At 49.6% G+C, this 70,324-nt stretch overlaps 2 protein-coding genes across 8 annotated transcripts; one reads left to right on the top strand and one right to left on the bottom strand.

Annotated features, from left to right (window-relative positions):
• Nucleotides 1–10,932: 10,932 nt before the first annotated feature.
• LOC144608809 (transgelin-3-like) lies at nucleotides 10,933–29,252 on the bottom strand. Of its 2 annotated transcripts, none has more exons than XM_078426948.1 (5): nucleotides 29,102–29,252; nucleotides 18,473–18,671; nucleotides 17,324–17,498; nucleotides 13,780–13,882; nucleotides 10,933–12,296 (listed from the first exon to the last, which is right to left on the bottom strand). In XM_078426948.1, exons 2-5 carry the CDS (start codon nucleotides 18,650–18,652, stop codon nucleotides 12,152–12,154), a joined length of 603 nt encoding a protein of 200 aa, XP_078283074.1. In that variant the 5' UTR covers nucleotides 18,653–18,671; nucleotides 29,102–29,252; the 3' UTR covers nucleotides 10,933–12,151. The 2 variants fall into 2 exon arrangements, with proteins under 2 accessions (XP_078283074.1, XP_078283073.1); XM_078426947.1 differs by lacking the exon at nucleotides 29,102–29,252 and adding an exon at nucleotides 27,762–27,948.
• Nucleotides 27,484–69,577, top strand: LOC144608811 (palmitoyl-protein thioesterase ABHD10, mitochondrial-like). Of its 6 annotated transcripts, none has more exons than XM_078426954.1 (6): nucleotides 27,484–27,869; nucleotides 33,993–34,150; nucleotides 44,921–45,073; nucleotides 66,264–66,375; nucleotides 68,314–68,451; nucleotides 69,151–69,577. In XM_078426954.1, the coding sequence occupies exons 3-6, from the start codon at nucleotides 45,030–45,032 to the stop codon at nucleotides 69,496–69,498; spliced, it is 642 nt and encodes a 213-aa protein (XP_078283080.1). In that variant the 5' UTR covers nucleotides 27,484–27,869; nucleotides 33,993–34,150; nucleotides 44,921–45,029; the 3' UTR covers nucleotides 69,499–69,577. The 6 variants fall into 6 exon arrangements, with proteins under 6 accessions (XP_078283080.1, XP_078283081.1, XP_078283078.1 ...); XM_078426952.1 differs by lacking the exons at nucleotides 27,484–27,869; nucleotides 33,993–34,150; nucleotides 44,921–45,073 and adding exons at nucleotides 51,905–51,978; nucleotides 54,313–54,425; nucleotides 56,437–56,583; XM_078426950.1 differs by lacking the exons at nucleotides 27,484–27,869; nucleotides 33,993–34,150; nucleotides 44,921–45,073 and adding exons at nucleotides 51,905–51,978; nucleotides 54,313–54,425; nucleotides 56,407–56,583.
• The last annotated feature ends 747 nt before the right edge of the window (nucleotides 69,578–70,324 follow it).

Below are 70,324 nucleotides of genomic sequence, written 5' to 3'. Positions count from 1 at the left end.
AATGTAAGCCATTGGTCATCATGAATTTAATTGTCTTTACGAATGCACTGACTCACATTTTCGTGTAAAATTCCATTGCCCACAGGTTTAGCAGAATTGTTAAACCTTTGATCTTTAATATAATAAAATGCTGCACAGAAGAAAGTGTGTGAACCAGTGCACTGTCCAGACAAGCAAAAGAGGGGACTTGTCACAGTGAAGGATAAAAGGATGGTCTTTGTTGAACTGAATATAACTCTCAATACCGACCTTGCAAATCCTTGCATAATAACAACATTGAAAAGACATTTACACAGGTACATGGAAATGTTTTGTGGGCTATGGGCAAATACAGTAATTGAGTCATATTCCATGAAACAGGCCCTTCGGCCCAACTTGCCCATGTCGACCAACATGCCACATCAACACTAGTCCTACCTGCCTGCTCTTGGCCCATATCCCTCTAAACTTACCCTATCCATGAACCTGTCTAAATGCTTCTTAAATGTTGCGATAGCACCTGTGACAACTACCTCCTCTGGCAGCTCGCTCCACACACCCACCACCCATTGTGTAAAAAAGATGCCCCTCATGTCCCTACAATAGGTCACCTGAAGACCTGGGTTGGGGAGGTGGCATTGAACAAGTCTTTGGCTTCAGCACATTTTGTTTAGTTTAGTTTAGAGATTCAGCACGGAAACAGGCCCTTCCACCCACCGACAGACAGGCAGCATTTTCCTTGAATCTCCACCCCTCTCGTTTTCACACCTTACCCTTCCATATTTCTATGTCCCCCTCTCACCTGACTCTCAGTCTGAAGAAGGGTCCCCGACCCGAAACCTCATCCATTCCTTCTCTCCAGAGATGCTGCCTGTCCCACTGAGTTATTCCAGCATTTTGTGTCTACCTTCTGTGTGACCGTATGGTGTTTGACACTGGGGGATTATGATAGGGTTTTCCTCTTGCGATCATTGTGTTTCACCCCACCTTCTGCACTGTGTCCCAAAGCATGCTCCAAACTCATAGGCTGAACAGCTGTGGCATCACCTGTGTGTTAATATTGCCTGATAACGTAGAGTTAAATTGTAAATGCACTAAAATTGTAATTGACAAACAGGGAACAATTAAACAGTAAAAAATAATTACTGTAATATCTTTAAGGTTCCTGCCCCATCGAATACTGTGCACTTTGTTGTAGGCCATTAAACCAACAGTGGACAGATAGATATCTAAAACTTAACATGGGCACTACTCTGAGGTTATGGAGTAATGTGATGTTAAGGAATATATCTAGTTAATAGCCTGTAAGGTTTTGGATACGGTCTGGTGTAATGTCTCAGTCCTAAATATATTCAGCAGTGGTACGCTTGAGATACGTAACAATGTCGCAGTGCGATGAGTCGTTATTTGACATAGCCTCTTCAAGAGGCAGGGGTGACCAGGACCATAGACGGTCCACTGGTAAACACTAACGGTGCCCCACTTTCAGCTCGGAGAGGGTGTTCAAGAGAGGTTTAGTTATGGCACTTAGGGCTAACGGAATCAAGGGATACAGGGAGAAAGCAGGAACGGGGTACTGGTTTTGGATGATCGGCCACGATCACATTGAATGGCGGTGCTGGCTCGAAGGGCCGAATGGCCTACTCCTGCACCTATTTTCCATGGTTTCTATGTTTCCTGACGTAATCAGCTGCTACTATAGGAAGACTACTCCTCAGGCTTAGTAACAGCCAACAGAATTCTTCACAGCCAAGGCATGCAGGTTGGAGTGGTAGACAGTGAGGTAACTGCTGTTCCATCAGCTACCATTTGATGCACGGCCAACTTTATATGTAAAGAAAATTATCAGGTTAAGGCAGGTTTTCTTATCAAAGGGGGGGGGGGGTTAATGGTAGTTATATTCTGTGCTGGTTTTTATTTCTAATAAAACCTTTGGCAAATAAACACATAAAAGGTAGAAATAAAAAATTGGCATTTATATATATTTTAAAGTATTGTGACTTTATTCTCTTTTTGCACAACAATGAATTATGGTTTATGATCTATGATTTGTCCTTGTTTGTACCGGGGGTGCAGCAGGATATTACGACAAAGAAAAGTATTTTGCTGCAAGCTCTGTAAAAAATTTAATTTTGAACATTGGGTATCAGAAAAGAGCAAAGCCTTACCCTTTTATTTCCGTGTCAATGTCATCAGATTATATGGTACTAGCCACAATACTGTGACAGAGACCAAAGGCAATAAAGATTATTCAGGCAAAATTGATGCAGTGTATCTGATCTTTACTTAGTACCAAAAGTATCCGTTTACTGTAAAAATGTAAAATATGTATTGTAAGTGAAGCACAAATATGTGAATATTCATTCTTTGCAATCTTCTAGGACTCCAGTTAAATATTTTTTTACCAGCTTTTCCCACATGTCTGGTGGTGGTTTGACTTGATGTAGCTGTGAAATTGTATCCAAGCCTCTGTGGAACATCGCATTCAGAAGCGGGACTTAACAAAATGCCATTCTCCATTAGACTGATGCAGCGACCGCAGTTCTCAAGAGCTAGACAATGATGACCCCCCCCGACCCCCCCCACAAGACAATCCAACCTCCCACCCTTATCATTAAGGGGCATTATCTTTATTGCAAAAAACAAGAGACAAAGTGCTGGAGTAACTCGGCAGGCCATCTGTGAGAACACGGATAGGCGACGTTGTATGTTGGACCTCTTCGTAGAGAGTGCTGAAGTAACTCAGCGGGTCAGGCAACATCTCTGGAGAATATGGAGAGGTGACATTTTGGGTCAGGATCCTAGTTCAGACTTCTTGACCCGGTGTGGGGGAACTGCCGTGAGGGATGGAGAGGGGTTGGGAGAACAAAGGTGGACCTGGTGCAGGATACTTTGTAACTGTCAGTGCCCTTTACGTGGCGACTCTTTGCATACCACGGGTTTGCAAAACAGAATTTCACTATGACTTGCCACACGTGACAATGAAGTATAATTCATTCATCTTTATTGCTTTCCCCTACCATTCACAAGGTGAGGGTACCATGGACCATGAAACTCCATTGGCCAGTGGATGCTTAAGCCTACCAGAGCCTGGACATTTTGCAGTGGTTCATCTCCTCCAGCTCCCAAAACATCACAATCTGCAAGGAACAAGTCGGAAATGTGACAGAATGCTTTCTACTCCCCTAGATAAGTGCAGCTCTACCCACAGCAGAGATGGATGTAAGCCGGGATGGCAATTGCAGCTGTTGTAGGAAGATAATTCTTCGTGCATAGTAAGTACAGTACCAACAAAATTCTTCACAGCCACTGGTGCTACAGTGGAGGTTGCTTTGTGCAACGAGGTAATTGTACTCCCCACTAGATAGAGCTCTTAAGGATAGCGGAGTCAGGGGGTATGGGGAGAAGGCAGGAACGGGGTACTGATTGAGAATGATCAGCCATGATCACATTGAATGGCGATGTTGGCTCGAAGGGCCGAATGGCCTACTCCTGCACCTATTGTCTGTTGCCTGTCACCTCCATAGTCTCCGTACGCAGCGCCATCTGTGTGAAAAAACTCCATCGGTCCCTTTTACATCTTTCCCCTCTCACCTTAACCCTTTCCCCTCTCACTTTAACCCTTTCCCCTCTCACCTTAAACCTATGCCTTTTAAATTTTGGTTCCAGACTCTCCCATTACTACATTCTCTTAAATGATTGGGCACCGTAAAAGTCCCCTGGTGTGCAGGTGAGTGGTAAAACCTGGAGGAGATTGTTGGGAATGTGGGGAGAATTAGAAATGGGATTAATGTAAGATTAGTGTGTTTGAGAGGTTGAGAGTCGACATGGACTTGGTGGGTTTGAGAGATGTTTCAATAAGTATTGGTAGTGGGAGAGTCTAGAACCGAAGGGCACAGTCTTAGAATTAAAGGACATACCTTTAGAGTGGAGGAATGGCAGAGTCTAGAACCCGAGGGCACAAGAGGCAGAATAAAAGGATGCACCTTCAGAACGGAGATGAGGAGGAATTTCTTTAGTGGTGAATCTGTGGAAATCTTCGCCACAGACGATGGTGGGGGTCAACTCATTGGCTATTTTTGAAGCGGAGATTGATAGGTTCTTGATGAGAGTGCGGCAGTCTTGTAAGGATGTCGGGTCATGAACAGAAGGCAGGAGAATGGGGTTCAGAGGGGAAAATTGATCAGCCTTCAGAATTTCTTTAGTCAGAGGGTCATGAATCTGGAATTCATTGCCACAGAAGGCTGTGGAGGCCAAATCAATGGATATTTTTAAGGTGGAGATTGATAGATTCTTGTTTAGTATGGATGTCAGGGGTTATGGGGAGAAGGTTGGAGGATGGGGTTGAGAGGGAAAGATCGATCAGCTATGATTGAATGGCGGAGTAGACTTAATGGGCCAAATGGCATAATTCTGCTACCATAACTTAAGAACTTACAAACAGCCGTTATCGAATGGTGGAGTGGACTCGATGGGCAGGATGACCTAATTCTGCTCCAATTATTTATAAGCGTATGATGAAGCAACCACCTGAGTCTACTATAGACCGGTCTGTACAAGCACTGTAACAGGAAACCAAACAACAACCTTCTGTTTTACTGGGACCGAGATGAAAAAATCGAAACCATTAATTACCACGGGTAACCTTTTGACCTCGATCAATTTAATCAAATGTATTTTGGGTTATTGATTGAATGCACGGTTTCAATGTTAGGCCCTGCATAATGTTTCCTGTCTCGATACTTGCAAAACTTGCAAGCTAATCTGCCACATGCAAAGCTTCCTGTAAGGTTTTACTGATAAGAGTGAGCACTGCACAGATGCAAGTCATTTGTTAGCTTGGCGTTTCTTGTGTTCTTGCACAGAAATACACTGGAACTTAAATACGTTCCTGTCATCAAAAATGCAGAAGTGGAAGCAAATGTGACTTTTAAAAGGCATTTGAACAGATATATGGATAAGAAGGTTTGAAAGGTCAATGAGCCAAATGTAGGCAAATGGGACTAGCCTGATATGCCAACTTGGTCAGCATTGGCAAGGTGGGCCAAAGGGCCTGTTTCTGTGCTGTAGAGATCTATAACTGTATGTTGGAAAACCATGGATGGACAGGCAGCATCTGTGGAAAGAGAAACAGTTAACATTGCAGAACAAAAGACAGCTATCATTTCAACCTGAAACATGAACCTTCTCTCTTTCCATCGATGCTGCCTGAGCCGCTGAGTTCATCAGGCATTCAGTATTTTTATTAAACAAATAGAACAGTTGGTGCTTAATACATTGCTGTGTAACTCGGCATAAATTATTCATCTTTTTCCAAAAGTTGGTGACTGTTAGGGTTGCCAACTATCTCACTCCCAAATACGGGGCAAGGTGACGTCACCGCCCCGCGCCCCACGTGACCTCACGCAGCCAGCGGCCACACGCTCCCGCTCCACCAATGGCAGCCGCCCGGGCCGGGAGGTGGGTTGCTACGCAACCTCCGTTAGGTGAACACACTCGGCCGCGCTCCCCGAACGCACTCCGTTAGCCTACACTGTCCTGGCCAACAGCGATCTGTGGGCCGAATACGGGACAAACTAATTTAGCCCAAAATACGGAATGTCCTGGCTAATACGGGACAGTTGGCAACCCTACTGATTGTTAACATGTTTACAAGTTATCAGAGTAGAATTAGGCCATTTGGCCCATCGAGTCTACTCCGCCATTCAATCATGGCTGATCTCTACCTCCTAATCCCATTTTCCTGCCTTCTCCCCATAATCCTTGACACCCGTTCTAATCAAGAATTTGTCTGTCTCTGCCTTAAAAATACCCACTGACTGGGTCTCCACAGCCCTCTGTGGCAATGAGTTTCACAGATTAACTACCCCCTGACTAAAGAAGTTCCTCCTCACCTCCTTTCTGTTGAAAGACATGACACTTCCTCTGCACAAAAAATACAGCGAGGTAATTCACACCAAGACCAGGATAGAGGGACATCTCTTGTGCTCGTGAGAAGCAAAGAGTTCTCCAATATTAGGAGATGAGGAGGAATGTCTTTAGTCCGAGGGTGGCGGCAATGAATTCCACAGAGCTGTGGAGGCCAAGTCATGGGGTATGGGTGTCAGGGGTTAAGGGGAAAAGGCAGGAGAATGGGGTCGAGTGGGAAAGATAGATCAGCCATGATCGAATGGTAGAGTAGACTTGATGGCCGAATGGCCAAATGCTGCTCCTTGAATTTATGAACTTCCTCCAGCTTCACAATTCGCAACTCTTCAATCCTGTCTTACACCTTCTGCTTTTATCTCTGGCCTTTGTTACAACCATCTGCCTATCAAGACGCCCTCTCATCTGTGTCCACCTATTATCTGCCACGCTTTGTCCTGCCTCTCCTCTCTTCCAGCTTTTTTCTCTCCCCCCCCCCCAACCCCCACCCCCCCCCCCCCACCCCCACCACTCTGAAGAAGGGTCCCGATCCAAACGTCACCTGTCCATGTTCTCCAGGGATGCTCTCTGACCCTCTGAGTTACTCCAGCACTTTGTGACCAACTGCTTGGTGATTGGCGTTCCCTGCCTCTCGGGACTCCCAGCTTCCACACCCAAAGTTTGAGGTTTAAAAAAATATATTTGCAGACAAGGTAGAGAAATTTATACAAAAATAAATATTCTTTGCAACAATAGCAGGCATTGGGTTTGAGAGAAAATCAAGGGGAAAAAAAATTGTGGTGGTAGAGCCAGCAGGCATTTGGGTTTTGAGAGTGAAGGAAGCAGAAGATTTAACTTTTTTTTAAAAAAACATGCATTGGCAGTTGTGGCATTTTATTTACTTTAGTAGCTGTTGATTTTTTAGATTTAGAGATACAGCGCAGAAACAGGCCCTTCGGCCCACCGGGTCCACGCCGCCCAGCGATCCCCACACATTAACACTATCCTACACCCACTAGGGACAATTTTTTACATTTGCCCAGCCAATTAACCTACATACCTGTATGTCTTTGGAGTGTGGGAGGAAACCGAAGATCTTGGAGAAAACCCACGCAGGTCACGGGGAGAACGTACAAACTCCTTACAGTGCAGCACCCGTAGTCAGGATCGAACCTGAGTCTCCGGCGCTGCATTCGCTGTAAGGCAGCAACTCTACCGCTGCGCCACCGTGCCGGACTTTGTTCTCTGTATATCCGCTGATGCACTGCGGTTCACTGCATCTCTCTGGGGATGGGATGGGGTCGGTTTGCAGGGTCAGCTGCAGAGAGAGTCGTATCTGGGACAGGGTTGATGGTGGGCAACCCCTCATGCCCAGCTGGGCACCTCATACCCCCTCAAGACCAGGATCCCACCCCACCTCACACCCCCTTCTGTCCAGGGTCCGAAGATCAAAACTCCGGGGAGAGAGGGCTGTAAATCCCGTGCTGAGGTCACAGAGTTTAGTTTAGTTTCCAGTCTAGTTTAGTGTCACGTGTACTGAGGTACAGTGGAAAGCTGTGTCGGAAGGAACTTCAGATGCTGGTTTAACTCGAAGATAGACACAAAATGCTGGAGTAACTCAGCGGGACAGGCAGCACCTCTGGAGAGAAGGCGTGGGTGACGTTTTGGGTCAAGACCCTTGGGTCTGTACCCGTCGTTCAAGATGTGGACTTGTATACATCGGCGAGACCAAACGTAGTCTGGGCGATCGTTTTGCTGAACGCCTTCGCTCAGTCCGCCTGGACCTACCTGATCTCCCAGTTGTCAAACACTTTCATTCCCCTTCCCATTCTCACTCCGACCTTTCTGTCCTAGGCCTCCTCTGTTGTCAGAGGCTAAACGCAAACTGGAGGAACAGCATCTCATATTTCGCTTGGGCAGCTTACAGCCCAGTGGTATGAATATTGATTTCTCTCACTTCATGTAACCCCTACATTCCCTCTCTCTCCACCCCCTCCCCCACCCAAGTCGCACCAGCTTCTTGGCCTCACCTAGCAAACAGCTAACAATGGCCTGTTTACTTTATCATCGTTACTTTTTAGCATATATTTCATCCGTTTTCTTCTATAGCTCTACATCCCTGTCTTTATCTCTCGTTTCCTTTCCCCCCGATTCTCAGTCTCAAAGAAGGGTCTCGACCCAATGCGTCACCCATTCCTTCTCTCCAGAGATGCCGCCTGTATTGCCCGCTGAGTTACTCCAGCATTTTTGCGTCTCTCTTAGATTCTAGCTCAGGACCACTCTCTAGTTGGTGATGGGATGGTAAAGGGGAGAAGAGGGAGTGACCGGGGTGAGACTGGTCCTTGATTATGCTGGTGGGCCTCGCCGAGGCAGCGTGAAAGGGAGACTGGCTGCTAACCATTTCATCAATCTGACAATTTAAGTAGCACTTTACCCTCCCCGATCAAAAGTCCAGCCAGTTTAAAAATCAAACTTCTCCCACTGACGCCAGCTTCATGCCAGGATTGGCCTTGTGTACATGTATAAACGGTACATTCCATTCTCCCCGTTCCCATGGCAGTGGCTGCTTCTATTAATAAATAACCTTTCTTTTTACCTCTGCAAAATCTTTGTAGTTTGTGAGAAAAATGCCTCCTTAAAGTGACCATTCCTCACTGTGTTGAAAATGTAACGATCCCGACTGTGAAATCACAATCCGCTGTTGCAGCATCAGGAGTGGCCTGAAATCAGGCCTTCCTTTTGCAGTATATATTTTGACCTGGATTTGCAGTAAGAATCCTCAACCTGAATAGAAATCTACAATTCCTTGCATTCCTACAAACACAGAAAATCCTGTATAAGAAAATAACTGCAGATGCTGGTACAAATCGAAAGTATTTATTCACAAAATGCTGGAGTAACTCAGCAGGTCAGGCAGCATCTCAGGAGAGAAGGAATGGGTGACGTTTCGGGTCGAGACCCTTTCTTCCGACAGAAAATCCTGGTCAGGCAGCATCTGTGCAAAGAGAAATGGCTTGAAGGGTCTTGACCTGAAACGTCACCCATTCCGTCTCTCCAGAGATGCTGCCTGTCCCGCTGCGTTACTCCAGCATTTTGTGTCTATCTGTCTATTTCCAAATTCCAACAGCTGCAGATTTTTGATAAATGTTCACCCGCAGTGGCGCAGCAGGTAGAGCTGCTGCCTCACGGCTCCAGAGACCCGGGTTCAATCCTGACCTCGGGTGCTGACTGTGTGGAGTTTGCCTGTGACTTAGTGGGTTTCCTCCCACTTCCCAAAGACGTGTTTGAAGGTTAATTGGCGTATTGTGTGGGCAGAACGCTCAGAAACATCCTGGACGCTGACACCAGACCATCTTGGAGTCTCGTTTCCCGCCTCAGTCTCTCCATAAGACCACAGACATCGGAGCAGAGTTAAGCCATTCGGCCCATTGGGTCTTTTGTGTGTTCCCCTACCAAGTCACCTATTGCTTTGGCTCAGCCTGTCTCCAATCTTCCATGCTGTGCCTCAGAGCCAAGCCGAATGAAGAAGGGTCCCGAAACCACTTATCCTTTTTACTCCAGAGATGCTGTCTGACCCGCTGAGTTACTCCAGCACTTCCAGTCTATCTTCAGATACCACAGACGTTTATTTTGTACACAGAGGGCAGTGGGGGCCTGGAACGTGCTGCCAGAGGCGATAGTGGAGGCAGTTACGATCGTGACATCCATCCATCGAAGAGGCTTTTGGAAAGGCACGAGGATACACAGGGCAGGGGGGGTGGAGGGGGGGGGGTGGGGAGGGATAAGCATCACGTGCTGGCAGAGGAGATTGGTTTAACCTGGCATCATGATCAACACAGACATTGTGGGCCAAAGGTGTGCTATAGGGCTCTAAAGAAAGGCACAGTGCTGGGGTAACTTAGCAAGTCAGGCTGAGTTAGTCGTGCAATTTGTGCCTTTCTTTCGAAACCACCATCTGCAGGTTCTGGAGCCTGCACTGCACTGATGGTTCACTGTTGGGATACAATGGAGTCTCGGGCTGATCCATCTGGGGATGCTTGATGTTCATAGTTAGTGACAGCATGACTCTCACTATCAATATTCATCCAAAGTTCAGATACAGGACAAGGACATGCATGCAGTGTCATGTACACATTCCTTAATGCCATACAGAAGTGTAAGAAGGAGCCCAGTAATGACATCCTTCACTTCATGTCGCAAGATGCCTGGAATTCACTCAGCACCTCCAGTGACAGAAAGACTAAACACAAATGGTTTAGTTCAGAGATACAGCGCAGAAACAGGCCCCTCGGCCCACCGAGTCCACACCAACCACCGATCCCCTCACATTAAGAAGGTATCACACAATGCTGGACTAACTCAGGTCAGGCAGCATCTTGGAGAGAAGGAATGGGTCGAGACGGGTCGAGTCGAGACGGTCAGTCTGAAGAAAGGTCTCGACCCGAAACGTCACCCATTCCTTCTCTCCAAGATGCTGCCTGACCTGCTGAGTTGTACCAACATCTGCAGTTATTTTCCTCCACCCTCCACATTAACGCTGCCCTACACACCCTAGGGACAATTTAACATTTTATACCAAGCCAATTAACCTACAAACCTCTCCGTCTTTGGAGTGTGGGAGGAAACCGAAGATCTCGAACTCCATACAGACAAGCACCCGAAGTCAGGATTGAACCCGGGACTCTGGCGCTGTAAGGCACTGTGCCACTGTGCCATCCTACTCTTTCAGTCTTACCTGCAATAATTTACCTGGAAAATATTTGGACAAGGAAATGCATGCAGTGTCACAGAAACATTCAATGCCATTGAATAGTGTACAAATGAGCCCTGTGCAATCTGCTCTACTTCTGGCATTCACTCAGCACCTCAGGGAAAAAGGGCTAAACACAAACTGTACAACCCCTGCTTTGGACCCGACCTTTTCAATTCCTTTCTTCACTGCTGGACTCTGTGGAGGGTCGTGTGTGCTTTTAGTCTGGCAATCTACATGTTTGTCCACATGTAGCATCTCTAACTGATTCACAGCATTCAATAAACACACACCACTGCTCTCCATCTTAACATTTTATTCAGGTTGGTACTGTTTCAGTTGACAAGAGCAAAACAATGTACAAAATATAGGGCAAATGACAAATTTTAAAAAAAAATCAATGTACAACATTTAAACAAAAAAACGTTGATTTTCAGCAGGGATACTTGAATGGTGTGTGTGTGTGTTTTTTTTAAGCAATTTTGATCACAGAAGATGCTTCCCCATAAATAACCTGCTGATATTAACCGCATAACTTCGGCTGTTTATTAACCTTAGGACAGGGACAGTTGTAACACTTCGGTTCCAAAAACTAAGACAAGCGATTTATTTTGGTCAAACTCGTGCAAATTACTTTTGATGTGTACTTCCAAGAGTACGTTTAGGATGCAGCATTAGCAACCTAGAATACCAATAAGTAAAGAGAGTGACCTATAGCATCAGTGTGTGTGTGTGTGTGTGTGTGTGTGTGTGTGTGTGCGTGCGCGCGGGAAACGGTTGCAAAATTCGCGGGTAACTTGCCCAATGGAAGACAACGTGAGCAGCGAGAAATTTATTTTTCTTTGTTAAAAAAGTCATTGGAATGTTAGTCGGGCGTTCCCTTTAAATTCCTTTGGTCATTTAACAAAACGTTCAGTGATCAAAATCAACGTGCTAATTCTTCCAAAAAACATGCCTTTCAAAGCAAAACAAAAAAATGACAATTTTTAGTCATTTCAAACTACCTTCAGACAATATTCTATATAAAGCGGACATTCCTTTACCAGCTGGACAGACCGACAGTGATGAGAAAGTTTAAAATTTAAAGCGATGTAGAGCAGATTGGTTAAGCCATTCGATCACCAAGCTTTGCCAGCATGCTGTTATTATACTCCTGTTATTATACTCCACATGGATGTAACGACTAGTTAGCAGTGTGACATGCAGTCCTTGGCAATTTTTTAAAAGAAAAGGAATAAATGTGCAGTGGAAAGATCCAGGCACTAGTGCGAATGTTACATATATTGTCCAGATTACAGCCCTGATCAGAAGTTTGGTAGGGGGGTGGGAGTAAGTATTGCAAGACTTTAAAAGGACAAAACACTTCTTTTTTTTTTTTTTAAACGGCCAAATAATAAATACTACCTGTCTAAATCACACCATTTATTTCATTGAAGGTATTTAGTGTTTTGGGCTGATTGGACTTCTATCGACTTTGAAATGGTAAAATCATGCTTTACAGAGTTCCATAGAGTTTTTTTAGCTGATGATCTGCCGGCCAAGTCCGTAGCCAGGCATTCCAGCCTGCGAAGCTCCTTGGTTGCTCCCCATCTGCAAGCCGATTATATTCTTTCCTTGCCGCAGTTGTTCCTCTGTAAACTCCCGCTTGTTCTCTTGTGCTTTCCTGCAGCAGAGGAGACATTGGAAGTCAGCCGTCAACGAGAGCGCAGAATTCACAGCGGACAATGCCAACGTATAAACCACCTCCCCTCAATTTGGTTTAGGGATACAGCACGGAAACAAGCCCTTCGGCCCACTTAGTCCGCGCCCACCTGCGATCACCCCGTACAACTATTTTTTTCACAAAATGCCGGAGTAACTCAGCGGGTCAGGCAGCATCTCAGGAGAGAAGGGATGGGTGACGTTTCGGGTCGAGACCCTTCTTCAGATTGATGTCAGGGGGGCGGGACAAAGGAAGGATATAGGTGGAGACAGGAAGATAGAGGGAGATCTGGGAAGGGGGAGGGGGAAGAGAGGGACAGAGGAACTATCTAAAGTTGGAGAAGTCAATGTTCATACCGCTGGGCTGCAAGCTGCCCAAGCGAAATATGAGGTGCTGTTCCTCCAATTTCCAGTGGGCCTCACTATGGCACTGGAGGAGGCCCATGACAGAAAGGTATGAACATTGACTTCTCCAACTTTAGATAGTTCCTCTGTCCCTCTCTTCCCCTCCCCCTTCCCAGTTCTCCCTCTATCTTCCTGTCTCCACCTATATCCTTCCTTTGTCCCGCCCCCCTGACATCAGTCTGAAGAAGGGCCTCGACCCGAAACGTCACCCATTCCTTCTTTCCTAAGATGCTGCCTGACCCGCTGAGTTACTCCAACATTTTGTGAAATAGCTTTGATTTGTACCAGCATCTGCAGTTATTTTCTTACACACCCCGCACAACTAGCACTATCCTACACACACACCAGAGATTATTTACAATTTTTACCTAAGCCAACTAACCTACAAACCTGTACATCTTTGGAGTGTGAGGGGAAACTGGAGCACCCAGAGAAAACCATCGTGGTCATGGGAAAAACGTACAAACGCCATACAGACGGCATCCAAGGTCAGGATCAAACGTGGCTCTCTGGTGCTGTATGGCAGCAACTTTACCGCTGTGCCACCAATCCGCCCTTGATGCAACTCTAATGCAATTGGTCTGTTTTAAAACAGACAGGGGCACAGATGGAGACAAGGAACTGCAGATGCTGGTCTACAAAAAAGGCACAACGTGCTGGATGAACTCAGCAGATCAGGCAGCTTCTCTGAAGAACATCAGGGGAACTTCTTCAAAGTGGTCATACTGTGAGGAAATGATTGCAGTGGAACTTGTTGGACTTGTGGAACATTTCAAACAACAATGAATGCAGCGATGTGAAAGATCATGTCGCATCTCTGGAGAACATGGATAGTTGACGTTTCAGGTTGGGACCCTTCTTCAGTTAGGCTAATTGGCTTCTGCAAATTGTCCCTAGTGTGCAGGATAGAACTAGTGTACGGGGTGATCGCTGGTCAGCGTGGGCTCTGTGGGCCGAAGGGCCTGTTTCCACGCTGTATCTCAAAACTAAACTAAAAGTATTTATTCTGCATCACGCAACCAAAGGGGTAATTCTCTTACTTGTGAAACCAGTTTGGATCACCATGGTAACATCCATCATTCTTTGTTACTGCAATACTTCCCAAGGCCATTAAGGTTCTTTGGACAGCAGCCAGGTCCTTAGCTGCAAAGGAATGGAAAAGAAGTGTAAGTCCCTTCAGTCTAACATTGGGGTAAAGATACCTCTGAGATCCACAGATATTTGACAGCAAACAAACCCGTAACTGGGCAATTCCCATGCAGGGGCGTTGAATGGGCTTCCCCCTCTGGGCTGCCACTGCCCTGATGGGCAACTCCTTACGGAAAGAACACCACAAACCTCTTAACAGTTCCCAGAGCTCGGATGGAAATCGGACCGAGAATACCAAGTCGTGTTCATACTCGAAGTTCTGTTCGTCCCTGTCTAGGAGACGCATTTGTGGACCTTTTGTGCTAGTTCACAAGCTGAAACTTGCTCCATTAAAAAACACATTGCAAGTAATTGCTCTTCTCCACAACTGCCAATTACCATGCCAAGTCGCCACTAATTGCAACCACCAGTTACAACGAAGCCCTAATTACTTGGCTCAAATTCTACAGAGATGCAATTTTTTTCAAAGCATCTGAAAAGGTATCAAACAGCTCAGAATTTGTTTTTGATAGTTCCAGTGGTCTTAGTTAAAAGGGTCAACGTGGTAAACACCCACCAGGCTGCCATAAGTTGCATTAGTAACAATATTAAAATTCCAATCCACCTACCTGCCCAACCATTTTGTGTTCATGTTGGATCGCAACACCTATTAAGGGGTTGGACACGTTAGAGGCAGGAAACATGTTCCCAATGTTGGGGGAGTCCAGAACAAGGGGCCACAGTTTAAGAATAAGGGGTAGGCCATTTAGAACGGAGATGAGGAAAAACTTTTTCAGTCAGAGAGTTGTGAATCTGTGGAATTCTCTGCCTCAGAAGGCAGTGGAGGCCAATTCTCTGAATGCATTCAAGAGAGAGCTAGATAGAGCTCTCAAGGATAGCAGTCAGGGGGTATGGGGAGAAGGCAGGAACGGGGTACTGATTGAGAATGATCAGCCATGATCACATTGAATGGCGGTGCTGGCTCGAAGGGCCGAATGGCCTCCTCCTGCACCTATTGTCTATCCCCTCTCTCTCCGTCCCTCCCCAATCCTTCTCTGACTACTCTCCTCATTAAATTAAACTGATCATATGCCTCGTTGTCACCTTCCCCTTGGCTAACAATGATCCATTCTACATTTTCCCTGAACTTTATCCCCTTGACTACACCTTACCCACCCATATCTTCATGTCCCCCGACTGTCAGTCTGAAGGGGCTCAACCCAAAATGCCACCCGTTCCTTCTATCCAGAGATGCTGCCTGTCCCGCTGAGTTACTCCACCATCTTGTGTCTATCTACAAGCCTTGACTGCCCAAAGTAAAAGTAGAAACTCATCATCTAAAATTTTACATTTTCAATTCGAGGCTTGTAATGGTCATACTTATTTGACACTCGACAAAATTAATCAGTTGATGATAATGCACATCACTTGCACAATGCCTCATTTGGCATCTGCCTCCACCGTCCCCAACCCCACCCTATCCAATGTCTAAATCCCCAATAAACAAAGAGCACATTCTTTAGTGTGCAAGGACACAGTTTCTCCTGCCCCCTGCCCCAATTATTGACTCTGGGACAATCAACACCACAGTGACCCCCACAGTGGAGTCTCCATAGGTAGCTCCCTACTATCGATTGGCCACCAGTCAAGATGTCATTCACAATTTACTCAAGTGTTGATCAAATTATTAGCCTCGTGACCTCAAATCAACTGGACCCCAGTTCAAATCTGCCTATTTAATCTGGAGAATTTTCATCCAAGCAATTGAAATCAGGAATTAAAAAGCTAGCACAAATACAAAACCGCATAGCTATTCTAAAATAAAACACCCATGTCCTCCAGCAAACCCACACGTGGTCAAGTCAAGTCAAGTTTATTTGTCACATACACATAAATGTGCAGTGAAATGAAAGATTACCCACAGTCCAACAATAAGAGCAATAAAAATAAGCAATAACACACACAATCAAACAAAAAGAAACATCCATCACAGTGAGTCTCCTCTAGTCCCTCCTCACTGTGATGGAAGGCCAGAATGTCTTTTCTCTTCCCCTGCCGTCTTCTCCCGCGGTCAGGATGTGGAAGTTGCCACGTTCCAGGCCGCGCCGGACGGTGACAGGTCCGCAGCAGGCCGACCCAAGCCCCACGAATCACAACTGTCCTTTAAAAAGGCCTAGAACACCACTTAACTTGGAGCAGTTTAGGACTGGCAGCGAATGCTGGCCTGGTCAGTGATATCCACATCCCAGTTACAAAATAGGTCGGGTGTGCGCTGAAAATAGTTGAATGAAATAAAAGGAAACTGCAGATACTGGTTTATTCCCAAAGATAGCAAAGGCGGCACGGTAGCGCAGCGGTAGAGTTGCTGCTTTACAGTGAATGCAGCGCCGGAGACTCAGGTTCGATCCTGACTACGGGTGCTGCACTGTAAGGAGTTTGTACGTTCTCCCCGTGACCTGCGTGGGTTTTCTCCGAGATCTTCGGTTTCCTCCCACACTCCAAAGACGTACAGGTATGTAGGTTAATTGGCTGGGTAAATGTAAAAATTGTCCCTAGTGGGTGTAGGATAGTGTTAATGTACGGGGATCGCTGGGCGGCACGGACTTGGTGGGCCAAAAAGGCCTGTTTCCGGCTGTATATATATGATATGATATGATGATGATAAACACAAAGTGGTGGAGTAATTCAGCGGGTCGGGCAGCATCTCTGGATAAAATGCATCGGTGATGTTTCGGGTCGGGACTCTTCTTCAGATGGATTGTGGTGGGGAGGGGGATGGAGCAACTGGAAGCAAGAAAAGACCAGGAGAAATCAGGCCCAGATTAATCCTGGTCTTTTCCCACCTCCAGTTACCCCCTCCCAATCAGTCTGAAGAAGGGTCCCGACCCGAAACGTCACCCATCCATATGCTCCAAATCGTTGAATGCCTTTGGTTTCAGTCAATACTCCAATGGCCTATGCAAACAAAAACAGTGCAAATATCAAAGATAGGCATATAATGCTGGAGTATCCCAGCAGGTCAGGCAGCATTTCCAGAAAATAATAATAGGTGGTGTTTTGGGTCGGAATTCTTCAGACAGAAAGATAGACATCATTATATCTTTGAAGATAAAGATATCTTTCACTCTGAAGAAGAGTTCCGACCCGAAACGTCACCAGTTCCTTTTCTCCAGAGATGCTGCCTGACCTGCTGAGTTACTCCGGCATTTTGTGTCTATCTTCGATATAAACCAGCATCTGCAGTTCCTGTCGACACATAGTCAGAGTCTTGCATTGTGAAAACAGGCCCTTCGGCCCAACTTGCCTACACTGGCAAACATGTCCCACCTACACGAGTCCCACCTGCCTGCGTTTGGACCATATCCCTGTCCTATCCATGTATATAATACAAATATCAAGTTAACTGAGAATCATCCAGACTGGCACGAATAAAAGGAGCACTGTGCTTGCATTCACCTTCCCAGAGGTCCACTGTTTGGAAGATGTCCATTTTGTTGGCACCGTACTTTTCAGCAGCGATCAGGAATTGTGAGATTTGTTCCATTTGTTTGAAGGCTTTGTCGGAGGTCTGAACCTTCTTGATTGGCTTCTTGTCAGCATGGTGGAGGCTGTTAATCAGTTGGCAGAGGACCTGCAGAAGGAAAGCAGTTCAGATAATCTCACAACAAATCACCAATGTCCATGGCACATACCAGTCCTCTTTCATGTGGGATAAATGACTATTAGGGTGGCGCAACGGTAGAGTTACTGCCTTACAGCGCCAAGGTCCCAGGTTCGATCCTTACTACAGGTGCTGCCTGTGCGGAGTTTGTACGTTCTCCCCGTGACATGGGTGGGTTTTCTCCGCGTGTTCTGGTTTCATCCCACACTCCAATGACGTGTAGGTTAATTGGCTTGGTAAAATTGTCCCTAGTGCGTATAGGATAATGCTAGTGTGCGGGGATCGCTGATCGGTGGAAACTCGGTGGGCCGAAAGGCCTGTTTCCATGCTGTATCTCTAAACTAAAGTAAACTTCATTAGAACTAAAGCAATACCTACATGCTGATTATAAGCAGAGGTGGGCCCCTGATTCGCCATTCAAGAGAAATCATGGTTTATTTAACTCCAACTTCCCAACCTCTCCCTCAATAGCCTCACGAGACCAAAACTAGTCAGTCTTGAATGATTGTATCAATACTGCCTGTTGCAGCATGAATTACACCAGTTCTTGAAGTGAAAAATAAAAGACATAAAGTGCTGGAGTAACTCAGCAGGCCAGGCAGCACATCTGGAGAACATGGATAGGTGATGTTTCAACTGGGGCACAATATGTCACCTAGCCATGTTCTCCGGAGATGCTGCCTGACCTGCTGAGTTACTCCAGCACCCTGTGCCTTTTTTTTGTTGGAAACCAGCATCTGCAGTTCCTTGTGTCTGAGAGCATGGTTTGATGTGCATCGGGTCTTTTAAAGTTTGAGATACCTCATTTCATTCGGTGAATGGTTAGTCAATGATTTATTGGCCTGGGTGGCGATTTATGCAAAATTTAACATCATCCACTGTGTCAAATGTGGGCCAAAGTATTCCAGATGTGGAAGTGGGATTACATGCAATAGAATACTCACAGTGCCATCCTTAAGCCAAGCCTGGAACCCTGTTCTCCCCGCCTCTGGACGACTGGTCTCTGCTCCACACTGGGCCATAATCCATTCCACTAGCCGCTCCTCCAACTCAGGCTCGTACTTCTTCTCAATCTTGTTTTGAACAGCCCAACTGAGTCCATAAGCAGGTCCATGAAAGGCCATATTTACTGTGTGGGCAAGTCTGCAGCAGAAGCAGAAATCAGAAATCAGAATAGTGGTGAGCCGGGACTGCCCGAGGTACAACACATCTGTACACTGTGGACGGCTCAACTGTAATCATGTGCAGTCTTTCTGCTGACTGGTTAGCACGCAACACATAACCTTTCACTGTACCTCGGTACATGTGGCAATAAACAAAACTATATTTTGTCATGGGGAGAGGAACTCAATAACAAAGCCTTTGGCAGTTCACAAATCAGGCAAACTTTGCACAAAGTGGGGTGGCACAGTGGTAGAGTTGCAGCCTCACGGCGCCAGAGACCCGGGTTCGATCCCGACTACGGGTGCTGCCTGTACGGAGCTTGTACGTTCTTCCTGTGACCTGCGTGGGTTTTCTCCAGGTGCTCCTCTGTCCTCCCACACTCCAAAGACGTACAGGTTTGTAGGCTGATTGACTCGGTAAAATTGTAAATTGTCCCTGGTGTGTGTAGGATGGTGTTAGTGTGCGAGGATCACTGGTCAGCACGGACTCGGTGGGCCGAAGGGCCTGTTTCCGCACTGTAGCTCTAAATTAAACTAAAGTTTCATGTGGATTACAAAAAACAAGAAAGCATCCAAATTAATTTGTAATCAGAGCTGTGTTAATTGTCATTTATTTTGCTCGGGGTCTCAGCTAATTCGTTTTAGTTAAGAAATTTCACATTAAAAAAGGTAGCTGCAGTAAACAGAGAAAAAATATGTACAAGTCACAAAACCGATCTTGCCTTTCCAGCTATACCGCCTTCCTCCAAATAGTCTGAAGAAGGGTCCCGACCCCAAACATCACTTGTTCATTTCCCTCCACAGATGCTGCCTGACCCGCCAAGTTCCTCCAGCACTTGTGCGATTTGCTCAAAATTCATTCCGGCATCTGCAGTTCCTTGTATCACCAGACACGTTTGTTCTGCTGCTGTGGCCAAGTGATCTCTGGAGTGGCTCAATGCTGGAGCCAGCCAGCCTCACAACTAACGCCCGCATTGCAAGTCTAAACTTACCACAAATCAGTGGAGTGATTCAAAGTTTAAATTTTAAAAACTACATCAACCCTAATATTCTAGTAGTGACTTCATGATTTAAGGTATTTATTCACAAAATGCTGGAGTAACTCAGCAGGTCAGGCAGCATCTCAGGAGAGAAGGAATGGGTGACGTTTCGGGTCGAGACCCTTCTTCAGACTGATGACTAAGGACTTTAAGGACTTTCAGACTTTAAGGAATGTATTAGAACTGGAAAATGAAAGGTCAGATGCTTGGAAGGGTAAACAGGATGGAGCAACACCACTTCCTCAAAAACATTTGAATACGAGTCGTTTAATGATTTTTCCATCAGTAAAAATAACCTCTTGACAAGATCATAAGCTCATAAGTGATAGTAGAATTAGGCCACTCGGCCCATCAAGTTTACTCCGCCATTCAATCATGGCGTATCTATCTCCCCCTCCTAACTCCACTCTCCTGCCTTCTCCCCATAACCATGGACATCCGTACTAATCAAGAATCTATCTACCTCTGCCTTAAATATACCAACTGACTTGGCCTCCACAGCCTTCTGTGGCAAAGAATTTCACCCAGATTCATCACCCTCTAAAGAAATTCCTCCTCATCTCCTTCCTAAAATAACGCCCTTTAATTCTGAAGCTATTAAGACCTCTAGCTCTAGACCTAGACTCTCCCACTAGTGGAAACATTCTCTCCACATCCACTCTGTCCATGCCTTCCCAGTAGATTTTCCCTGTATTATATTTGACCTTTACACAGGCTATGCCCAATAGTATACCACACCCAAGACAGAATTTAGCTAATAATGAACATTTTGTTTGCTATGATCACCTTGTTGTAGTTCTTTACAGAAATTGTGATTTTAAGAATTTTTAAATGGGGAAAAACCGTCCCGAATAACAAACATGATCACAATAATTTTCTATGCCTTGAATGTAATACATGGGAAATAAGACAAAAGAAAAGTTACTTTAAGAGGGACCTTAGGGGTAACTCAGAGGGTATTCCACATCTGGAATGAGCTGCTGGAGGAAGCAATACAACTGGATTCAATTATGACTTTTCAAAAGACATTTGAACATATATGTGCACATTGGAAGGGTTTGGGCCAAATGCAAGCAAATGGGATCAGTATGCCAATTTGGTCAGCATGGAAAGGTGGGCTGAAGGGACTGTTTCTGTGCTAGCAGAGATCTGTACAACACAGAAACAGAACCGCAGAGTCAGTATAACACCAACTTTGTTCATTGATATTTATTCCGATGTACTTGATTTGCATTAGGATCCAGAGAGGCACATTGACAAATGTTCTGACTAATGTCAATGCAAATGCCTAAAACACCAGCTCACTCCAGTCTCACACCCCCGGGTTGTCATGTTGGCTAATCGATTGCTGCTTGATGTTGGTTAGGTCATAAGTAATAGGAGCAGAATTAGGCCATTTGGCCCATCAAGTCTACTTTGCAATTCAATCATGGCTGATCTATCTCTCCCTCCTAACCCCATTCTCTTGCCTTCTCACCATAACCCCTGACACCCGCACTAACCAAGAATCTATCTATCTATCTATCTCTGCTTTAAAAATATCCATTGACTTGGCCTCCATAGCCTTCTGTAGCAAAGAATTCCACAGATTCCCTACCCTCTGACTAAAAAAAAATCATTTTCATCTCCTTCCTAAAGGAACATCCTTCAATTCTGAGGCTATGACCTCTAGTCCTAGACAATCCCACTAGTGGGAACTTCCTCTCCACACCCACTCTATCTAAGCCTTTCACTATCCAGTACATTTCAATGAGGTTTTCCCCCCTCATTCTTCTAAACCCCAGTGAGTACAGGCCCAGTGCCGTCAAACGCACATCCTAAGTTAACCCACTCATTCCTGGGGATAGTGCTGGAATCCTCCAATCATTTTCTTGCGGATGAGCCAAAGATCAGAATAGTGCGGTGATTTTTCTATTTCTTTGTTTTCCTGAATCCTGGTGTCACAGTCGAAGCCAGAATTTATTGCCCATATTCCCACCAAGTGGTCGTCAGCTTCCACCCTCAACTAGGGTTGCTGACTGTCTCGTATTAGCCGGGACATCCTGTATTTTGGGCTAAATTTGTTTGTCCAGTACAGGACCCGCCCTTGACCCATATTAGGCCCAGGGAGCGCTGTAGGCCCAGACGCTGTAGGGGCTGACGGAGTGTGTTCAGGGAGCAGGGCCGAGTGTGTTCGCCTAACGGAGATTGTGTAGCAACCCGGCTCCCGGCCCAGGCGGCCGCCATTGGTGGAGCGGGAGCACGTGGCCACTGGCTGGGTGAGGTCACGTGGGGCGCGGGGCGGTGACGTCACCTTGTCCCGTATTTGGGAGTTGGAATAACTCAGCGGGGCAGGCAGCATCTTTGGCGAGAAGGAATGGGTGACCTTTTGGGTCAAGACCCTTCTTCTTCTTCTGAAGGGTCTCGACCCAAAACATCACCCAGTCCTTCTCTCCAGAGAGGCTGCCTGTCCCCCTGAGTCACTCCAACATTTAGACGAGTCACAGTGAAATTCTTTGTCTGTAGATAAAAACACAAAAAGCAGGAGTGACTGAGCGGGTTAGAAATCTGAAGAAGGGCCTCGATCCAAAACGCCACCTATTCCTTTTCTCCAGAGATGCAGCCTGACCCGCTGAGTTACTCCAGCTTTGTGTGTCGGCTTATGGTTTACACCAGTTAGCTGTTCAGAATTCAGACAATCCTTTTCATCACCACAATTCCATAAATGGTCTGCTGATTACATTGAAACAACAAGTAGCCAGCACTATAACGAGAATAATTCATAGCCAAGTCCCATTTTGTGTGGGCAGTGTCTGCTTTGCACTCAGGCATTCAAAATGTCACCAACACAAAGTGGAGCACCATTGCAGGCTGTTAGATATTCCTGTGTAGGAAGGAACTGCAGATGCTGGTTTACACTGAAGATAGATACAAAAAGCTGGAGTAACTCAGCGGGTCAGGCAACATCTCTGGAGAAAAGGAATAGGTGACGTTTCGGGTTGACCTTTCTGCAGGGTCTCGACCCGAAACGCCACCTATTCCTTTTCTCCAAAGATGCCGCCTGGTCTGCTGAGTTGCTCCAGCTTCTTGTGTCTATCTGCAGGATATGCCTGTCTATTCATCGGGCAAGGAATGCCCACTGGGATAGTAAAAGCCCACAAATAATGGATTAACAGCCGCATTTACACAGTGCATTAAAACGTGGACTCAAAGTCCACTAGTCCACACGCTGCACTTGCTAAATGACAACTAAGGAAATAAATGACAACTAAGTTGGGTGAAGACAAGGAAATAAAGACATTAACATCTAGAAACTTTGCCACAAGTTGCAATGGGCAGTCAGTGGCTCACATGCCAACCATCTCTCTCTCTACAGATGTGGCAAGCTAAAGTCTGCACATTTATTTTGGATTTCCACCATCAACAACTGTCTTTGGGGAAATCTAACAGTTGGCCAGAGAGGTGCAGTCATGCCAGAGAGGTCTAGAAGCCATCCCAAGTACCAAAACATCAGTAATTCAGAGATACAAAGCATCATAAACGATGTTAAGTTTCCAAATGACGTAGCACCCTTGCTAACAACAGTGAAAGAGGCAAAGAGAACCCACGTCCAGTCTTCACCCAAGACCTTAATGGGATGGCGGGACTTTCATATGAAGAAAGGTTGGATAGACTAGGCTTGTACTCGCTGGAATTTAGAAGACTGAGGGGGGATCTTATAGAAACATATAAAATTCTTAAGGGGTTGGAGAGGCTAGATGCGGGAAGACTGTTCCCGATGTTAGGGAAGTCCAGAACCAGGGGTCACAGCTAAAGGATAAGGGGGAAGTCTTTTAGGACCGAGATGAGAAAACATTTCTTCACACAGAGAGTGGCGAGTCTGTGGAATTCTCTGCCACAGAAGGTAGTTGAGGCCAGTTCATTGGCTATATACAAGAGGGAGTTAGATGTGGCCCTTGTGGCTAAAGGGATCAGTGGGTATGGAGAGAAGGCAGGTACTGGCTACTGAGCTGGATGATCAGCCATGATCATATTGGATGGCGGTGCAGGCTCGAAGGGCCGAATGGCCTACTCCTGCACCTATTTTCTATGTTTCTATAATTCCACCACCAATAAGGGAATAAACAGATGTGTTAGGTTGGTCACTGAAAGGCATAGACTTTCTGGTGGCCTTTTATTAGGGATTCAGTTTAGTTCATTGTCACGTGTACCGAGGTACAGCGAAAAGATTTTGTTGTGTGCCAACCAGTCTACGGAAAGACAATACATGATTGCAATCGAACCACAATGTACAGAGAGATTTTAAAGAGTGGAGCGAATGTAATGTGCGATTGCCTTCGGTGGTTAGCACGCAAAGAGTCGCCTGGGTTGGGCAGCCGAGAGAGCTGCCGCTTCATAGCTCAAGTAGACTGGCTTCAAACCTCACCTCCGGTGGCATTGCGGAGGTCACACGTTTTCCCCGTGACCAACTGGGCTTACCTCAGGAGCTCCACTTTCTCCCCAAATCCCCCCAGAAAAAAACCTGAGCATGGGCGTGAGCGCGGCCGCCATTGGTGGAGCGGGAGCACTTGGCCGCTGGCTGGGTGAGGTCACGTGGGCTAGCGGGGCGGTGACGTCACCCTTTGTCCCTTATTTGGGAGCGGGGAAGTTGGCAACCCTACTAATACGGGACAAGGGCGGTCCCGTACAGGGACAGACTAACTTAGCCCAAAATACAGGATGTCCCGGCTAATATGGGATGGTTGGCAACCCTAGATGTGGGGGAGAATAAAAGGTTAGTATACAACTCTTCGGAGACATCAAATGGGATGGTGGGAGAAGGGGAAACTGCCTTGGGTTTTGCTCATCATGCAACATCACGATTCAATCTGGGATTTTATATTTAGTTTAGTACCGAGGTGCAGTGAAAAGCTTTTGTTGCGTGCTATCCAGTCTCAGAAAGACAGGACATGTTTACAATCAAGCCATTTACTGTGTGTAGATACATGATAAGAGAATGTATCCCAAAATGCTGGAGTAACTCAGCGGGCCAGGCAGCATCTCAGGAGAGAAGGAATGGGTGACGTTTCGGGTCGAGACCTTTCTTCAGACTGAAGAAGGGTCTCGACCCGAAACGTCGCCCATTCCTTCTCTCCTGAGATGCTGCCTGGCCCGCTGAGTTACTCCAGCATTTTGGGATACCTTCGATCTGTACCAGCATCTGCAGTTATTTTCCTACATGATAAGAGATTAATGATTAGTGCAAGGTAAAGCCAGCAAAGTCCAATCATGGATAGTCCCAGGGTCACCAGTGAGGTGGATTGTAGCTCAGGACTGCTCTTTGGTTGTGGTCGGATGGTTCAGCAGCCTGATTTTCTGATGGCTAGCTCTGGAGAGGTACAGGTTTTGAGCTTAATGTTGCTGTTCATGATTCTCGCATCCGCCCAGGAGGCCAATTGCTGATCGTTTTAGTTTACTGCAACCTTCGACACGTCCAAGTCTGATTACAGTTGATTGATATTGAGGCTCATTACAATGGTCTTTGTCAATACTCAACTGGAGATTCAGTCATTAGACCCAAAATGTTAACTGCCTATGTAACTCTCTGCCACAGAAGGTAGTTGAGGCCAGTTCATTGGCTATATTTAAGAGGGAGTTAGATGTGACCCTTGTGGCTAAAGGGATCAGGGGGTATGGAGAGAAGGCAGGTACGGGATACTGAGTTGGATGATCAGCCATGATCATATTGAATGGCAGTGCAGGCTCGAAAGGCCGAATGGCCTACTCCTCCACCTATTTTCTATGTTTCTATGTAACAATGTTTTGCCCAGAGTCCTCTTACTTTTAAAACCCCCCAAATCTTCCAAAGCCCATGAGTTAATTGGCCCCTTGACAATATTCCATAAAGTGACAGTGTATTTTTCTCCCCCCTCCCCCCCTCATTAAAGAGCAGGATACAATGTGGAAATAGAGCCCTTGACCCACTGAATCCATGCTGACCAGCAATCATTCAGGTACACCAACACTATCCCACACACCTGGGGCAATGTACAGAAGCCAATTAGCCTCCAAACCTGCAAGTCTTTGGGATGTGGGAGGAAACCGGAGCACCCGGAGAAAATCCACCCGATCACAAGGAGAACGTACAGACAGCACCCGTAGTCAGGATCGAACCCGGGTCTCTGGCGCCGTGAGGCAGCAACTCTGCCGCTGTGCCACCGTGCCGCCCAATGCTGTTAACATCCCAGCCATTCCCACGCAGGATGCCAAAGAAACAAGCCCTCCCTCTGCCATCATATTCACCAATCGTCCCCTGTATCCACAGTGATTAATTCACCACAATGTACAACATTGTCAAACGTTTGACAATGGAGCACCTGTGGAGTCCAAGGCCAGTCCATCCATCAAACCCACACCAGCTCTGTGCAAGAACAATTAATTTGCAGGATCCAGTTCCTCTTTGATCTCTCCCCCCCCCCCCCCCCCCCCCCCACCACAAATTCACTCGGCCCACATTACTCCCTGTGGCAGTACATCTAAGTTCCCAACTGCTCATAACATTTAAGAAAGGCTTTTCCTTTTGTAAAAAACAAACTGTTGCAAGAAATGAAAAAGGGCTCAGCAGGTCAGGCAGCATCTGTGCAGGCGAAATGGATAGACAACGTTTCAGGTCAAAACCCTTCTTCGAAAAACTGATGGAGGAACTCGGGTGGTCAGGCAGCATCTGTGGAGGGGGATGGACAGGCGGCATTTCAGGCCCGAAGAAAGGTCCCGACCTGAAACATTGTCCATTCTCTTCCACAGATGCTGCCTGACCAGCCGAGTTCCTCCAGCACTTTGGGGTTTTTTTTTTTTTTGGCTCAGTATTCCAGCTGCTGCTGCCTATCCCATCTTCATGTTGTTCCTTCTGTTAGTTTTGAATTGTTGCCCATCATTAAGAAAGATAATCGCTAAATTGCTCAAGATGGTTTCTGGAGAGAACGTCCTGGAGAAGCACTGCTCCCCCCCACCATTGTTGTCCACTCATCCAGGTGGTCCGGACAGCCAGAGACCCTACTGTAGAGTAGGACAGGCCTTGCTGGAAGTAGCAGAGCAGTGAAGGGCTAGTTGGAGTTGGTCAAGCTGTACAATGTGTGGTAGACACAAAATGCCAGAGTAACTCAGCGGGTCAGGCAGCATCTCGGGAGAGAGGGAATGGGTGATGTTTCGGGTCGAGACCCTTCAGACTGATGTCAGGGGAGGGGGCAGGAATGCCCCCCTCCCCCCACAATACAATCAGTCTGAAGGGTCTCGACCCAAAACGTCACCCATTCCTTCTCTCCCGAGATGCTGCCTGACCCGCTGAGTTACTCCAGCATTTTGTGTCTACCTTCGATTTTAACCAGTATCTGCAGTTTTGTTTCCTACAAGATCCATCTGTGGGGGGTTTTTTTTTTTTAAAGAAAGATCTCATTTCAAATTTAAAAAAATCCCAGTTCCCCAGTCAAAACACAACAGATTAGTTATTATATTGCCAATTGAAAGAGTTTAGACTTTACTTTAGACCATCGGGAAAATATTCTGGAGCCCGAGTGACCAACAGAGGGACTAGAGAGAGGTTGCCTTTGGAAGAGGACGGACGCTGGGTGCCAAAGAATCATTCGACCGGGTTCCTAGGTTCGAAGACTCGAGTGTTCCAGGAGTGTGGGCAGGGGAGGACTGGAGCAGGGTGTGTGTGTGAGAGAGAGAGAGAGAGAGAGAGGAGATTGTGTGAGTGAGAGAGAAAGATAAGAGTGTGAATGTGTGAGAGGGGGGGGGGGGTGGTAGTGTGAGAATGTAAGAGAGTGCATGTGAGAAAGGGAGTGTGTGTGTGTGAGAGAGAGATAAGAGTGTGAATGTGGGCGAGTGAGAGAGTGTGTGTGTGTGTGAGAGAGAGATAATGTGTGTGAGATAATGTGTGTGAGTGGAGAAAGAGAGATTGAGAGAACGAGTGAGTGTGTGAGAGTGAGTGGGTGCGGACAAGTCTATCACAAGCAGGTGAACACCAACATTGCTGTTTAAAAAAAACTCGCATCTAAATACTCATCTCGCACCGGACACACTTGCAGGTCTTTGGAAGGAAAGTCGCAACGAGGGGCAGTGTGTTTCTGGCACAATCACACTGCCCTGCCCTGCCCTGCCGGACAACCTGGGAGACTGGGGTGAGTGAGTGAGAGCCGCAGACCAAGAGAAAGAAACCACAGCCGCTACTGAGAGGCACCGTCCACTGCCCACTGGGGCACTGTCCACTGTGGTACCATCCACTGGGGCACTGGGCACTGTCCACTGGGGCACCGTCCACTGTCCAGCGGGGCACTGTCCACTGTGGTACCATCCACTGGGGCACTGGGCACTGTCCACTGGGGCACCGTCCACTGTCCAGCGGGGCACTGTCCACTGCAGTGGGTTGGATGGGCCGATCACCAAGCCAAGCCAAGCCCACACATTGCGAAACCAAGAACATTGCCATCCTGCACCATTCTCCAGCACTGCATTGATTCGGGTTATTTCTCAACATGCGTGTCCGGGTTTTTAAAAAAATTGTAAACTATTATTTTACCCAAGTCTCAGATATTAATTAACTTCACTGTCAACATACAAGCCGATGCCGCGAGTCCAGAGCCATATTATATATTACATTGGAAAATGTGTTTGGGGGGGTTTTTTTCTTTCTGGAATCACTGTTTTTTTACGATTAAAAAGTGTTGATTTTGTTAAATTAAACACCGGGGAAAATGTACAGCGAACTTATACACAGGTTAGTAGACAGAGAGAGAGGGATAAAATTGTGTTAGGAAAGTAGAGAGAGAGAGAGAGAGTTAAAATTGTGTTAGGAAAGTAGAGAGAGTGAGAGAGAGAGAGAGAGAGAGAGTTAAAATTGTGTTAGGAAAGTAGAGAGAGTGAGAGAGGGGGTTTCGTTGGAGCTAAAAACTGCCACACCCCGGAACAGAAACATCAACGACACAACAACAGGGCGAGGGACTGCCAGACGATGAGTGTCTCACTGGAGTTACAACAGCACCAGTATAATACAGTCAGAAGAAGCTTACTCTCTGCAATAACACAAGTTACAAGTGCGTTGTACAAAACCTGTGTAAAGACAAAAGTGATTCGGCTTGCAATGTTTGTTTGGTTAAACTTTTAGGAAGAACAAGTGAAACTTGTGCAAAAACAAAAGGGATTCGGCTTGTAATTTTTCTTTGGTTAAACTTAGGAAGAACAAGTGAAACCATCTCAATTCAACTCAATTCAGTTGCAAGACGTGGCCTGCATTGGGGAGGAGAAGGGGAGAGGGGGAGAGAGAGAGGGAGAGAGAGAGGGAGAGAGAGAGGGAGAGAGAGAGGGAGAGAGAGCATGCATGCATGCAGACAGGGGCATTGACTTGGTCTCTTACCTCTGCACGGTTCAGACAGATGTTGTCGTGTTGAGCGCTGGCCACAGACTGTGAAGAAGGCGCCTACAACCCCGCCTAAAACATCCCCTTATCATCATGACGTCAGTTTATTAAGTAAAGGAAAGAAACGCCTTACATGGGCCGTCAGCGTTGGGGCAGGGGCCTTATTTGGTGAAAGACACAGAGGCGGTCAATGAGCGAGAGGCTGGTTCATTAAAACGGACACATTCTCCGGATTCCAGACCTGTGCTCCATCCATCCACCCATCCATCCACCCACCCACAGCCAGTGGTTTCCAGGCAGAGTGTCGGTCTGGCCCTTTTATGGACAGTTGAAACATAGACCCCCCCCCCCCCCCCCCAGGAGAAAGGTGTTCTGTGAAACAGTGGTTTGTAAAGACCCCCCCACGCAAGTTGTGTAAGAAAATAACTGCAGATGCTGGTACAAATCGAGGTATTTATTCACAAAATGCTGGAGTAACTCAGCAGGTCAGGCAGCATCTCGGGAGAGAAGGAATGGGTGACGTTTCGGGTCGAGACCCTTCTTCAGACTGCCTGACCTGCTGAGTTACTCCAGCATTTTGTGAAATAAATACCCCCCATGCAAGTTAGTCACCCAGAAGTGACGGAGTTTGTTAATATAAGTGCACGATTGAAAGATTGTGTGTGTATGCATGTGTATGCGTGTGCATGCATGTATATGTGTGTGTATATGCATGCATGTGTGTGTGTGTATATGCGTGTATGCATGTGTGTATGTGTTTGTGTGTGCATGCATGTGTATGCGTGTGTGTGTGTGTGTGTTTGTGTTCAAAACCTTTCCCAGTGGAAACACTGAACGACATTTATTGGTCTTTGGCTCCACAAGTCAGAGTGAGATTCAGTCTGGGGAGGATGTCCTTTAGTGACAGGTCTCTGTGGGTTGATTCAACATATAAAGTGCTGGAATAACTCAGCAGGTCAGGCAGCATCTGTGGAAGGGAGAGGGGGGAGGGAGGGGCACTCGGGGGGTGGGGGTGGGGGTGGGTGGGCACTCGAAGTTGCGGTTCCACTCTGTCCTCCTTGTCCAGTTCCCTCCCCCTGACCCGCTGAGTTCCTCCACCACTTTGTGCTCTGCTCACAATTGCAACCTCGGCAGTCCCCCGTGTCCACAAGTTGGCCAAAGGTTGTCAACAGAATCTTCCACTCAAAGGTTGTGATAAAGGATGGCTATTGCGAGACTGTGCTGGAGTTCCCCATTGACTGTGTTGATGGGAAGCTTCTGGTTACGGCTAACGCCGGCTCCTCCCGGCTGATATAATATAACCACTGAGTTTGCACTGCCGCCTGCTGGCTTATCGACCCTGCAACGTTGCTGATGTGTTCAGGCGATAGTTGACCCCATATGTCTGAGGGGAGATGTGCATTTTATGTGTGAAAGCTGCTTTGAGGCAAATGCCAAGTAGTCCATCTGCGTTTATTTTCCCAAACCGCTCGTCCCTCATCCTGACACTGTCGATATGCCAAGACACCAAAGTGCTGGAGTCTGAAGAAGGGTCTCTCTCGACCCAAAACGTCACCCATTCCTTCTCTCCCGAGATGCTGCCCGACCTGCTGAGTTACTCCAGCATTTTGTGAATAAACCCATTCCTTCTACCCTGAGATGCTGCCTGACCTGCTGAGTTACTCCAGCATTTTGTGAATAAACCCATTCCTTCTCCCCTGAGATGCTGCCCGACCTGCTGAGTTACTCCAGCATTTTGTGAAATAAATACTTTCCATTTGTACCAGCATCTGCAGTTATTTTCTTACACTACAAAGTGCTGGAGTAGCTCAGCTGGTCAGGCAGCGTCTGTGGAGGGTAGACTCAAAAAGCTGGAGTAACTCAGCGGGACAGGCAGCATCTCTGGAGAGGAGGAATATGTGATGTTTTGGGTCGAGAGAGACCCTTCTTCTGACAAAGAGTTAGGGCAGCTCACAGTCCAGTGGTTGAACACAGATTTATCTAATTGCAAGTAACCCTTGCATTCCCCATCTCCCCAACTCCCCATCTCTCCTCCACCCTAGTCGTCCTACTAGTTCCACTGTTCATATCCCTTCGTTTGCACCTCTTCCTCAGCCAATGTTGGCCATCATTGCTATCCTCTCCATACTTCTAGTTTCCCTCTCCCCTGAGTCTCAGTCTGAAGAAGGATCTCGACCAGAAACATCATTTTTTCCCTTTTCTCCAGTGATGCAGCCTGTCCTGCTGAGAAAGAGTAACAAAGGACCTGTATTCACACCAGTTTTCAAACAGTCGAAGTTACTTCCCAGCCAAGAAGAACCTTTGAAAGACAGTCATTGTTGCAATTTAAGTTCATGAATTAATATGTGAAAGGAGCAGAATTAGGCCATTTGGCCCATCAAGTCGACTCTGCCATTCAATCATGGCTGGCCTATTTTTCCCTCCTAACCCTACCCTCCTACCCTCTCCCCATAACCCCTGACATCTGCACTCATCAAGAATCCATCTATCTCTTACACTGAAGAATCCAAATATCTATTGACTTGGCCTTCACAGCCTTCTGTGGCAATGAATTCCACAGATTCACCATTTAGCTATTAACTGGGGGAAAAAATGAGCACAAAAACAGCAATAATGGAAATCACCAAATCAGCCACGATGTAAAGAAATGAACTACAAGCTTGAGGTCAGCCTTCTTCTCAATTCCAGATAATGAACTTCCTTTTTGCAGAGGTAAATATTGGCCTGATATCAGCCTCTCCCTAGATAGTGTTACAGGCTGTGTTATGTCCTCCTGAGATATCAGCTGGTACAACTGCTTAATATTTAGTCTGAAAATCAACTCCTCCGTAAAGCAGCGCCCCTTCTGTGATTTTGGAGTGCTCGACCTTCTAACTCAGCTGTGCCATATGACCGTGACTGGCTGTTGTTTATCGCTACACATACACCCCTTCCCCCCCCCGTCTAGAGTTGCCAACTTCCTCACTCCCAAATACGGGACAAAGGGTGACGTCACCGCCCCGCGCCCCACGTCACCTCACCCAGCCAGCGGCCACGTGCTCACGCTCCACCAATGGAGGGGGAGGGAGGATGGGAGGAGAGGGTGCTGCACCAATGCAGGAGAGGTTTGGGCCCAACGGGTCCACTTGGTCTAGTCGTGGAATTCTCTGCCTCAGGAGGCAGTGGAGGCCAATTCTCTGAATGCATTCAAGAGAGAGCTGGATAGAGCTCTTAAGGATAGCGGAGTCAGGGGGTTTGGGGGGAAGGCAGGAACGGGGTACTGGTTGTGGATGATCAGCCATGATCACATTGAATGGTGGTGCTGGCTCGAAGAGCCGAATGGCCTCCTCCTGCACCTATTGTCTATCGTCTATTGTCGTGTTTAGTCTCGTCGCTGACAAAAAACTAAAGTGTTTTTCACTGCACCTCGGTGCACCAGACAATAATGAACTAAGCTAAATTAAAGTTGCTGCTCGAACCCTTGAGTTCCTCCGGAAGATTTTATGTTGCTTCAGTTCCCAGCATCTGCAGTCTGAAACGATATCTCCCTGCTCTTTTACAATGGTCAGTACGACCTTTTAAATGTAATCTAAAAGATGGCGAGCTATACAGTCAAATCAAACCATGCTCATGTATGTCCGCACTATCCTACGGACGAGGGACAATTTTACAATTTTTACCAGAGCCAGTTCATTGAGAAATCTGCACACTGTGAATGGCGTGATTGTGATCACGTATAGTCTTTTTTTGGGACTGGGTGGCACGCAACTGATAAAACAGAAAAGATTTTCACTGTATTTGTATTTGTATTTGTATTTGTATTTTTCACACGTGACAATAATGAATTAAACTGAAGTAAATTGAACTAAAACTAAAGATGCTGCTCGAACCCTTGAGTTCCTCCAGCAGATTTTTGTTGCTCTAAAATGTCTGTCTTTGGATTGTGGGAGGAAACCAGGGCACCCGGAGAAAACCCACGCGGTCTGAAGAAGGGTCTCGACCCGAGGTGTCGACCATTCTCTCTCTCCTGAGATGCTGCCTGACCCGCTGAGTTACTCCAGCATTTTGTGATACCTTCGATTTGTACCAGCATCTGCAGTTATTTTCCTGCCCCCGTAGTCAGGATCGAACCCGGGTCTCTGGCGCTGTGAGGCAGCAACTCTACCGCTGCGCCACCGTGCCGCCCCACGCAACAATAATAAATCAATGCCAGGACTTGTGTTTGGATCCAGTGCAGAGTGACGATGTGAAAATATTCCCAGTTCATTAGCTGTGTGAGTTCTGCGTGAAATGAGGCTATTCACTCCCCATCCAGCTTTCTGCCAGGCCACTTCTAATTCAGAGCTGGTTAAAAGCCAGCCAAAACCTGCATACCTGCACTCCAGGATCACTGTGTTGGAACCTTGAACGCTACACCAGCCGCCAGTTCTGGGAAGCCTGCCTTCCTGCAGAGTTTCCTTGCTTGTCCCTCAGGACAAAAAAAAAACGTTTGATTGTATTGAAAGGAAGTTACGACTGCGGAATGATATCAGGTAACATAAGCGGGGGAAAGTATAAATCAGCTCTGACATAATGGATTGAGCAGAGTACTAGACGCAGTGACCTGCCTGTGTTGCTGTGCTCCTCTGACAGCCACACGCAAATAGGTTTTCAATAAAATTCCAGAAAATAGGAGGAACTCTGTAAATTTCTAGGTAAAGATGGTTATGTGGGAGAGTATCAAGCCTTGATTCGGATATCGTGGCAAAGTTCTCACTTGAAAGAGTCAGGCATTCAGTAGTTTTGGACAGGCATCTGAACCTTATGATTAAATACTCAAAGTCACCGTCCAATCTGTTCCTGCCGCCGATATATGGTCCCCACTATAACGCATGCATATTAGTTCAGCTTGGGTCTGCTTTGCCAACAGGCCGGCACAGTGGCGCAGCGGTCGAGCTGCTGCCTCACAGCGCCAGAGACCCGGGTTCGATCCTGACTATGGATGCTTGTCTGCACGGAGTTTGTACGTTCACCCCGTGACCACGTGGGTTTTCTCTGGGCGCTCCGGTTTCCTCCCACGCTCCACAGGTTTGTAGGATAAATTGGTATTGGTTAAAACAAAATTGTAAATTTGCCTCGAGTGTGTAGGATAGTGCGAGTGTACGGGGATCGCTGGTCGGTGCGGACCTGTTTCCACGCTGTACCGCTAAACTAAACGATACAGCTGTCAGTAAGGAGGCATGTGGTAACACAGGCACGGTGGCGCAGCGGTAGAGTTGCCGCCTTACAGCGAATGCAGCGCCGGAGACTCAGGTTCGATCCTGACTACGGGCGCTGCCTGTACGGAGTTTGTACGTTCTCCCCGTGACCTGCGTGGGTTTTCTCCGAAATCTTCGGTTTCCTCCCAAAGACGTACAGGTATGTAGGTTAAATGGCTGGGCAAATGTAAAAATTGTCCCTAGTGAGTGTAGGATAGTGTTAATGTGCGAGGATCGCTGGGCGGCGCGGACCCGGTGGGCCGAAGGGCCTGTTTCCACGCTGTATCTCTAAAAAAAAAAAAAATCGAAGGTTAATGGTGAGTCTAAAAAGGATTTCCTCTTGTAATATCATTGGTGCAGGTATATTGAGATCTAATGATGTCCAGAATATAATTAAAAAATAAAAACTATATGCAATTAATGTAGGGGGATAGAAATATTCCTGGCCATTTTGGCTGCCAGTTAGACTGTGTTAAAGCCATGAAAACTATTAAGGACAAAGCTCTTCAGGTGTAATAACAGGCCAGCTGGAGAATTAGTGGTAACAAGGGTGGCACGGTGGCTCAGCGGTAGAGTTGCTGCCTCACAGCGCCAGAGCCCCAGGTTCGATCCTGACTACGGGCGCTGTCTGTACGGAGTTTGTACGTTCTCCCCGTGACCTGTGTGGGCTTTCTCCAAGATCTTCAGTTTCCTCACACACTCCAAAGACATAAAGGTTTGTAGGTTAATTGGCTTGGGGTAAATGTAAAATTGTCCCGAGTGTGTGTAGGGCAGGTTTAAAATGAGTGGGGATCGCTGGTTGGTGCGGACTCGGTGAGCCAAAGGGCCTGTTTCCGCACTGTGTTTCTAAACTAAACTAAGTTGTGTCCTGAGGTACAGTGAAAAGCCTTTGTTGCATGCTAACCAGCCAGCGGTAAGACCTGTCTTCCTGTCTCCACCTATATCCTTCCTTTGTCCCGCCCCCCTGACATCAGTCTGAAGAAGGGTCTCGACCTGAAACGTCACCCATTCCTTCTCTCCCGAGATGCTGCCTGACCTGCTGAGCTACTCCAGCATTTTGTGAATACAGCGGTAAGACAATACTTGATTACAATCGAGCCATTTACAGTGGAACAGGGAGAGGCAGCACCACATAAACATCTTTACAGTTCAGATTGTCTTCAGGTTGTTCCTTGGATATTGAGGGCCGGTGAAGGAGGAAGAACCTGGATTGAAAATGCTCTTTGTCAGATTTTCATCAGATTGGGCATGGGCAGCACTTTGCTGTGCCCTAGCCAGGACACCAGGAGTCTGAAAGCACTTTGCATGCTGCTCTGCATCGGATAACTCAAATGTAACAGCAGGAACTGGGCATGAGAAAGTTGAAGTGTTTCCCTCTCAACCCCATTCCCCTGCCTTCACCCCATAACCCTTGACGCCCATACTAATCAAGAATCTGTCAATCACCGCCTTAAAAACATACATTGACTTGGCTTCCACGGCCTTCTGTGGCAATGAATTCCACAGATTCACCACCCTCTGACTAAATAAATTCCTCCTCATCTCCTTTCTAAAGGCACGTCCTTTAATTCTGAGGCTGTGTCCTCTGGTCCTAGACTCTCCCACTAGTGGAAACATCCTCTCCACATCCACTCTATCCAGGCCAGAAGCATTTATTCCCTTTATCAAGTGTCTGTACACTGTGAATGCCTTGATTGTGATCATGTATAGTCTTTCTACTGACTGGTGAGCATGCAACAAAAACCTTTTCACTGCACCTCGGTACACGTGACAATAAACAAAACTGAACCAAACACGGACCGGAAAGATTTAGAGGGATTTAGACAATAGGTGCAGGAGGAGGCCATTCGGCCCTTCGAGCCAGCACCGCCATTCAATGTGATCATGGCTGATCATTCTCAATCAGTACCCTGTTCCTGCCTTCTCCCCATACCCCCTGACTCTGCTATCCTTAAGAGCTCTATCTAGCTCTCTCTTGAATGCATTTAGAGAATTGGCCTCCACTGCCTTCTGAGGCAGAGAATTCCACAGATTCACAACTCTCTGACTGAAAAAGTGTTTCCTCGTCTCAGTTCTAAATGGCCTACCCCTTATTCTTAAACTGTGGCCCCTGGATCTGGACTCCCCCAACATTGGGAACATGTTTCCTGCCTCTAACGTGTCCAACCTCTTAATAATCTTATACGTTTCAATAAGATCTCCTCTCATCCTTCTAAATTCCAGTAGATACAAGCCTAGTCGCTCCAGTCTTTCAACGTACGACAGTCCCGCCATTCCGGGAATTAACCTAGTAAACCTACGCTGCACGCCCTCAATAGCAAAAATTTGGATTTGGGCCAAATGCAGGCAGGTGGGACTGGTGAACATGGGGCACTTTGGTCCGCATAGGCAAGTAGGGCCTCTATGAACTCTCTTACAGAATACAGAATACAGAATAGCTTTTATTGTCATTCGTTTTACCAAACGAAATAAATTTGGCAACAGTACAAAAAACACAAGACACACAACCCCAACACAAACATCCATCACAGTGACTCCAAACACCCCCTCACTGTGATGGAAGGCAAAAAACCTTCCTCTCTCTTCCCCCATGCCCCTCCCACGGACAGACAACTCGACCCCTACCGAGGCGACCGACCCGCACAGCCCCCGCAAGGAGATGGAAGGTGTCACGGTCGAGCCGTACCGGGCGATGGAAAGTCCCGCGGCCGTACCGGGCGATGGAAGGCCCCGCGGTCGAGCCGTACCGGGCGATGGAAGGCCCCGCGGCCGAGCCGCACCGCACTGGAAAGTCCTACGGCCGTACCGGGCGATGGAAAATCCCGCGGCCGAGCCGCACCGGGTGATGGAAAATCTAGGAATGTTAGTGGGTGATTTGCAGCAACAGTAATAGACTTTCTGTTCACAACGCGAGAAGTCGATATGTGTGCAGCAAGATCCTAGAGATTCAAAATTGTGGTCTGCACCAACCCTAATGTAGTGGAGATGGCGAGGCCTAAAGTGCTAAGTAGCCTTCTGATTTTAAAGATCCTATTCATCAAAAAGACAGGTCAGTGTGACATTACTGCAATCAATCTGCAATACTGCAATGTTATAGAAACAGATACAATTCTTAAGGGATTGGACGGGCCAGATGCAGGGAAAATGTTCCCCATGTTGGGGGGAGTCCAGAATCAGGGGTCACTGTTTAAGAAAAAGGGGTAGGCCATTTAGGACCGAAATGAGGAAAAAACGTTTTCACCCAGTGAGTTGTGAATCTGTGGAATTCTCTGCCATAGACGGCAGCAGAGGGAAAATTCACTGGATGTTTTCAAGAGAGAGTTAGATATAGCTCTTAGGGCTAATGGAATCACGGGATATGGGGAAAAGCAGGAAAGAGGTTGTGATTTTGGATGATCAGCCATGATCATATTGAATGGCAGTGCTGGCTCGAAGGGCCAAATGGTCTCCTCCTGCACCTATTCTCTATGTGTCTGTCTCTATGTTTCTATGTCTCTATGTTTTAATCCACAAAGCATAAAGGGTCACAGTTCAACAATAATGTGCCTCGAATCATAGTTTTAGGTTTGAAATGAAGTCATTTTCTCAGTATAGAAGAATGCATTCTGAAGAAAGCAGAATAATAATAATAATAATAATAATGCATTACATTTATATAGCTCATATACTCAAAGACGCTTTACAGGGATTTAGAGAACATAGGGAAGTGAATAAATAGATAAATAAGTAAACGAACAGAGAAAGGAGACAGAAGGTGAGGTGGCACGGTGGCGCAGCGGTAGAGTTGCTGCTTTACAGCGAATGCAGCGCCGGAGACTCAGGTTCGATCCTGACTACGGGTGCTGCACTGTAAGGAGTTTGTACGTTCTCCCCGTGACCTGCGTGGGTTTTCTCCGAGATCTTCGGTTTCCTCCCACACTCCAAAGACGTACAGGTATGTAGGTTAATTGGCTGGGTAAATGTAAAAATTGTCCCTAGTGGGTGTAGGATAGTGTTAATGTGCGGGGATCGCTGGGCGGCACGGACTTGGAGGGCCGAAAAGGCCTGTTTCCGGCTGTATATATATGATATGACTTTCAGTGGTTGAAGGCAGTACTGAACAGGTGAGACTTCAGTGATGTTTTGAATGTGGTGAGTGTGGAGGAGTCTCTGACGGTTTGGGGTAGTGAGTTCCAGAGGGTGGGAGCAGCGATGGAGAAAGCCCTGTCCCCCCAGGATCTGAGTTTGGTCCGGATGTGGGGGGATAGGAGATTGGCAGCAGCAGAGCGGAGGGTGCAGGTGGGAGTGTGCCTGTGGAGTAGGTCGGTCAGGTAGGATGGGGCCAGGTTATGGAGGGCTTTGTAGGTCATGAGGAGGATTTTGTACTGGATTCTCTGGGGGATTCTCAGAATATGTTTTATACCTTGCTGGAGATATTCCTTCATGGGCGTAGCTATTTGTGAGTTTCTGGTCAGAATAAGCTTGGTTTTGTAGGTGTCTAACCTTGAACACTTATGCTTCTATATGTTAAAGTGTTCAAGGTTAGACACCTACAAAACCAAGCTTCCTTAGTGTAAGGAAATAATGGAAATAATTTTCTTAGTGTAAGGAAATAATGGAAATAATTTTTGAATTCATTAAAAGTAAATCATGCTCAGCAAACCCAGTTCCTTCTACATTGTGTTAGGAAGGAACTGCTGTCTGAAGAAGGGTCTTGACCCGAAACGTCACCCGTTCCTTCTCTCCAGAGATGCTGCCCGACCCGCTGAGTTACTCCAGCTTTTTGTGCTTCTATATTGGTCGACCTTGCCATTCGTGTAGGAAGGAACTGCAGATGCTGGTTCAAACCAAAGGTAGACACAAAAAGCTGGAGTAACTCAGCGGGACAGGCAGCATCTCTGGAGAGGAGGAATGGGTGACGTTTCGGGTCAAGACCCTTCTTCAGTCTGCCCGTTCCTTCTCTCCAGAGATGCTGCCTGTCCCGCTGAGTTACTCCAGCATTTTGTGTACCTCTCTCTGGGTAACAGGAATACAGTGATCGTGGAATAATATGCAATCTTAACAGATGAAGACAACAACAACGTGCATTATTATCTGAAGAAGGGTCTCGGCCCGAAACGTCACCCATTGCTTCTCTCCCGAGATGCTGCCTGTCCCGCTGAGTTACTCCAGCTTTTTGTGCCTACCTAACCATACATCCTTCTCTACGTATCTTTAATTACTTTCTGACATAGTTACACTGTTTTGTCTACCGGTAGCTTATCTGGTGAAGGCACCAAAGTCTTGTACTTATTGGGTGGAAGGTTAAACCTGTATTGCAATGATCTCCGGCGTGATAAAAATATTTAGAAACATATTTCTCAACAGTTTGTGTTTTAGTTTCCAGCATTCATGGTTTCCAGTTATCTCCTTTTATTTCTTTAATGAGCTGGAAATATTAGCCACTGTTTGTTTTATTTAGGTTAGTTTAGAGGTACAGCATGGAGATAGTCCCTTCGGCCCATCGCGTCCGCACTGACCACCCGTTCACACTAGTTCTACGTTATTCAACGTTGGCATCCACTCCCTGCACATTAGAGGTCATTTACAGAGGGCCAATTAACCTACAAACCTGCAGGTCTTTAGGATGTGGGGGGAAACCAAGAGGAAATCAGAAATGAAAAACAGACACAAAAAATGCACTGATTTGCTCAGGAAAGCCCTGAGCAAATCAGGCAGCACCTTAGTCTGGTGATACAGTAGAGCCTGGAAACAGGTCCTTCGGCTCACTGAGTCCATACAGTCCATCAATCACTCATCCACTCAAGTTCAATGTTATCCCACTTCCTCGTCCACTCCCTATACACTAGGGGCAATTTTACAGAGGCCAATTAACCAGCAAACTAACAGGCCTTTGGGATGTGGGTGGAAACCGGAGCACCCGGAGGAAACTCACGCGGTCACGTGGAGAATGTGCAAACTCCACACAGACAGCTCCTGAGGTCAGGATCGAACCCTGGTCTCTGGCGCTGTGAGGCAGCAACTCTACCAGCTGCGCCACCGCGCCTCTCTGTTTAACCACGAGGTCACAGTGTTCATGGAATGGTTCCGAATCATTGAGGAAGGCGATGGATATAAATAGCTACCTGACTCTGAACGCTACGTCACCACTGTGGTGCGGTGGTCACTGTAGCAGGTGAGTCATATCATTACTCCACTAGTCCTGGCATTACTGCTTCAGTTACCTCATCGTTATATTCATCTTGCTTCGGTGACATGATGAAACGTCCTGTCAACAGGCCGTATTGGCACCATTGCAAAGAAAATACTGGTCAGAAACACCACCAATCTGAAGAAGAGTTGACCCAAAACATCATCTATCCACATTCTCCAGTGATGCTGCCTGACCTGCTGAGTTACTCCAGCACTTTGTGTCGTTTTTTATAAACCAGCATCTGCATTTTCTTCTTCCACGTTATAACTCAGCAAGTTCCAATACTGTTTTGCAATAATCGTCTTGCTCTGTTTTTCTTTCAGTATTTTTATCATTTTAGACTCTATAAAGCTAAATTTGAAACTGGAAGAGGCTAGACTCTGTACGGTTGCTTTTTTTTTAACGAAGCAATCGCAGTGGAATTCTTTCCCTGAAAATACCACGCATATTTTCCCCCCTGAAATACATTTTCATCAGCCCAAAGAAAGCTAATGCTGAGAATATTTTCATGGTCACAGTCATAGGAATTTGAAAAGTTGCATTTTTTCAAAGGTTAATTACGACCTGTCCACCTCTAGATGGTTGAGCTTTCATAACACTGAGCTTACCCTGACCTCTGTCACTGCACAGTTCATTGTTTAGTTTCCAGTGAGATGTTTAGTTTAGAGATCCAGCGCGGAAACAAGCCCTTCGGCCCACCGAGACCGCGCCGACCAGCGATCCCCGCACACTAACACTATCCCTGCCCACATTAGGGGCAATTATACATTTTATACTAAGCCAATTAACCTACAAAACCTGTACGGCTTTGGAGTGTGGGAGGAAACCGTAGATCTGGGAGAAACCCCACACAGGTCACGGGGAGAACGTACAAACTCCGCACAGACAGCGCCTGTAGTCAGGATCGAACCCGGGTCTCTGGCGCTGATGATGCATCAACTCTACCGCTGTGCCATTCTGCACAGACGTATCCTGGAGAAAGATTCTTGGGCAGTACCTGCATTCTTGGACCACTCTGATGGTGATGGAAGGTTACAGCTGAGTGAATAGCTCCTGTGCAGGCAACAGCAAAGTTTCATTTCCAAGATTCAGCTGCAAAAGAAACTTTAGGCCTGGAATTTAGGTTTGAGAAACATCCCCCTTTCATGAATCGACACCAATCTATTTGCATCCGTTCCAAAGAATTTATAGAAACAAGGAACTGCAGGTGCTGTTTTACACAGAAGAGCACAAAGTGCTGGAGTAACTCAGCGGGTCATGGAGCACCTCTGGAGAACATGGATAGGTGACGTTTCGGGTCGGGATCTTTCTTTTGAATAAGTAGAAACAGCTTGTTCTGATCTTTCATAATTATAAACATTATAAGGTCAGATATATAGATAGGAAGGGTTTAGAAGGATAAGGGCCAAATGCAGGCAAATGGGATGCCAACTTACCGGCATGGACAAGATGGGCCAAAGGGCCTGTTTCCGTGCTGTATAGCTCTATGGCTCTCTATGACTCTTTACATTTACATTTGCTCTAACAACCCTATGTTTTGTCATTTGAGAAAATATTCTGCATTCAACACATCCAATGATTTATTTACAACGTAAGTTGACATAGTGCATGTCAACCTGACACTGGTCTACCTGAGGAGCACCTTCAGCAATAGACTGGTTCCACCAAGATGCAGGTCAGAATGCCACAGGAGATCCTTCTTCCCTGTGGCTATCAAACTGTACAACTCCTCCCCCTTCTGTCATGGGGTAGACTGAGACTGACTCCCCTCCCTCCCTCCCTCCCTCCCTCCCTCCCTCCCTCATCTTTGCACATTCCCCAATCCTTTCCACTCGCCACTTTTAATTCATGTTTCATGTATCTTGTGTTTTATGACTGTTGGCAGACCAATTTCCTTCCTGGGATAAATAATTCTATCGTATCGTATCGTGAGTTCAAACTCCAAGCTAAAACTGGACCATCGTGTGGGAAAGATGCTTTGTTTACCACTAAACATGATTCTTGGGTGATTGAGGAGATAGATGTCTGCCATCCCATAGCTCAATGTTTCTTGTGGAAAAATAGAGGTTGCACTATTAACTAAAAACTAGTTGTGTGAAACTCCTTTCAATATTTGCACTTGGTAAGTCACTACAAATATTATTATTTTTTGCTCTATCAGTATCACAACGATTTTAGTGTAAGAAAATAACTGCAGATGCTGGTACAAATCGAAGGTATTTATTTCACAAAATGCTGCAGTAACTCAGCAGGTCAGGCAGCATCTCAGGAGAGAAGGGATGGGTGACGTTTCGGGTTGAGACCCTTCTTCAGACTGATGTCAGGGGGGCGGGACAAAGGAAGGATATAGGTGGAGACAGGAAGATAGAGGGAGAACTGGGAAGGGGGAGGGGAAGAGAGGGACAGAGGAACTATCTAAAGTTGGAGAAGTCAATGTTTATACCGCTGGGCTGCAAGCTGCCCAAGCGAAATATGAGGTGCTGTTCCTCCAATTTCCGGTGGGCCTCACTATGGCACTGGAGGAGGCCCTTGGCAGAAAGGTCAGACTGGGAGTGGGAGGGGGAGTTGAAATGCTCAGCCACCGGGAGATCAGGTTGGTTAAGGTGGACTGAGCGAAGGTGTTGAGCGAAACGATCGCCGAGCCTGCGTTTGGTTTCGCCGATGTAAAGAAGCTGACATCTAGAGCAGCGGATGCAATAGATGAGGTTGGAGGAGGTGCAGGTGAACCTCTGTCTCACCTGGAAAGACTGTTTGGGTCCTTGGATGGAGTTGAGGGGGGAGGTAAAGGGACAGGTGTTGCATCTCCTGCGGTTGCTGGGGAAAGTGCCCGGGGATGGGGTGGTTTAGGTAGGAAGGGACGAGTGGACCAGGGAGTTACGGAGGGAACGGTCTCTACGGAATGCAGAAAGGGGAGGGGATGGGATAAATAAAATGATTTATTTCATTTACTTCAGTTTAATTGGAAGTTACGTCTCGACTAATTGCTTTAAAAATCTTGCCTTGAACACCACAGTCCAAACTAATTACCTGCAAATATAAAGGATAAATGTTTTGTAACTAGGTCACTCAGCATTGTTAATATTTATCCTTTAATCCTTTACTGACAGATAACCAGTTATGTTTTGCAGGTAATCAGTTTAGTCTGTGGTGTATCTAAGTGTTTTGATACTTGTACTGAACCGTACACAAAAATAATTTTACTGTACCTTGGCATGTGACAGGCAAAGTGCCATTGTGACCATTGTTATTTCAATGGTACTTTATTGTACAGTGAAATGCCTTTATTGCATCCAGATCAGTAAAAATCTTACTATACATGTCACAAACATACTTAAGTCCAAGAGTGTAAGAATAGTATATTACATTGAGACAGCAGACAAGAGTCTTGGACAGGTACATAGAAGAGATTTAGATTTAGTTTTTTTAGATTTAGAGATACAGCGCAGAAACAGGCCCTTCGGCCCACCGAGTCCGCACCGCCCAGCGATCCCCACACACTAACACTATCCTACACCCACTAGGGACAATTTTCTACATTTACCCAGTCAATTAACCTACATACCTGTACGTCTTTGGAGTGTGGGAGGAAACCAAAGATCTCGGAGAAAACCCACGCAGGTCACGGGGAGAACGTGCAAACTCCGTACAGACGGCGCCCGTAGTCAGGATCGAACCCGAGTCTCCGGCGCTGCATTCGCTGTAAGGCAGCAACTCTACCGCTGCGCCACCGTGCCGCCCTAGGATAGACACAACATGCTGGAGTAACTCAGTGAATGAGGCACCAGTGAATGAGGCATCTCTGGAGAAAATAGATACGTGACATCCTACAGACGGTCCTGACCTGAAACGTCACCTTTTCCTTTTCTCCAGAGATGCTGCCTGACCAGCTGAGTTACTCCAGAATTTTGTGTCTGTCTTTGGTATGAACCAGCATCTGCCCTTCATTGTAATTGCATAGATAGGAAATGTTTAGAGGGATTTGGACCAAATGCGGGTAAGTGCAACTAGCTTAGATGGGGGCATCTTGGTCAGCATGGGCAGATGGGCCGAAGGGCCTGTTTCCGTGCTGTATAACTTTATGACTCTAAGAGTCGCCATGTTTTGGGCACCATCTTGTACGCTTCAAGTTCAAAGTGGTTAAAAATGTCCTGTCAACTTGGCAAAAAGGCCTGCTATCCTTTTTATGGAGTAGGAAGGAACTGCAGATGCTGGTTTAAACCGACACAAAATGCTGGAGTAACTCAGTGGGACGAACTGAAGAAGGGTCTTGATCCGAAACACCACCTATTCCTTCTCTCCAGAGATGCTGCCTGTCCCGCTGAGTTACTCCAGAATTTTGTGTCTATCCTTTTTATTGAAGTCGTTTCAGCTTCATGTAACGCTAAATTGATGTAACGTGGAGTAAATTGCCTGTGTGATCATTTCCAGGTGATGTGCCAATCGTGCTGCTAGGCCGGTCCTGCACCACCACGACCAATGCTTTCTCACTGCCGGACGCACGCCCCATAGCGTCAATCACCAGGACTGCAAATAGTACATGTATAGGACAAGTTTGGAGGGATATGGATCATGCACAGGCAGGTGGGACTAGTGTAACTGGGACATGTTGGCCGGTGTGGGCAAGTTGGACCAACATGTTTTGGCCAAGGGGTGACGTTTTGGCCAAGACCCTTCTTTGTGCATCTTTGCAAACTAGCAAAGAGTGTTTTCTGTAGAAATCAACTGCAAAGGAACCAATCGATTGGACATCTCAGTGATTAAAAAAAAAGAAAATATACTTTATTCAAGAACTAAATATATATAAAACATGTTCCTTCCAAAACTCCATCTGACATTCTCGGAGGCCATACATACATTCAATACAGATATTCAATACACCGATTACACAAAATCACCCCTCACTCTTGCCACTCATGTGGCCCACTGGCGTGGAATCCCTTCCCTTATTTTGAGGGGTGTCTCCACCACACCCTGCTCCCCATATCCAGCAGCGGAAGGACCCTAGACTGTGGCCCTCTCCCACAGAGCCTTGGCATTGGCTGCACCAAGCGTCTCTCCATGAGAAGGACGAAGATACATCTTCTGACCCAATGAGGTCCTGCACCTGAGAGAGCTGGTCCCACCCTCACTGCCTCACAGAGCCAGAGACCCTGGTTTGACCCTAAGTACGGGTGCTGTCTGTACGGAGTTTGTACGTTCTCCCTGTAACCTGCGTGGGTTTTCTCCGAGATCTTCGGTTTCCTCACACACTCCAAATACAAACAGGTTTGTAGGTTAATTGGCTTGGCATAAATGTAAATTGTCCCTAGTGTGTGTAGGATAGTGTTAGTGTGCGGGGATCGCTGGTCAATGTGGACTCGGTGGGCCGAAGGGCCTGTTTCTGTACTGTATCTCTAAACTAGAGAGATAGATCAGTCATGCTTGAGTGGCGGAATAGACTTGGTTGGGTCAAATGACCTAATTCAACTCCTATCACATGACCTTATGACATGACTAAACTAAACTAAACCTAAATACCCCAACTGAACATCACTCCCTCACGCCACAAACTTCCCAGCGAGTGGCCTTCCCCCCTCGTTCTGGTAGTTTTCTCCTCAATGGATGATAATAAGCAAACTACTTTTTGATAACTGTTTAGTTTTGGTTTAGTTTAGTGGCACAGTGAGGTACCATGGTACAGTCTTTTATTATTGAATCTAAAGAAGGGTCCCGACTCGAAAAAGTGTCTGTCCATTTTGTCCCACTTTGTATCTTTGCTCAAGATTCCAGCATCTGCAGTTCCATGTGTCTACACCTTTTTATGGGCGCTGTGAACTGTTTATGTATGTGCTGTTATGTTTGTGTGCCATTGTATGTTCGTTCTTAGTACCTGAACTGATGTACAGCACTTTGGTCAACGTGGGTTGTTTTTAAATGTGCTATACAAATAAAATTGACTTGACTTGACTTGACTTTATTACACCCTTTGTGGACTTGATTGATGAGTGGGGCTGTATGGAGAAACACTTGTATTTATAGGTGATGGACACAAAATGCTGGACTAACTCAACGGGACAGGCAGCATCTCTGCATAGAAGGAATAGGTGACGTTTCGGGTCAAGTCTCTTGAGGTCAAAAGGTCATGTGATAGGAATAGAATTAGGCCATTTGGCCCATCAAGTTTACTCCACCATTCAATCATGGCTGAGCTATCTCTCCCTCCTAACTCCATTCCCCTGCCTTCTCCCCATAAACTTTGACACCTGTGTGAATGGGTGATGTTTCGGGTCGAGACCCTTCTTCGGACCATACTGGAGATGGGGATGGAGATCTGAGGGGAGGGTGGAGGTAGATGGGGTGTGCATGTATACATGGAAGGATCAGCATTGAACAGAGGTATTTATGGTGGTGTAGAGGTCACATTGACATAGTGAGTGATGCCGTGATATTTCGTCCAACATTGTTCCATTGTTTGTGGGTTCTCCCTCCTGCTACGAACATAAACATTGGCAGATAACATCGGCGGAGTTATTTACAGGCCCCAAGTGGAAGAGGCATAAATCAGGAAATTGGAGATGTGTAAAAAGGTACCAGCGTAATTATGAAACTTTAACCTACTAAAATGGGCTAATTAAATTTGCTATTATCAAGTCAAGTCAAATTTATTTGTCACATACACATACACGATGTGCAGTGAAATGAAAGTGGCAATGCCTGCGGATTGTGCACAAAAAAGAATTACAGTTACAGCATATAAATAAAGTTAATAAAGTTAATAAGGTGAACAAGTTGTAAGGTGAAAGGTGAATTTATTGATCTGTTTTCTCATTCAATACTTCGGCTATTTTGGATCTTGTTTTGTAGACTGGGTAAAGATTGATTGATAACGAAAATCAAACATTTGCAGGTTCTAGGAATCGGAAATGAAAACAAAAAATGCCCAGTCACACATGGGAGATCAAGCAGTATCTATGGGAAGTTCAACAGATTGCATTTCAAGTTCTATTCCCTTAGAAATTAGGTTCAGGTGAGGAGGAGGAAGGGAGGGAGAGGGGTGGGAGGTGGAGGAGGGAATGCAGGTTGATAGGGGTGGGAGGAGGAATGGGAGAGGGGTGGGAGAGGAGGGGAAAGTTGGGAACCTGATGCAAGAGAGGAGGTGGGAGAGGGGGAGGAAGAGAGGGAGACAAAGGAATGGAGCGAGGGGAGGGAAGGAGGAAAAAAGCAAAGGGGGAAAGGGGAGGGGGAAGGAAAGAGAGAGAGGAGAGAGAGAGAGGGGGAGAGAGGAGAGAAGAGGTAGGAGGGGAAAGGAAGGTGGGAGAGGAAGGGGTGGGGAGAAGAGAGAAGGCGGGAGATGGAGGGGGTTGAGGAGCGAGGGGGAGAGGAGAGATGCGAAGGGAGGAGGAGAGAGGGATGGGGAAAAGAGAGAGGGAAGGCAGGGGAGAAGGGGGAGGAGGAAGGGGAGAGAGGAGGGGGAGAGAGGAGGGGAGGGTGCAGGGGAGTGGGGAGAGGAGAGAGAGGAGGGGGAGAGAGGGAGATGAGGGTGCAGGGGCGGGGGGTGCAGGGGGAGGGGGGTGCAGGGGGAGGGGGGTGCAGGGGGAGGGGGAGGGGGTGCAGGAGGAGGGGGTGCAGGGGGAGGGGGTGCAGGGGAGGGGGGTGGAGGGGGAGGGGGGAGGGGGTGGAGGGGGAGGGGGAGGGGGAGGGGGGTGGAGGGGGAGGGGGAGGGGGGTGGAGGGGGAGGGAGGGGGGGGTGGAGGGGGAGGGAGGGGGGTGGAGGGGGAGGGAGGGGGGGTGGAGGGGGAGGGAGGGGGGGTGGAGGGGAGGGGGGGTGGAGGGGAGGGGGGTGCAGGGGGAGGGGGTGGAGGGGAGGGGGGTGCAGGGGGAGGGGGGTGCAGGGGGAGGGGGTGCAGGGGGAGGGGGGTGGAGGGGGAGGGGGGTGGAGGGGGAGGGGGAGGGGGGGTGGAGGGGGAGGGGGGTGGAGGGGGAGGGGGGTGGAGGGGGAGGGGGTGGAGGGGGAGGGAGGGGAGGGGGTGCAGGGGGAAGGGGAGGGGGTGGAGGGGGAGGGGGTGCAGGTGGAGGGGGTGCAGGGGGAGGGGGTGGAGGGGGAGCAGGGGGAGGGGGAGGAGGGGTGGAGGGGGAGGGAGAGGGAGGGGGAGGGGGGTGCAGGAGGGGGAGGGAGGGGGGTGCAGGAGGGAGGGGGGGGAGGGAGGGGAGGGAGGAGGGGGAGGGGGGTGCAGGGGGAGGGGTGCAGGGGGAGGGGTGCAGGGGGAGGGGTGCAGGGGGAGGGGTGCAGGGGGAGGGGTGCAGGGGGAGGGGTGCAGGGGGAGGGGTGCAGGGGGAGGGAGGGGGAGGTGGGTGCAGGGGGAGGGGTGCAGGGGGAGGGGTGCAGGGGTGCAGGGGGAGGGAGGGGGAGGTGGGTGCAGGGGGAGGGGTGCAGGGGTGCAGGGGAGGGGTGCAGGGGGAGGGGGGGGAGGGGTGCAGGGGGAGGGGTGCAGGGGGAGGTGTGCAGGGGGAGGGGGTGCAGGGGGAGGTGTGCAGGGGGAGGGGGGAGGGGTGCAGGGGGGAGGGGTGCTGGGGGAGGGGTGCTGGGGGAGGGGGGAGGGATGCAGGGGGAGGGGTGCAGGGGGAGGGGTGCAGGGGGAGGGGGGAGGGGTGCAGGGGGAGGGGTGTAAGGGGGAGGGGTGCAGGGGGAGGGGGGGAGGGGTGCAGGGGGAGGGGTGCTGGGGGAGGGGTGCTGGGGGAGGGGTGCAGGGGGAGGGGTGCAGGGGGAGGGGTGCAGGGGGAGGGGTGCAGGGGGAGGGGTGCAGGGGGAGGGGGTAGGGGTGCAGGGGGAGGGGTGCAGGGGAGGGGTGCAGGGGGAGGGGTGCAGGGGGAGGGGTGCAGGGGGAGGGGTGCAGGGGGAGGGGTGCAGGGGGAGGGGGGGAGGGGTGCAGGGGGAGGGGTGCAGGGGGAGGGGGGAGGGGTGCAGGGGGAGGGGTGCAGGGGGAGGGGTGCAGGGGGAGGGGGGGAGGGGTGCAGGGGGAGGGGGGAGGGGTGCAGGGGGAGGGGTGCAGGGGGTGGGGTGCAGGGGGAGGGGTGCTGGGGGAGGGGTGCAGGGGGAGGGGTGCAGGGGAGGGGTGCAGGGGGAGGGGTGCAGGGGGAGGGGTGCAGGGGGAGGGGTGCAGGGGGAGGGGTGCAGGGGAGGGGTGCAGGGGGAGGGGTGCTGGGGGAGGGGTGCTTGGGGAGGGGGGGTGCAGGGGGAGGGGTGCTGGGGGAGGGGGGGAGGGGTGCAGGGGGAGGGGTGCAGGGGAGGGGTGCAGGGGAGGGGTGCAGGGGAGGGGTGCAGGGGGAGGGGGGAGGGGTGCAGGGGGAGGGGTGCTGGGGGAGGGGTGCTGGGGGAGGGGGGGTGCAGGGGGAGGGGTGCTGGGGGAGGGGGGGAGGGGTGCAGGGGGAGGGGTGCTGGGGGAGGGGGTGGGAGGGGTGCTGGGGGAGGGGGGGGGAGGGGTGCAGGGGGAGGGGGGGGAGGGGAGGGGTGCAGGGGGAGGGGGGAGGGGTGCAGGGGGAGGGGTGCAGGGGGAGGGGTGCTGGGGGAGGGGTGCAGGGGGAGGGGTGCAGGGGAGGGGTGCAGGGGGAGGGGTGCAGGGGGAGGGGGTGGGAGGGGTGCTGGGGGAGGGGGGGGAGGGGTGCTGGGGGAGGGGGGGGAGGGGTGCAGGGGGAGGGGGTGGGAGGGGTGCTGGGGGAGGGGGTGGGAGGGGTGCTGGGGGAGGGGGGGGGGCGGGTGCAGGGGGAGGGGGGGAGGGGTGCTGGGGGAGGGGGGGAGGGGTGCAGGGGGAGGGGGGGAGGGGTGCAGGGGGAGGGGGGGAGGGGTGCTGGGGGAGGGGGGGGAGGGGTGCAGGGGGAGGGGGTGGGAGGGGTGCTGGGGGAGGGGGGGAGGGGTGCTGGGGGAGGGGGGGAGGGGTGCTGGGGGAGGGGGGGGAGGGGTGCTGGGGGAGGGGGGGGAGGGGTGCTGGGGGAGGGGGTGCAGGGGGAGGGGTGCAGGGGAGGGGTGCAGGGGGAGGGGTGCAGGGGGAGGGGGAGGGGTGCAGGGGAGGGGTGCAGGGGGAGGGGTGCTGGGGGAGGGGTGCTTGGGGAGGGGGGGTGCAGGGGGAGGGGTGCTGGGGGAGGGGGGGAGGGGTGCAGGGGGAGGGGTGCAGGGGAGGGGTGCAGGGGAGGGGTGCAGGGGAGGGGTGCAGGGGGAGGGGGGAGGGGTGCAGGGGGAGGGGTGCTGGGGGAGGGGTGCTGGGGGAGGGGGGGTGCAGGGGGAGGGGTGCTGGGGGAGGGGGGGAGGGGTGCAGGGGGAGGGGTGCTGGGGGAGGGGGTGGGAGGGGTGCTGGGGGAGGGGGGGGGAGGGGTGCAGGGGGAGGGGGGGAGGGGAGGGGTGCAGGGGGAGGGGGGAGGGGTGCAGGGGGAGGGGTGCAGGGGGAGGGGTGCTGGGGGAGGGGTGCAGGGGAGGGGTGCAGGGGGAGGGGTGCAGGGGGAGGGGGTGGGAGGGGTGCTGGGGGAGGGGGGGGAGGGGTGCTGGGGGAGGGGGGGGAGGGGTGCAGGGGGAGGGGGTGGGAGGGGTGCTGGGGGAGGGGGGGGACGGGTGCAGGGGGAGGGGGGGAGGGGTGCTGGGGGAGGGGGGGAGGGGTGCAGGGGGAGGGGGGGAGGGGTGCAGGGGGAGGGGGGGAGGGGTGCTGGGGGAGGGGGGGGAGGGGTGCAGGGGGAGGGGGTGGGAGGGGTGCTGGGGAGGGGGGGAGGGGTGCTGGGGGAGGGGGGGAGGGGTGCTGGGGGAGGGGGGGGAGGGGTGCTGGGGGAGGGGGGGGAGGGGTGCTGGGGGAGGGGTGCAGGGGGAGGGGTGCAGGGGAGGGGTGCAGGGGGAGGGGTGCAGGGGGAGGGGGAGGGGTGCAGGGGGAGGGGTGCAGGGGAGGGGTGCAGGGGAGGGGTGCTGGGGGAGGGGTGCAGGGGAGGGGTGCAGGGGAGGGGTGCTGGGGGAGGGGTGCAGGGGGAGGGGGAGGGGTGCTGGGGGAGGGGGGGAGGGGTGCTGGGGGAGGGGTGCTGGGGGAGGGGGGGGAGGGGTGCTGGGGGAGGGGTGCAGGGGGAGGGGTGCAGGGGAGGGGTGCAGGGGGAGGGGTGCAGGGGGAGGGGGAGGGGTGCAGGGGGAGGGGTGCAGGGGAGGGGTGCAGGGGAGGGGTGCTGGGGGAGGGGTGCAGGGGGAGGGGGAGGGGTGCTGGGGGAGGGGGGGAGGGGTGCTGGGGGAGGGGGGGAGGGGTGCTGGGGGAGGGGGGGAGGGGTGCTGGGGGAGGGGGGGGAGGGGTGCTGGGGGAGGGGGGGGAGGGGTGCAGGGGAGGGGTGCAGGGGAGGGGTGCAGGGGGAGGGGGGGGAGGGGTGCAGGGGAGGGGTGCAGGGGGAGGGGTGCAGGGGAGGGGTGCAGGGGGAGGGGGAGCTGCAACAACAGAGTGAGCGCCGGCACCGCGTTTTGTCTCCGTTCGCTCCCCGTCGCTGTTCCCAAGGTGACCGGTCTGGCCGCAGGTGGGGCCCGGAGAGGGAAGGAAGGGGAGAGGGAGGGAGGGAGGGGGAGGGTGAGGGAGGGAGGGGGGGAGGGGGAGGGGGAGGGAGGGAGGGGGAGGGTGAGGGAGGGAGGGGGGGAGGGGGAGGGGGAGGGAGGGAGGGGGAGGGTGAGGGAGGGAGGGGGAGGGTGAGGGAGGGAGGGGGAGGGTGAGGGAGGGAGGGGGAGGGTGAGGGAGGGAGGGAGGGAGGGAGGGGGAGGGTGAGGGAGGGAGGGAGGGAGGGAGGGGGAGGGTGAGGGAGGGAGGGAGGGAGGGAGGGAGGGGGAGGGTGAGGGAGGGAGGGGGAGGGTGAGGGAGGGAGGGGGAGGGTGAGGGAGGGGGAGGGAGAGGGAGGGGGAGGGTGAGGGAGGGAGGGAGGGAGGGAGGGGGAGGGGGAGGGGGAGGGTGAGGGAGGGAGGGGGAGGGTGAGGGAGGGAGGGGGAGGGTGAGGGAGGGAGGGAGGGAGGGGGAGGGTGAGGGAGGGAGGGAGGGGGAGGGGGAGGGAGGGAGGGGGAGGGTGAGGGAGGGAGGGGGAGGGTGAGGGAGGGAGGGAGGGAGGGAGGGGGAGGGTGAGGGAGGGAGGGAGGGAGGGAGGGGGAGGGTGAGGGAGGGAGGGAGGGAGGGGGAGGGTGAGGGAGGGAGGGAGGGGGAGGGTGAGGGAGGGAGGGGGAGGGTGAGGGAGGGAGGGGGAGGGTGAGGGAGGGAGGGGGAGGGTGAGGGAGGGGGAGGGAGGGGGAGGGTGAGGGAGGGAGGGAGGGAGGGGGAGGGTGAGGGAGGGAGGGAGGGAGGGTGAGGGAGGGAGGGAGGGAGGGGGAGGGTGAGGGAGGGAGGGAGGGAGGGGGAGGGAGGGGGAGGGTGAGGGAGGGAGGGGGAGGGAGGGGGAGGGAGGGGGAGGGTGAGGGAGGGAGGGAGGGAGGGGGAGGGTGAGGAGGGAGGGAGGGAGGGGGAGGGTGAGGGTGGGAGGGAGGGAGGGGGAGGGTGAGGGAGGGAGGGGGAGGGTGAGGGAGGGAGGGGGAGGGTGAGGGAGGGAGGGAGGGGGAGGGTGAGGGAGGGAGGGGGAGGGAGGGGGAGGGTGAGGGAGGGAGGGGGAGGGTGAGGGAGGGAGGGAGGGGGAGGGAGGGGGAGGGAGGGAGGGGGAGGGTGAGGGAGGGAGGGAGGGGGAGGGTGAGGGAGGGAGGGAGGGAGGGGGAGGGTGAGGGAGGGAGGGGGAGGGTGAGGGAGGGAGGGGGAGGGTGAGGGAGGGAGGGAGGGGGAGGGAGGGGGAGGGTGAGGGAGGGAGGGGGAGGGTGAGGGAGGGAGGGGGAGGGTGAGGGAGGGAGGGAGGGAGGGGGAGGGAGGGGGAGGGTGAGGGAGGGAGGGGGAGGGTGAGGGAGGGAGGGGGAGGGTGAGGGAGGGAGGGAGGGAGGGAGGGGGAGGGTGAGGGAGGGAGGGGGAGGGTGAGGGAGGGAGGGAGGGAGGGGGAGGGAGGGGGAGGGTGAGGGAGGGGGAGGGGGAGGGAGGGAGGGGGAGGGTGAGGGAGGGAGGGGGAGGGTGAGGGAGGGAGGGAGGGAGGGGGAGGGTGAGGGAGGGAGGGAGGGGGAGGGAGGGAGGGAGGGAGAGAGGGAGGGAGGGAGGGAGGGAGGGAGAGGGAGGGAGGGAGGGAGGGAGGGAGGGAGAGAGGGGGGGAGGGAGGGAGGGAGGGAGAGAGGGGGGGAGGGAGGGAGGGAGAGGGAGGGAGAGGGAGGGAGGGAGGGAGCGAGAGAGGGAGGGAGGGAGGGGGAGGGAGGGTGAGGGAGGGAGGGGGAGGGAGGGAGGGAGAGGGAGGGAGGGAGGGAGGGAGGGAGGGAGGGAGGGAGGGAGGGAGAGGGAGGGAGGGAGGGAGGGAGGGAGGGAGGGAGAGGGAGGGAGGGAGGGAGGGAGGGAGGGAGGGAGGGAGGGAGGGAGGGAGAGGGAGGGAGGGAGGGAGGGAGGGAGAGGGAGGGAGGGAGGGAGGGAGGGAGGGAGGGAGGGAGGGAGGGAGGGAGGGAGGGAGGGAGGGAGGGAGGGAGGGAGGGAGGGAGAGGGAGGGAGGGAGAGGGAGGGAGGGAGATGTGCAAGATAAGGTCCAGTAAAGTCCAATTAAAGATAGTGTGAGGGTCTCCAATGAGGTAGATGGGAGGTCGGGACCACTCTCTAGTTGGTGATAGTATGAGTTCAGCATCTGTGAAGAGAAGGGATGGGTGACGTTTCGGGTTGAGACCCTTCTTCAGACCCGATTATATTTTCAGATTTAAGAACAAACTGGATCATAATGCTGCCATTTTATGTTCTGTTTTTTAGATTGCCGCAAGAGTCTGATTGGCCTGCTGTTTTAAATCAATTCTGAACGTAATTTGCAAGCTCTTTTTGAAAATTTTGAAAGTGTATTTGGAGCACACATTTTTAAAAAGCAGGTAATTTAGGATTTCAGCACCATTCAGTTTTTTGTGTATTGGAATCACCCACGATTGGGACTAGATAGTCATTTACCTTGGTATCTCCAGTCCATGTTTAGTGGAATGGAAATTATATGTCTACAAGTTGCAAGAGTTAGGTGTCCAATGATCAGAAAAGGGTTATATGAAAATATGAAATAATTAAAAGGGTTGTTTGGAACTATGCTGCCTGAATCTCACAGTGGAGTGTTTACATAGAATTTAATAAAATGAAATACTGTATATAATTTTATTAAAAAAGATCATGGTGCATTTGGCATAAGATGGATAAAACCATCTTATGCCTGAGGCATCTGGCAGGTTTAATCCTGGGCCAATACCGACCGATAGGTTTATGCACACGCTTACACAACGCTCTAATCTTCCACTTCAAGAGTGTTAAGAGTATTCAATTACCTCATGCACTGACAGCTGAACAATGAGATTCTTACTTATGCAGCAGCATAACAGCCCTGTAAACACAGTGCTCACTAGATTACATAATAAACAACAAAAACAAAATCAATAATTAAAAACCCCAATATTACTGTAAAAAGCCTAAAATCTTTAGTGCAACGAAGACTGTTCATGGGCACAAAATGCTGGAGTAACTCAGCGGGACAGGCAGCTGGCGAGGAATGGGTGACGTTTCGGGTTGAGACCCTCTGAAGAAAGGTCTCGACACGAAATGCCACCCACTCCTCTCCAGAGATGATACCTGTCCCGCTGAGTTACTCCAGCATTTTGTGTCTATCATCATCATCATCATCATATATATACAGCCGGAAACAGGCCTTTTCGGCCCTCCAAGTCCGTGCCGCCCAGTGATCCCCGTACATTAACACTATCCTACACCCACTAGGGACAATTTTTTACATTTACCCAGCCAATTAACCTACATACCTGTACGTCTTTGGAGTGTGGGAGGAAACCGAAGATCTCGGATCTTTGGTGTTAACCAGCATCTGCAGTTCCTTCCTGTACAAGAAAGTTCAGAGTTTAGTTAGTGTTTTATAGTTGTCAGGAAGAAACTGTTCTTGAACCTTGAGGTCACAGTTTTCAGACTCTTACACAGCATCTCTGGAGAGAAGGAATAGGTGACGTTTCGGGTGGCAACCCTTCTTCAGACTGATTGTATTGAGGGAGGTGGGGGGTGAAAGCTGGAAAAGAGAGGTATGTCTTGGAGGTAACATCATAGAGAATTGTATAAGAAAATAACTGCAGATGCTGGTACAAATCGAAGGTATTTATTCACAAAATGCTGGAGTAACTCAGCAGGTCAGGCAGCATCTCAGGAGAGAAGGGATGGGTGACGTTTCGGGTCGAGACCCTTCTTTAGACTGAAATCATACAGAATTGTGTTTGCAAGCAAAGAATGTCACCGTGCCTAGTCACATGTGACAATAAAGTATTCCTATTCCTATTAAATACAACCTCAAATAAGCTCTGAACTACAATAGACTATTATTATTATTATTATTATTATTATTCACAGTGCACTATGTTTACATATCCTGTTGTGCTGCAGCAAGTAAGAGCTACATTGTTCTATCTGGGGCACATGACAATAAAACACACTTGACTCTAAACAGCCTGTTGAAGCTACACTGACTGACGAACGTCCACTTTTAAAACTGATCCCATTTATATTCTCCCCGCATTCCCAGCAGTTGCTCCAGATTCAATCTCTCGCCGACATGCCCGTGGCAATTTGTAGCAGCCACTTCACTAACCCACACTTCGTTGGCAAGTTTGAGGAAGCTGGAGGAATGGTCCAAAGTGCAAAGTTGGCATGCAATGAGATGCAAAGTTGGCATGCACTGAGATGCAAAGTTCACACAGACAGCGTCGGAGATGGGGAACGAAACCAGTCTGCTGAAACTCTGCCGCGGCGTTGGAAGTAATATTGCACTCGGGTCGGGAGTGATAACTCTTCCTCTTCCCTCCTCTCTTGCTGCAGAGCCATGTCTTTCATTCAGTTTTTTGCCAGGCCTCTCTTGCCACGTTTGGCTTACCACCGGATCTCCGGCCGAGACCCTGGAGTAGTCTTCCTGCCGGGGTTCAAGTCCACCATGGACGGAGTGAAAGCATTGGCCTTGGAGGAGTTTTGTGCTTCAGCAGGTCATTCCTTCATCAGGTAGTGTCACAATTCTCAGGTGTGACGCCACTAAAGTGAAGTCAGGAGTTGTGTAGGAAAATAACTGCAGATGCTGGTACAAATCGAAGGTATTTATTCACAAAATGCTGGAGTAACTCAGCAGGTCAGGCAGCATCTTTAGAGAGAAGGAATGGGCGACGTTTCGGGTCGAGACCCTTCTTCAGACTGATGTCAGGGAGGTGGGACAAAGGAAGGATACAGGTGGAGACAGGAAGATAGAGGGAGAACTGGGAAGGGGGAGGGGAAGAGAGGGACAGAGGAACTACTAAAGTTGGAGGTCAATGTTCATACCACTGGGCTGCAAGCTGCCCAGACGAAATATGAGGTGCTGTTCCTCCAATTTGCGGTGGGCCTCACTATGGCACTGGTGGAGGCCCATGACAGAAAGATCAGACTGGGAGTGGGAGGGGGAGTTGAAGTGCTCAGCCACCGGGAGATCAGGTTGGTTAACGCGGACTGAGCGCAGGTGTTCAGCAAAGCGATCGCCGAGCCTGCGTTTGGTCTCGCCGATGTAAATAGGTTGACATCTGGAGCAGCGGATGCAATAGATGAGATTGGAGGAGGTGCAGGTGAACCTCTGTCTCATCGGGAAAGACTGTTTGGGTCCTTGGATGGAGTTGAGGGGGGAGGTAAAGGGACAGGTGTTGCATCTCCTGCGGTTGCAGGGGAAAGTGCCCGGGGATGGGTTGGTTTGGGTAGGAAGGGATGAGTGGACCAGGGAGTTACGGAGGGAACGGTCTCTGTGGAACGCAGTAAGGGGAGAAGATGGGAAGATATGGCCAGTGGTGGGGTCCCGTTGGCGGTGACGGAAATGTTGGCGGATGATTTGTTGGATACGCTGGCTGATGGGGTGGAAGGTGAGAGCGAGGGGGATTCTGTCTTTGTTACGAATGGGGGAAGGGGGAGCAAGAGCGGAGCTGCGGGATATAGACGAGACCCTAGTGAGAGTCTCATCTATAATGGAAGAGGGGAAGCCCCGTTTCCTAAAGAATGAGGACATCTCTGATGCCCTAGTGTGAAACACCTCATCCCGGGCACAGATGCGATGTAGACGGAGGAATTGGGAGCAGGGGATATACCTTTTCCAGGAGACAGGGTGGGAAGAAGTGTAGTCCACATAGTTGTGGGAGTCAGTGGGTTTGTAGTAGATGTCGGTCACTAGTCTGTCTCCTGTGATGGAGATGGTGAGAGAGGAAACGGTAGGGAGATGTCGGAGATGGTCCAAGTATATTTAAGAGCAGAATGGAAATTAGTGGTGAAGTGTATGAAGTCAGTGAGTTCTGCATGGGTACAAGAGGTAGCACCAATGCAGTCGTCGATGTAGCGGAGGTAGAGTTCGGGGATGGGGCCAGTGTACGTCCGGAACAGGGATTGTTCGACGTACCTGACAAAGAGGCAGGCGTAGCTAGGGCACCATGCGAGTGCCCATAGCTACGCCTCTGGTTTGGAGGAAGTGGGAGGAGTCAAAGGAGAAGTTGTTGAGGGAAACAACTAATATGATCTTGTCACTTTAATTGACTGTTCTGCAACGCTGACATTTAGATGTACCTATCTCAAACTCCGTTAATTAAAATGACCAATCTTGCGAATATAATTGGCCAATTAAGTAGCGATCGACATATTCAGTCTCACTGACCTGATCGCAAATATGTTCCACATTTAAATCATTTTTGATTATCATTGTTGGAAGATTTACTTTGGCCTGACACTCTGTTAATTTTTGTTGGTCTCTGTGTTTAAATGTATTCTGAATGTGTTATTTAGCATTTACAAAAAATGGCTTGGATCTGTAAATACCCTATTGATCAGATAAACGTTCAGAATGAAATTTGCTCTGTGAATCTCTGGCAGCCAATGAAGCATTTTATGGTCGGAAAGATGGGCAGGGTTTTTTAATGATGGAAGATTGAAAGGCACAGATGTGGAGAGGTGTCAAATGCAAGCAAATCTTTGCTCCACAGTTATTCCAGGTAGATTCAGAACTGTTTCCTCAGTGTGTAGAACCATGGACTAGAGTCTCAAAATAGGTGAATAAAAGACACAAAGTACTGGAGTTACTCAGTGGGTCAGACAGCATCTCTGGAGAAAAGGATTCTGAAGAAGGGTCTTGACCTGAAACATCGCCTATTCCTTTTCTCCAGAGATGCTGTCTGATCTGCTGAGTTACTCCAGTACTTTGTGTCTATCTTTGGTTTAAACCAGCATCTGCAGTTCCTCCCTACATTTTGGGTTGGGACGCTCCTTCAGACCGATTATGGTGAGGGGGGAGAGAACTGGAAGAGACGAGGGACAGGACCTAGAAACATAGAAAATAGGTGCAGGAGGAGGCCATTCGGCCCTTCAAGCCAGCACCGCGATTCATTGTGATCATGTCTGATCGTCCCCAATCAATAACCCGTGCCTGCCTTCTCCCCATATCCCTTGATTCCACTAGTCCCTAGAGCTCTATCCAACTCTCTCTTAAATCCATCCAGTGATTTGGCCTCCACTGCCCTCTGTGGCAGAGAATTCCACAAATTCACAACTCTCTGGGTGAAAACGCTTTTTCTCACCTCAGTTTTAAATGGCCTCCCGTTTATTCTAAGACTGTGGCTCCTGGTTCTGGACTCGCCCAACATTGGGAACATTTTTCCTGCATCTAGGTTGTCCAGTCCTTTTATAATTTTATATGTCTCTATAAGATCCCCTCTCATCCTTCTAAACTCCAGTGAATACAAGCCCAGTCTTTTCAATCTTTCCTCATATGTCAGTCCCGCCATCCCAGGGATCAATCTCGTGAACCTACGCTGCACTGCCTCAATTACAAGGATGTCCTTCCTCAAATTAGGAGACCACAACTGTACACAGTACTCCAGATGTGGTCTTATGAGGGCCCTATACAACTGCAGAAGAACCTCTTTACTCCTGTACTGAAATCTTCTTGTTAAGAATTCCAACATTCCATTAGCTTTCTTCACTGCCTGTTGTACCTGCACGCCAACTTTCAGTGACTGGTGTATAAGGACTCCCAGGTCTCACTGCACCTCCCTTGTGAGTGATAGGACAAAGCCCTGTGAGTGATAGGTGGATACAGATAGAGGGGGTGGGGGGTGGGGGGATAGGCAGATGATTGGACAAAGGCCAGAGATGAAAAGACAAAAGATGTGAGATATGGATAGAAGAGGTGTGAATTGTGAAGTTGTGAATTCAGAGGAAGGAATGTAGGTGGAAGGGGAGGGTAGGGGAGAAATGGGTCCAGGTGGGGCAATTTGCTGGAATTTAGAAGGATGAGAGGGGATCTTATAGAAACATATAAAATTCTTGGACAGGGTAAATGCAGAAAAAATGTTCCTGATGTTGGGGGAGTCCAGAACCAGGGGTCACAGTTTAAGAATAAGGGGTATGCCATTTAGGACTGAGGAAAAACTTTTTCACCCAGAGAGTTGTGAATCTGTGCAATTCTCTGCCACAGAAAGCAGTGGAGGCCAATTCACTGGATGTTTTCAAGAGAGAGTTAGATTTAGCTTTTAGGGCTAACGGAATCAAGGGATATGGGGAAAAAGCAGGAACTGATGATCAGCCATGATCATATTGAATGGCGGTGCTGGCTCGAAGGGCCGAATGGCTTACTCCTACATCTATTTTTTATGTTTCTGTTTAACTCACTGTGAATATTCAGGACAGATTGATGGCTTTGAGTATTTTAACGAGATCAGGAATGTATGGTTAGTCCAGAAAGGTTGTACTGAGGTAAAAGATCAGCCGTGATGTGATGGAGCAGGCAAAGTGGGGCTGAACAGCCTTCCTACATCTACCTGTGCCTTAGTGTAGTTCAGAGATACAGCGCGGAAACAGGCCCTTAAGCCCACCGAGTCCGTGCCGAACAGCGATCCCCACACACTAGCACTATCCTGCACACTAAGGACAATGTACAATTCTTTACCAAAGCCAATTAACCTACAAACCTGTGTGTCTATGGAATGCAGGAGGAATCCGGAGCGGGTCAGGCAGCATCTCTGGAGGAACTTGTGTTTGATGGTTGGGGGATTGTTGGAGATATCACTCACTCTGTTTTGAGAAGAACATTTACATTCACTGTGAATGGAAGGTATTTCAAGTCTGGTTTTACGTTTTCACCAACAGTGAGGCCACTCCCATCAGCTTAATTTTAGCCCAGATTGGATGTTTAAATCTTTGGGAATGTGGTTTGAAGCTTTTAACCATTTCATTTAAAGTTCGATTTACTGCTCCTACCCCAAGGCTAATAGCTATTTCCAGAGGATAACGACTGGATGGTTAAATCGTGTGGCTAAGGACTGGAACGATTAGCGTCTTGCATAACAGTTTAAGTATTTGGTGACACAATTTTGCCTTTATCTCGAGTAAAGGGTTATGAAAATTATGTTAGACCTTACAGCCTCATCTGTGAAGTTATTACCAGACGAGAATGTTACAAAATGTACAGACTGTGTTCCAGGTCTGCCAAATAAATTCAACTCACGGGGCTGGGTGGCGCTGAGAGGGTGGTCTACACTGATCCACCAGTCAGCTTTTGATCTCGACCTTCACACACTGACCTTCCTGACCTGGGCCTCCTCCACTGTCAAGAGTGAGGCCACACGCAAATTGGAGGAAGAGCATCTCATATTTCGCTTGGGCAGCTTGCACCCCAGCTGTATGACTATTGCTTTCTCCAACTTCAAGTAACCCCTGTCTCTCCGTTCCCCCCCCAAACCCTTGTTCTCCGACTAGTTTCACTGTCCTCCTGATTAATTTTACTTTTTGTGCGCCTCGTTGTCAACTTCTCCTCAGCCAAACTGCTCTACATTTCCTTGATCACTTCTGCTTTGATCTGTCGTTTTCATGCCTTACCCTTCCTTATCTCTAGTTTCTCTCACCTCTGGCTCTCAGTCTGAAGAAGAGTCTCGACCTATAGGGAGAGGTTGAGCAGGCTGGCACTCTACCTTGGAGCGCAGGAGGATGAGGGGTGATCTTATAGAGGTGTATAAAATCATGAGAGGAATAGATCGGGTAGATACACAGAGTCTCTTGCCCAGAGTAGGGGAATCGAGGACCAGAGGACCCAGGTTTAAGGTGAAGGGGAAACATTTAATGGGAATCCGAGGGGTAACTTTTTCCACACAAAGGGTGGTGGGTGTATGGAACAAGCTGCCAGAGGAGGTGGTTGAGGCTGGGACTATCCCATCATTTAAGAAACAGTTAGACGGGTAATATGGATAGGGCAGGTTTGGAGGGATATGGACCAAGCACAAGCAAGTGGGACTAGTGTAACTGGGACATTGTCGGCCGGTGTGGGCAAGTTGGGCCGAAGGACCTGTTTCCACACTGGAATCTCGAGGGGTAACTTTTTCACACAAAGTATGAAACGAGTTGCCAGAGGAGGTTGTTGAGGCAGGGAGTATAGCAATGTTTAAAAAAATAATTAGACAAGTACATGGATTGGACAAGTTTGGAGGGGTATGAGTGGAACGTAGGCAGATGGGACTACTGTAGATGGTACACGTTGGTCGGTGTGGGCAAGTTGGGTCGAATGGTCTGTTTCCACACTGCATGACTCTACATCATTGCTAAGTATTTTAACTCCGGGTGAGAGAAAATAACACGGGTGTTTGGCTTATCTGTGCAGCTGAGATTAAATGCAGTGTTGCATTCACACATTTTGACAACAGATATTGCCACACAAACAGGTTTCTGGTCTGTCTGAAGAATGATCCTAATGTAGCTTTAAGTAGTCTAATGATCCAGTATTCCCCACTGAACCAGATGCAATGGAGTGATTAGGCCACCTGCTGGTCACAACTTTGATGTCAACAAGAAATCTATAATTAAGTTACAGTTGCTTTGTGGCCTTTTTGCATATTTATAATGTAGAAAGCTCATGCTTTATATTTTAAATTATAGAGGGTTGTGATGTAGATCAAATTACAAGTCAATTTTAGTTGAAGAGATGATTCATGAACCAACACCGACCGCCCTGGCCACCCACTCATTTCATTCCTAATGTCGGGAAGAAGGTACAGGAGGGACTGGCTACGGGTGCTGTCTGTACGGAGTTTGTGCGTTCTCCCTGTGACCCCGTGGGTTTTCTCCAGGTGCTCCGGGTTTCCTCCCACACTCCAAAGATGAATGAATGAATGAACGAATGAATGAATAAGTTTATTGGCCAAGTATGTGCATATACAAGGAATGTGCCTTGGTGCTCCGCTCACAAATGACAACACATAACATAACAACATAACAACACTTTATTGTCACTCGGCACAACACCGAGCGAAATTTCAGCAGTCACAAAATACAGCAAAAAGAAAAGAACACAGGACACCCGACCCCAACACAAACATCCATCACAGTGACTCCAAACACCCCCTCACTGTGATGGAGGCAACAAAACTTCCCCTCTCTTCCCCCCGCACCCACGGACAGGCAGCTCGACCCCTACCGAGGCAAACGACACGCACAGCCCCCGCAAGGGGATGGAAGGCCCCCCCGGCCGAGCCGCCCCGGGCACCGAAACGTCCCGCGGCCACACCGGGCGATGTTAAGTCCAACGGCCGAGCCGCACCGGGCACTGAAACGTCCCGCGGCCGAACAGCGCTGACGATGTTAAGTCCAGCGGCCAAGCCGCGCCGGGCATTGAAACGTCCCGCGGCCGAGCCGCACCGGGCACTGAAACGTCCCGCGGCCACACCGGGCACTGAAACGTCCCGCGGCCACACCGGGCGATGTTAAGTCCAGCGGCCGAGCCGCACCGGGCACTGAAACGTCCCGCGGCCGCACCGGGCACTGAAACGTCCCGCGGCCGCACCGGGCGATGTTAAGTCCAGCGGCCGAGCCGCACCGGGCACTGAAACGTCCCGCGGCCGAGCTGCGCCGGCAATGTTAAGGCCCGCAGCCGAGCCGCGCCCCGGGGAAGAGACCTAATAAAATAAAGGTTTCCCCCCGCCCCCCCCCCACCCCACCCCACCCCACCACACACCCCCACCACACACCCCCACCACACACCCCCACCACACATACACAGCCAAAAACAGAAACAAAAACCATCCCAACACCGACACAAACAAAAAAAAAGAAAAAAAGACAACAGACTGCCAGAGAGCCGCAGCCGTTAGGCGCAGCCAACTCCTCCCACAAACATACAGTTAACAATTAAGAATAAAGCATAACCACATCAAAACAATAAGGATACAACATTACGGTCTAAACAAGTGGGTGAAAATAAACCAGAGCAAAAGAGAGACTACAGACTTTGGTTATTGAGGAGAACTATCACTCGTGGGAAAAAAAGCTGTTTTTATGTCTGGCTGTGGCTGCTTTGTCAGTCCGGAGTCGCCTTCCAAAGGGAAGTGATTCGAAGAGTTTGTGGCCAGGGTGAGAGGGGTCAGAGATGATCTTGCCCGCTCGCTTCCTGGCCCTTGCAGTGTACAGTTCGTCAATGGGGGGAAGGTTGCAGCCAACAACCTTCTCAGCTGATCGAACGATCCGGTGCAGCCTCCGGATGTCGTGCTTGGTGGCTGAGCCAAACCAGACCGTGATGGAGAAGATGAGGACGGATTCAATGATAGCCGTGTAGAATTGGACCATCATTGCCTGTGGCAGATTGTGTTTCTTCAGTTGCCACAGGAAGTACATCCTCTGTTGGGCCTTTTTGACTGTGGAGTCGATGGTGGCCCCCCATTTAAGGTCCCTGGAGATGATGGTTCCAAGGAACTTAAATGACTCCACAGATGTGACTGTGGTGTTGTTGATGGTGAGTGGGGGAGGGGAGGGGGAGCTCATCGAAAGTCTACAATTAGTTCCACTGTCTTGAGAGCATTGAGCTCCAGGTTGTTGCAATGGCACCAGGACGCCAGCTGTGTCACTTCACCTCTGTAGGCAGATTCCTCCCCATCCTGGATCAGTCCAATCAGGCTAGTGTCATCCGCAAACGTGAGGAGCTTGACAAAGGAGTCTGTGGAAGTGCAGTCGTTGGTGTAGAGAAATTTAATGGAGAGGGGAGAGTACGCAGCCTTGCGGTGCTCCTATGCTGAGGGTCTGTGGGTCCGAGATGTGCTTTCCCAGCCTCACATGCTGCTTCCTGTCTGTCAGGAAGTTGATGATCCACTGACAGAGGGGTTCAGGCACAGTCAGCTGGGAGAGTTTGGAGTGTGGTAGGTCTGGCACAATGGTGTTAAAAGCAGAGCTAAAGTCCTCAAACAGAATCCTGGCATAGGTCCCCTTGTGGTCTAGGTGCTGGAGGATGAAGTGCAGGCCTAGATTGACTGTGTCATCCACCGATCTATTGGCCCTATATGCAAACTGCAGGGGGTCCAGCAGGGGGTTTGTGATGTTTTCCAGCAAGTCTTTCAACGGTCTTCATGACTACAGGGGTCAGTGCGACAGGCCTGTAGTCATTAAGACCAGTGATCCTTGTCTTTTTGGGTACAGGGACAATAGTGGAGACCTTGAAGCAGGCAGGGACAGTGCAGGTTTGCAGGGACTGGTTGAAAATGTCTGTGTAGATCACTGCCTGTTGTTCGGCACAGAGCTTGAGGGTAGAGGCGGAAACATTGTCCGGTCCTGGGGATTTCCGGCTTTTCTGTTTTCTGAATAGCCTCTCCACCTCCGCAATTTCTATTGTTAAACTGGAGTCATTCTGTGAGGATGTGCAAATTGGTGATCGCACATATACAGGTTTATAGGTTAAAGTGGCTTTGGTTTAAAAAATGGTGACTTTTCCCTCGTGTGTAGGATAATGCTAATGTACAGGGATCGCTGGTGGACAGACCGGTCTGTTTCTGTGCTGTATCTCTAAAATCTAAAGTCCAGAGAAGTTTGAAAACTGTTCAAGAACAGTTTCGTTCCAACAACCATCCAGCTGTTGAACATCAGGCACAATACTAACCTCGACTATGAACTAAGGACTATCTTTGGTTGTACTCAGGACTTTGGCTTTTTTGCACTGGTTATTAATTTATTGATCGTTTTTTTGTATATTATGTTATCTATGAGTAATGTATTTACAGGCCTGTTAAAAGCTTTTGCAACTGAGAATTGCATTGTTCCACTGCTGCTACACTTGACGATTAAGTGCAGCACGATGGCGCAGCGGTAAAATTGCTGCCTTATAGTACCAGAGACCCGGGTTCCATCCTGACTATGGGTGTCTGTACAGAGTCTGTATCTTCTCCCCGTGACTGCGTGGGTTTCCCACAAAAGATGTACAGGTTCGTAGGTTAATTGGCTTTGGTAAAAATTGTAAATGAACCTAGAGGATGGTGCGAGCGTGTGGGGATCACAGGTCGGCGTGGACTCAGAGAGTTGTGAATCTGTGGAATTCTCTGCCTCAGAAGGCAGTGGAGGCCAATTCTCTGAATGCATTCAAGAGAGAACTAGATAGAGCTCTTAAGGATAGCGGAGTCAGGGGGTATGGGGAGAAGGCAGGAACGGGGTACTGATTGAGAATGATCAGCCATGATCACATTGAATGGCAGTACTGGCTCGAAGGGCCGAATGGCCTCCTCCTGCACCTATTGTCTATTGTCTATTGATAGGTCGAATGACCTGTTTCCGTGCTGTGTCACTAACTAAACTAAACTAAACACTCTTGACACTTGAAAATTCTGCTTTTTCTAATTGGGCAGGAATTTACTTGGGACATTGGGTGTTTCTCTGTGCAGGTTTGATTATACTGGCTGTGGCAGGTCAGAGGGGGACCCTGAGGAATACCTGCTGGGAATTTGGAAGGATGATGTACTCTCTGTCTTGGATAACCTTACCACAGGACCTCAGGTCAGTCTTGGGAACCCACTTTTATAACTGCACTATTCACTTTCTTTATTCACTGAGCTGTAATGAACTTCCCTTTCCCTGTGTTAATTAGGAATAATTATCCATTGGCACCTTTCAAAAGCTAATTAGTTAAATATACAAAGGGGAAAATGTTCGGAGATCTAATCAAGATGAATGAGCACACACCTCTCTAAGATCACCTCTCATCCTCCTACACTCCAAAGAATAAAGTCTTAGCGTGCTCAACCACTCCCTGTACTGTAGCTCAAGGCCCTCAAGTCCAGGCACCATCCTTGTAAATCTTCTCTGTACTCTTTCCAGCTGAACGGCATCCTTCCTGCACTCCAAGGAATGAAGTCCGAGCCTGGCCAAAATGTCCCTATAGCTCAGGCACTTGAGTCCTGGCGACAGACTCATACATTCTCTCTACACTCTTCCCAGCTTAATGACATCCTCCCTATCGCAGGGTGACCAGAACTGAACACGATACTCCAAATGCAGTGATAACATCCAAACATAACATCCAAACTTCTCTGCTCCATATGGCAGCACCTAGTGGCCACCCCCAAGAACAACACCAGTCAATTGTACTGCAAACCCTAGGGATTGTAACATCCAGTCCTACTGATCAACCTGAAACCTGACTGATGAAAGCCAATGTGCCGAAAGCCTTCTTCACTTCCCCAACTACCTGTGATGCCACTTTCAAAGAACTATGTACCTGCACAGAACTATGTGCCAAAGGGCAGCACGGTGGTACAGCGGTAGAATTGCTGCTTGAGACCCGGGTTTGATCCTGACTACGGTGCTGTCTGTACGGAGTGGGTCCTTTCTCTCCTGGGCCTCCTCCACACACAAATTGGAGGAAGAGCACCTCATATTTTGCCTGGGCAGATTACAGCACAACAGGCATGAAGGTTGATTTCCCTAATTTGAAGTAATCCCTGCATTCCCTCCCTCCCATGCCATCCTTCTAGTTCCACTGTTCGCATCCTTGTATTCCTTCATTATCACCTCTTCCCCAGCCAACACTGGGCCATTGTGGGCTCCACTCCTCCTTGGTCACCTGTTGCCAGACCTGCTTTGTTCTGGCCTTTTGTTCCCTCCAGTTCCCTCCCCACAACTTTCAGAGGCTCTGTCCCAAAACGTCCCCCAGCCTTTTACTTCAGAGACGCTGTCTGACCCACTGAGTTACTCCAGCACTCTGTGCCGATCTTCAGTACAAACCAGCCTCTCCAGTTCCTTTATACACAATGTATGAATTGTTTTTGTTGGTTGGGTATGCGTGACGTCGGAGAAAATATCCATAACTCAAATGTTCACTGATTCTTTGCGTGGGACGGTGGCGCAGTGGTAGAATTGCTGCCTTACAGCGGCAGAGACCCGGGTTCCATCCTGAGTGCTTGTCTGTACGGAGTTTGAATGTTCCGAGATTTTCAGTTTCCTCCCACACTCCAAAGACGTACAGGTTTGTAGCTTAATCGGCTCGGCCGCGGGGCCTTCCATCCCCTTGCGGGGGGGGCTGTGCGTGTCGGTCGCCTCGGTAGGGGTCGAGCTGCCTGTCCGTGGGCGTGGGGGGAAGAGAGTGGAAGTTTTGTTGCCTTCCATCACAGTGAGGGGGTGTTTGGAGTCACTGTGATGGATGTTTGTGTTGGGGTCGGTCGTGTGTCCTGTGTTCTTTTCTTTTTTGTTGTGTTCTGTGACTGCTGTAATTTCGTTCGGTATCTGTACCGAATGACAATAAAGTTCTGTACCTGTATGTATAAATTTTCCCAAGTGTGTGTAGGATGGTGTTAATGTGCGGGGATCGCTGGTCAGGGCAGACTCGGTGGGCCGAAGGGCCTGTTTCCGCGCTGTATCTCTAAACTAAACTAAACGAAAAAATTCTGGTACAAAGTTTTTTGTTGTTGACTGGTTCCTCTTCCTCCAACACTACAGATCCTGGTGGGCTCCAGTTTGGGAGGGTGGCTCATGCTACTGGCTTCCCTTGCCAGGCCGAAGAAAGTGGCTGGAATGGTCGGCCTCGCAACCGCCGCTGATTGCTTTGTAAATTGTCTCAATCAGCTCTCTCCAGAGGTAGGAGAATCGGCATTTAATACTTGCTTGAATAAATGTCATTGGTACATGGATAGGACAGGTTTGGAGGGATATGGAGCAAACGCGGGCAGGTGGGACTAGTGTAGATGGGACTAGTGTAGATGGGATGGTAGATCATCACTGCCACTGAGGTATGGTGGTTAGGCTTCAGGGCTGGCAAACCAAGACATGGGCCATTAGCCAAGTGTCATGTTCAAGTTCGGCTATGGCACCTGGTAACTTAAATTCAAGTAAATAAACCTGCAAAAGAAAGCAAGTTCTGGCATGAAATGAGCAAATCCTTGTTTGGAGCCATAAGATTGACTAATGATTGGTCAATGATCATACCAAGGAAGGAAGTGAGGTGGAATGTCTTTAGTCAAAGGGCGGTGAATCTGTGGGATTTATTGCCACAGAAGGCCGTGGAGGCCAAGTCAATGGACATTAATACGGCAGAGATGGATAGATTCTTGATTAGTATGGGTGTCAGGGGTTATGGGAGAAGGCAGGAGAATGGGGTTAGGAGGGAGAGATGGGTCACCCATGATTGAATGACGGAGTAGACTTGATGGGCCGATTGGCCGAACTCTGCTCCTATCACATATGGACTTATGAATGGGTGACATTTCGGGTCGAGGCCCTTCTTCGTCCATCTTGTGCCCGTGCCCTCTGTTTTATTCTCTTTCGTTTGATCTTCAGATGCGGAAGGAAGTGGAGGAGACGGGCGTGTGGAAGTTGCCCTCCAAGTACTGTGCCAAAGGCTTCTACACGGTCAGGCACGAGTTTATGAAGGAGTTGGAGGAGCACTGCGTGCTGGGGGGCGGCATCCCGGTGGCCTGCCCGGTGCGGTTAATCCACGGCATGAAGGACAAGTTGGTGCCCTGGCACAACTCCGTCAGGGTGGCTGAGCAGCTGGCGAGCGAAGACGTGAACATCATCCTACGCAAGGACGCGGACCACCGAATGTCCCAGCCAGAGGACCTGAAGCTGCTGCTCTCTGTAGTCGGCGACCTCATGCACAGGTTAACCCAAGCCCACCTGCACTAGTTCAGCTTCATTTAAACATGGTCATAGAGTCACACAGCGTGGAAACGGGGCCTTCATAGAAACATAGAAACATAGAAAATAGGTGCAGGAGTAGGCCATTCGGCCCTTCGAGCCTGCACCGCCATTCAATGTGATCATGGCTGATCATCCAACTCAGGATACTGAGTTGGATGATCAGCCATGATCATATTGAATGGCGGTGCAGGCTCGAAGGGCCGAATGGCCTACTCCTGTACCTGCCCTCTCCATACCTTCTGATCCCTTTAGCCACAAGGGCCACATCTAACTCCCTCTTAAATATAGCCAATGAACTGGCCTCAACTACCTTCTGTGGCAGAGAATTCCACAGATTCACCACTCTCTGTGTGAAAAAAAACGTTCTTATCTCGGTCCTAAAAGACTTCCCCCTTATCCTTAAACTGTGACCCCTTGTTCTGGACTTCCCCAACATCGGGAACAATCTTCCTGCATCTAGCCTGTCCAACCTCTTAAGAATTTTGAACCCACACTAGTCAACATGTCCCGACTACACTAGTCCCACCTGCCTACATATTCTGTTGTGCTGCAGCAAGTAAGAATTGCATTGTTCTCTCTGGGACATTTGACAATACAATGCTCTTGTCCTTTGACTTGACATTTGGCTCATATTCCTCCAAACCTGTCCCATCCATATACAGCCCTTCGCCCACCCAGTCCGTGCCGACCCTTTCATACCATTTCTATATTCAAGTGGGAGAATGTGCTTGATGGGACTGCATTGCATGCTGACATATACTCGATTGGCTGAAGGGTTCCCTCCGATGCCATCAGACGAGATGGGAAATAC

Source organism: Rhinoraja longicauda, chromosome 32, assembly GCF_053455715.1.
Source record: "Rhinoraja longicauda isolate Sanriku21f chromosome 32, sRhiLon1.1, whole genome shotgun sequence".
Lineage (NCBI taxonomy): Eukaryota > Metazoa > Chordata > Chondrichthyes > Rajiformes > Arhynchobatidae > Rhinoraja > Rhinoraja longicauda.
This window is presented reverse-complemented; position numbering and strand designations above follow the sequence as displayed.

Bases quoted from the DNA above. Each gene is read 5' to 3' on its own strand.
- LOC144608811 (XM_078426949.1), top strand. From the start codon at position 56,144: ATGCCCGTGGCAATTTGTAGCAGCCACTTCACTAACCCACACTTCGTT. The intron at 66,376-68,313 runs GTCAGTCTTGGG...CCAACACTACAG, and splicing joins ACCTTACCACAGGACCTCAG to ATCCTGGTGGGCTCCAGTTT. The intron at 68,452-69,150 runs GTAGGAGAATCG...TTTGATCTTCAG, and splicing joins TCAATCAGCTCTCTCCAGAG to ATGCGGAAGGAAGTGGAGGA.
- LOC144608809 (XM_078426948.1), bottom strand. From the start codon at position 18,652: ATGGCCTTTCATGGACCTGCTTATGGACTCAGTTGGGCTGTTCAAAAC. The intron at 13,883-17,323 runs GTGAATGCAAGC...ATTCCTTTGCAG, and splicing joins AACAGTGGACCTCTGGGAAG to CTAAGGACCTGGCTGCTGTC. The intron at 12,297-13,779 runs GTAAGAGAATTA...CCTCTGCTGCAG, and splicing joins GATCCAAACTGGTTTCACAA to GAAAGCACAAGAGAACAAGC.